At 42.1% G+C, this 57,667-nt stretch overlaps 2 protein-coding genes across 2 annotated transcripts; one reads left to right on the top strand and one right to left on the bottom strand.

The window, feature by feature from the left end:
- The first annotated feature begins 22,362 nt into the window (after positions 1–22,362).
- Positions 22,363–31,687, top strand: LOC133441508 (uncharacterized). Its single transcript, XM_061718872.1, has 4 exons — positions 22,363–22,667; positions 24,702–25,020; positions 27,590–27,792; positions 29,854–31,687. The coding sequence occupies exons 2-4, from the start codon at positions 24,714–24,716 to the stop codon at positions 29,947–29,949; spliced, it is 606 nt and encodes a 201-aa protein (XP_061574856.1). The 5' UTR covers positions 22,363–22,667; positions 24,702–24,713; the 3' UTR covers positions 29,950–31,687.
- Positions 31,688–39,004: 7,317 nt separating this feature from the next.
- sae1 (SUMO1 activating enzyme subunit 1) lies at positions 39,005–57,410 on the bottom strand. Its single transcript, XM_061718871.1, has 9 exons — positions 56,930–57,410; positions 53,970–54,081; positions 53,172–53,345; positions 49,054–49,199; positions 48,658–48,757; positions 47,539–47,644; positions 43,565–43,709; positions 42,523–42,592; positions 39,005–39,276 (listed from the first exon to the last, which is right to left on the bottom strand). The coding sequence occupies exons 1-9, from the start codon at positions 57,019–57,021 to the stop codon at positions 39,184–39,186; spliced, it is 1,038 nt and encodes a 345-aa protein (XP_061574855.1). The 5' UTR covers positions 57,022–57,410; the 3' UTR covers positions 39,005–39,183.
- Positions 57,411–57,667: the final 257 nt, after the last annotated feature.

Here is a 57,667-nt window from a genome sequence, read left to right as displayed (position 1 = left end):
CCATCCATCCATCCATCCATCCATCCATCCATCCATCCATCCATCCATCCATCCATCCATCCATCCATCCATCCATCCATCCATCCATCCATCCATCCATCCATCCACCCATCCATCCATCCATCCATCCCTGTTTCCCCAGTGGGGATCAATAACCAGTCTTTCAGTTCAATTCAATCCAGCCCACTTCAGATATCACCCTCCAATCCATCAAATACCTACTTAAGAACATAATTAAAAGCTGATTTTAGTACATCCACACATATCCATATTGAAACATATCCAATAGTAATAATTACTCCTGCTATCATGACCGTAGACATTCACATGCTACTGATTAACCAGTAGCATGATACACTTGCCAAGAATAACACACAATAAAGATAAGACCAACATCCATGACATTTATCTGTCCTGGCTTGTGCTGTGGGTGAAACTGTCTAACCCATGTTTTGAAATATTTAAAGCAACTGGAGTGGATCCATCTCTCCAGCCTTCCCTGTTTTCATTCGCTCCCGCCTCACGTACACAGAGACGACAGACGACGCCGTGGCCCAGTTTCAGTGGACGCAGTCAAAACAAACAGCCTCCCTGTTGTCAGGCAGAACTGCGAGTAATGACCGAGCGGGATCTGCTAATCACTTGATAGGATCTGGTAACGAGAGCCGGTGCGTCCGTGTCATCACACCAGGAGGAGAAACGCTGAGGGGAAGGAAAGTTGGAGACAGATGGGGGGGGGGCAGCACCATCAGTAATACTGAAACACTAACGTTGCATGTAGAAGCAGGGGACTTTCTGGTTATAAGACTAGGTCACATGACTCACTGTACCACCATGTGACCTGACAGGTCATGAGTGTCATGAACCTTGGGAAACCTGAGGTCACGTCTGTCCCAACCAGAGTCTTCGCTCGTGGCGACATGTGATAGAAACACCTAACCTGAAGCGATGTGATCACACATGATGACATCACATGACAGCTCGCCACGTGGGCTCGAACGCGCTGCGGTGGAACCTGGTTTAACCTGAAAATATCAAACCTCTCTCTGTTTTTTTAACATCCTGTGTTTGGTTGCAGATCGTAATCAGCGAGACTTTTCGGTCCGCGCCGCGTGGAGTTGATGGGGTGATTTTTGTTTTGTGTTCGTCCATCACTGATACCCATCTTGCATTTCCTGTTGTGTGCTACTTGCTTTAGTCAAAACAACCCATAAGTTCGGTTTTTGTCCACTTTACTCAGCCAAGTTTGTTATTTATCTGTTGATTAACCTGATTTTGGTGCAGTTTTACTCAGTTTACTTCTATTTTAGCGGTCTAGTAGCTGGTAAATAGTTGTTTTTCTTTGCCTGACTGCAGGACATGGACCCTGACATACATCATACAACACATTAATAAAGGTTACGTAACACCATGTTGTGTAACTTGTTGGTTAGGTGGCGGCAGCACGTTGGGAACAAATGGTGTCAGGTGACCTCGGCAAACCTACAGCACTGTACATACATATATATATATATATATATATATATATATATATATATATATATATATATATATATATATATATATATATATATATATATATATATACATATATATATATATATATATATATATATATATATATATATATATATATATATATATATACCTGCAAACCTACAGCACTGTACATATACATATATATATATATATGTACAGTGCTGTATATATATATATATATATATATATATATATATATATATATATATATATATATATATATATATATATATATATATATATATTTATATATATATATATACATCATATTTAAATACATATATAAATATATATATTTATAAATAAATATATGAATTCTAATTAATATATTTATTTATATATTCTGTATATATTCTATATTTATTAATATGTATTAATTTATTCTAATTTTTCTAATTTCAGTGTAATATTGAATCCATTTCAAAGATGAGTGTCTCTTATGGAGCTGGGGATCAATCCGAGTGGAGAGCAACCACCTCCACCCAAAGCTTTTACTCTTTTTTGGAGCCCTAATTTATTAATTAGGATTCATTATGTCATCCTCTCAGCGCAGCCCCACGCACGGCGGATTAATCATGAGTTAATTATCCCTGAGCTGCACACACTTGTGTGAAACGGTGACCCCGCAGGGCCGAGCTGTGGATTCTCTTTCACTTTGAGCTTGAATACGGTGGGGGTGGGTGGGTGTCGGTGGGGGGGGGGACTCAGCGATGAGCTCATTGTTGTGAGAGCCAAACAACAGTCTCCCCAAGGACGACAGGAGAACCCATGAGTCTCCGATCACAGACCCGGGGAGAGTGATGATGGTTTCTCCTGATGATGTAAACAACCGGCTCTCAGGGGTTCAAAGCAAACGTATCGGTGGCAGAACACGGCGGCTTTGGGCCGCTGACAAGTCCAGGTAGAAAACCTTTCCCGGAGAAACCTGGAAGATACCTGCTGGGAGCTGAAACAGAAGGTGGTGATGTGAGACATGTACGTCCTGAGAAGGACGTCCACAAGTGATAAACGGTGAAATGTCAAGCTTGATGGATCATCTCAGACATCATCTCTTTACCTCACTTACTCCTTTTCCACCAAACCGGTTCCAGGCTGGTTCTGGTTCTGGGCCAGTGCTGAGTTTGGAACCGGGCTTTCTGTTTCCACTGACAGAACTGACTCCGGGACAGAAGAACCGGTTCCTTTTTTTTTTCTTTTTTTTATTAACATACAGTGCAAACGACAAAAGACGACATCAGTTTGTGTGTGAAAACAGTGTGTGTGTGTGTGTGTGTGTGTGTGTGTGTGTGTGTGTGTGTGTGTGTGTGTGTGTGTGTGTGTGTGTGTGTGTGTGTGTGTGTGTGTGTGTGTGTGTGTGTGTGTGTAAATAAGATGATGAAAGTAGATACATAAATTAAGAATATTAATTTGAGAGTAAATAAGGAAACAAATAAATAATTATCATATAGAATGGTGTAGCACGATATAATATAAATATAGCATAGTAATATAGTAATATCCTAATATAACATCATTTTTATAAAATCTTATAACATATAACCAAATGATATCACCATACTATAATATATAACAATATAATAATACTATAGTTTAACATCCCATGAGATTTCATAACTTAATATAATAATACACTATGAAACAATATATCATGATAATGCCAGTAATAATTATTAGAGTTAGAATTGGTAATTTATATGTTGCAATGAGGGGTGAGGTCAGACCGGGGCGTCAGGGAAGCGAGCAGGAGGCCCCCACCAGACTGAGACATTTTCAAATAAGAATTAATCTGGATGCAGCAAAGCAGCAGTGGTCTGAGGAGGAGACAACCTGTCTGTTAGAGATGTGTCCACGGAGGAGCTACGTGGACCAAGTCCTATTAGAGCAAATACCTTGTTGTTGCTTCAACTTTCACACCAACGCAAATGCAGCGACGTAACTGACGTCTGCAGCGATGTAATGACATGGCTCCCATTAGCACCCGAGCTGTGGAAAAGCAAACCGGTTCTTAGCTGGTTCCCAAGTTGAACGAGTTGTGAACCAGCACCAGCACTGGCCCAGAACCAGCCCTGGAACCGGTTTGGTGGAAAAGGGGTAATTCTGCTCTCAGGAGCCTGTAGGATATTTGACCTTTATAGTTGAAGGTTGATCTGAGTTATTAAAAAAATACCTCTGGACACGCAGGGAAATGCTCTGCTTTGCAGAACAACTCATTTCTGTTACTGTTTTCAACATGAAGTTTAATAAGTGATCAGCAACTCATCCATTGGCAGCAGCCCCATCACAAGTGTCTCTGGGCAGGACGCTGAACCCAACATTGTCCCCGTTGACCCCAACTGCCCCGGCCACTAAGGGTTCACCTGATAAATGGGGAGGGTTAATCCGATGTAAAACCTACTCTGGGTCAATACGCAGAACACAAGGGTCCACTGTGGGCACCCCGACAAGAGCAGAAGATGTATTTTCTAGCAGTTAAATCTATTTCATCCATCTTAACCCTAATCATGGACTCACAGTATTTGTTTTTAACTCATCTACAGTTGTTATGTTCTACTAGTATGGTTGTCATTAGGATGCCAAGCAGATTAACCAAGCAGCAACAATCCTGACATCCTGGATGAGGCTGATGCGGAAATAAGGAAAGTATGGAGAGAAAATCAACTCTATACATTTGTGTGTGCGTATCATTAGATTTGTGTTTATTATTAGATTTGTGCATATTATCTGATTTGTGCGTAGCTTATTCGAAGTTATGGACAAAACGATAATTACGAATTCAAAAAGCCTCCTACACACACAAATCGTTAAATACGCACAAATTTGGTTTTGAGACTCTTTTCACGCCTCCAAGAAGCCTCAGATTCGTCCGTACATGGTGCATTTAAGGACTAGTGGAAAGCCGGGTCATCTGAACTTTTATCTGAGTCAAGCGTTAAATCCTCGATACGTAGTTACCCAAGTAGTGTGTGTATCAGGCGAGTCGTGCATGCCTATTTAACGATTTGTGTGTGTAGGAGGCTTTGTGAATTCATAATTAGCGTTTTGTCTGTAACTTCGAGCAAGTTACGCACGCACAAATCTAATAATACGCACAAATCAAGTACTACGAACAAATCAGATAATACGCACACACAAATGTTTTGATCGATTTTCTCTCCTTAAAAAAGTGTCACGGATGTGGTTGAAGAGGAACCAGATGCAGGAGAGACAAGGAGGCAGTAGTTCCAGAAACAGTGATTTATTTAACTGAAACCAAAAGCGCTACTGAGCAGGATTCTAAAAAACAAATGAGCATAAACATGACAAAAACCTGACCTGAGACATTGATGGAAGGACCAGTACGTTCCAGCAGGGAGGAAGGAAAAGACAAGACAAGATAAACACAGAAGGGTTGACGAGACACATGTGCAGACAACCAGGGCAGATGGGAACAAAGGAAGTCAAGACAAAACTTAAACACTAGGATACAGGTTTCAAAATAAAACAGGAACTAAACACTAAAACTGTGACATTAACTCAAAGGAGTGACAGAAAGTTGCCATTAAGGGCTCTGGCCTGTGACAGTTCTGGCGGCACTCGTTTTCAATGTTTTGGAGTCATTTTTGAGCATCAGCTCACATCACAGAGGTCGCTAAAGCTGTAAAAGTGTAAAGACTGATTCGAAATCCTCCCCTTCTCACCGGGACTAGCGCAGCTAGCGTTCAAGTGCATACTGCATGTAATGTTGCAGGTTTTTATCGAGGCCTCACGTGACCGAGGATACAGTATGTGTGTCTGCCGCAATGCATTCATGTAGGCATTATAAACAGCAAGTATATCCCTGCTGAAACTGAGTTTCTCTCCCCACAGTCCCCGAGTGCCTCTCAGAGGTTGTTGATACCTTGAAAACACTGAATTGGTGCTGTATAAACAAAACTAAGTTTTAAAGGTATTGTGACATCATTTTTAACATGCTTTTAACACTATTAAAAGTCTTGGCCAACATCCCTCAAATGTGTCTAAAAGAGTGTAACAAGAAAAACTTCACTCTAGTACTCTATTCCTGGCTTTTTATTACAGTGTTTTTTTGCGCCGTGAAAAACGCTTCCTTTCCCCCCTTTCATGTCAATCATTGCGCCGCTCCTCCTCCAAACCTCCTCCTCCTCCAGCCATACGCTCACAGCGGCGTCGGAGAGTTAAGCCGGGAGCGACAGGCGAAGCATGCTACGCCGTGGGTTCAGCGTACGGTGCGCGTCGCCGCGTAACCCTACGCCGTAGGCTCTGCGTCGGTGTAACGCGGAACCATAAATCAGCCTTTATGGTGCGCTGGAGAGGAGCGGAGGCAGGGAGCTGGGTGGAGGGGGCGGTGATATAGCGGATCGTTACGTAACGATCCGCCACCAAACCACATGCGCCGTTTTTGCATAGTTATGCGGAAAATCCCAGAAAGCACACAATACACTGAATGTTAAAAGTTCGTTGTTTTTTGGGTGTAATTGATGTCAAGACACCCAACAAAACACAAAAAATCAAGAAAAATGTGTTTTTCATGTCACAATCCCTTTAATATCTGCAGAGCAACGGTGAAAACAAAAATGGGTTAATAGTTGCTTCGCTAAACGTAGTAGACAATGATTACGGGTGAGGAAGTGATAACAACTAGCCATTGGCTGAGCCGACTGTCAATCAATCATATTAGAAATACATTTACTACTTGATATAAACTCTCCTGTAGTGGTACAAAAAAAAATCATCCCCTCAGAGTCGTCACGGATGTTAAATCTAACAATTAAGACAAAAATGGGGTTTTGAACCAGGCTGTAAATATATTTATTTCTGCGGACGTCAACGGAGATGGACTTGCTCTAGCGGCCAGCCCCCTAGCGGCCAGTCGAGGAACTGCAACGGATCTTAGTTCAGACGAGGCTCAACCCAGAAGCTGGACAGCTGGTGCTTGGAGACAACACAAGCAACGCATCCCATGATGCACTTCGGCAACAGATGACGTCACCACATTCAAAGTCTGTGGAGACGGATGCAGATAACGCAACGTGAATCCCGCGTTAGAGAGCAGGAGGCTGCATCCTACAACCTCTTTAATCAGAAGCTTTCAGTTTAGCCATGATGAGTGATGGGGAAGTCCCTTTTCTTTGAAAAAACGCGTGAGTTGTGACCTTTTATAAGCTAAAGCAATGAAGAATCTTTATTCATCGGTAAATCTTTGGTCACCTCTGAGAGTTTCGTACCTCGCCGTGTTGCAGCAGAACTGAAACGTGTGAGTCGATGTGATGTGCTGCAGATGCACATTCCTGCACAGACTGTTGACACAACTTATCATAACAGGGATCTGGCGGGCTCACACAGACCCACATGCCCACACGCACACGCACACACACACACGCACACACACCAGGTCCATCTGTCCGACTCTGTTTGAGGTAAATGGATGAGGTAATGGCTCTCCCACTCGGAGGCCTGACACCTTTTTTCTGTCCTCACAAAGCGGCCCATCAGGTTTGTTTTCTCTGTCCCTTCATGGTTTTCTTTGTTTCCATCTTTAAACCCCAGAAACTAAGACCAGATTAGCGTCAGACAATCATTTTAGACTTACAGTGCACTTCGTAGTCGGCCAACCAAAACAGGACCGTGAATAAGCGGAGTGCATTGTACAGTTTTTTATTTTGCGTTGGAGTTTTACAGCAGACGAATCCTGACACAAACTTTAATAATAATGTGCAGGTTTGTGATGCTTTCGAAAATAAAATGAAAGTAAAATGCACAAAGAAAGAAAAGACTTTGGAAGAGACTTATTTAGAGACTGATGTTGATAATTTCAGGCATACGAGACGAGCAGCTGCAAATGTTAGCAGGATTAAGACTCTGTATTCACTTATTTTACTATGTAAACCTCTAACCGGCAATGCAAATGCAACAGTTACTATATGTATCACACGCTTGGATTACTAAAATCCATACTAAAATTTGAATGTGAATAACGGCAGAGCTTCTTATCGTTGCCTCCATAGCTGCTATGACACCCGGCACGAGCTGACGTCTCTATGTGCTGCCTCCGTCCTGGCAGGTAGCGTTTTCCTCGCCGCTGCCACACCTGCGTCTGATGAGATCCCACCTCTGGAGCCTCTTTAGCTGCTAATTATCTCCACAACGGGTGCTAATTTGCTAAACTGCAGGTGAGAAAGGAGACGGGGAGGGAGCGGATCTCTGATGACAAACAAAACAAAGATGAGATCAAGTTTATATGTAAGTTTAAATGACAAAAAAGATGACTACTGAAAATAAAAATGGACGTCCTATTTTAGGGGGTTAAAAGCAGCGGGAAAGATCCAGGGATAGTTTATAATACTCACTTCAACTCAATCCTTCAGGATAATCTCAGGCCCCGTTTACACGGAGCAAAAACGGAGGCGTTTTCATGCGTTTTGGCCGTTCGTTTACACGAAAACGAAGCGCAGAGTCAACAAAAACGATCTTTTCTGAAAACTCCGGCCAAAGTGGAGATTTTCAAAAACTCAGTTTTCACGTTTGCTTGTAAACGGAGGGAAACGGAGATTTAGCCTTCAGAACGTCACATTATGCAACAGAAACATCACCAGCGTCATGTGTGCAACCTCTGTTTACAATTTGTTTGGCCGCCGTCAATATTTTCTTGTATTTTACCTGTTTTATATTACAAAGTCACACTTAAAAGTAACTCCACTTCTCTGTCACTCCAAACGAAAGACTCTCGTTCCGTCTTGGAAGTAACTGGCAGTCCAGGCTGATTTATGCTTCCGCGTTACACCAACGCAGAGCCTACGGCGTAGGGTACGCGGCGACGCGCACCGTACGTAGGCTACGCCGCCGATTTAACGCGGAACCATATTATTCAGGCTCCACACGTGTTGATGTGTTGATGTTTTTTTCCAGGATTCTGATTGGCTAGCATGACTTTACGCTTTTCGTTACACTGCCCCCTGCAGGTTTGGCTGCTAATAGCACCTTAACAGCGTATGTATGCGGGTTCGTGTAAACGAGAATATTTTTCAAAACGTAGAGGGGGAAATACCCGTTTTTGTAAATACCCGGCTATGTGTAAACGTGGCCTTAGGCTCATATTACTGTTTTAAAAGCATCTCACGTTAGAATTCATTTGGAACAGGCGACTTCCAACCAGTAGCTCTACACTGCCCCCGTCTGGCCGCATTCGTACTGCATGTCGCAAACACAAAAGTCATTTATGAAAACAGCTAAATGGATGTTCATTTTGAGGAGGGTTTCCCATGTTTACAGGATGCACCATCCGTTACCATGGTGATTTCAACAGCGAGCTCTGCTTATTATTTGTTTGATTTTCTTTTTCATGATGCTGGGCAGTTTCTTGGGAAGAAAAGGAAAAGGGCTCGACCGCTAGGATCCGAATACCCGCCACAGATATCAGGATTTTGGGAAACTGCTTGTGATCAAGAACATTGTGATCAAAAACATTGATCACAATGTTCTTGATCGGAGGAGAAGAGGCGGGTCTTCGTATTAGCGACTGTATCTTCTGGGGACACTTGCCATCACAAGCAGTCAGATTTGTGCAAGTGCTATGTAACCTTGTTTAAAAAGTGTTGCACAAGTATAGTTTTATCATTATTTATAATTATTATATAAGCGCTGGACCACCACGACCCTCGACATGGTGAATTTCCTGGTTTATGGTGTCAGTGCCAAAACTTAAAAGCGTGACGTCACCGTAAGCTCATGAACATTTCAAGTCTTAGAAAACTACAAGCTGCAAGAGCTCCGTTCATGCCCCCCCTTCAAGATAATCTGTAACGATTCTGGAGGTTAAACTTTCCACCCAGAGCTATCGTTTTATACGACTCCAAGGTTTTATAGTGTTTACAGTTGGCTCATAAAGCGCTACCTGTTCACTCGATATCAATCAATGGACATGGCGGCGGCGGACAGACACGGCAGGCCTGACGACCCCGTCTGACCCGGCGCAGGGAGGAGGATCCAGAGGGGTGGGGGGGGAGGGCCATGATGTCATTGTGGATACCCAAACAGTGGCTCAGCTTTCAGCTGTGGGGACCGATGCCTCTGCTTTGGTTACCGCCGGACAAACAGCAGCTAAACACACACCGGGGGTGTGTGTGTGTGTGTGTGTGTGTGTGTGTGTGTGTGTGTGTGTGTGTGTATAGTGGGGGGGATTCCTCGGGCCGTCAAAGGTTCCCACCGCGTCTCCACCGGCCTACCAGACCTGAAAACAACGCAAAAGAAGGAATGTCACAAAAGTCGGTTCTGAAATCAGTGGTAAAACTCTTGGGACGTAATCTAACGCCAGTGGGCTAGGATCTAAGTCCCCGTTTACACAGGGCAAAAACTGAGGCGTTTTCATGCGTTTTGGCCGTCGTTTACACGAAAACGCAGCTCAAAGCCCCCAAAAACGATCATTTCTGAAAACTCCGGCCAAAGTGGAGACTCTGTTTTCACGTTTGCGTCTAAACGGAGGAAAACGGAGGAAAACGGAGATTTAAGCTTCAGAACGTCACATTATGCACCAGAAACTCACCAGCGGCATGTGTGCGACCTGGGTTTACAATTAGTTTGGCCACCGTCAATATTTTCTTGTATTTTACCTGTTTTATATTCCGTCTTGGAAGTAAAGCCTGAAGGTCCCGCGCCAGATCGACACAGACCGTACCGTGCGCGTCGCCGCGTGCCCTGCGCCGCAAGCTCTGCGCCGGTGCAACGCGGAACCATAAATCAGCCACAACTGGAAGTTACACGTGTCATTTGTTGATGTTTTTTCCAGGATTCTGATTGGCTGGCATGACGTTAACAGCGTTTTCATGCGGGTCCGTGTAAACGAGGATTTTTTTGAAAACGTAGAGGGGAAAATATCTGTTTTTGTAAATACCCGGCTACGTGTAAACGTGGCCTAAGTTACACACAGGCATAGAGAATCCTCTTATCCTCAAGAAATATAAATGCTTCAAGCTCAGGGCTCACAGCAGCAAATTTAACAACCTTTCAGCCACCCGACCCTGGTTTTCTTGAACTTCTGCAGAGGTAAATACACAACAATCAACATTGAGATTAGAAAAAATTAGTGATTCTTTTACGTTTTTCAGCAGCTAGAACCACATCCTTGGTCTGTCATTGTTGTTATTGGGACCGTTCCTGCTTCTCTTAAAGCAGTAAATAAAAACACAGCCAGATCTTGTAGCGAAACACAAAAGATGTTTTCCATCTGGTAGATGTTATAAGATTGTTTTTAAGGCTCAGCGGTGGTTTCCCAGCGTGGTTTTTAATGACTAAATCCAATCAACCAGCAAGCAGAAGTGAACTTTAAAGTATTGAACCGGTGGCTCTTGGATGACCTTTACTGCCAAACATTTCCAGCCTCCTGACTTTTTTCACCTCCTGAAACTGTGTTTTTTTTTTGTGATAGTGTCATGAAAAGACCCTGAAACTGCCGGCTGCGGTTCTGCAGCTACTCTGCTTCGCCAGCCACGGAGTCGTCACGAGCCAGCGGCGTCACAGCCAGTCTCAAACTGAAGACAGCTGTGTCATCTGATATAAAACCTACGACAAATCAATACGAGGGACACAGAGAACACAAAGAAAATCCTGAAGAATGAGAGGAAGTTGTCACATTACTGGTTCAGGTTAGGTTAGGTCATTACTGAGGGGTGTGAAGAAAAGCTTAGGCAATGGCTGCAAAAGAAACATGTTGAATTGTGAGTCGTGTGTTTATTAGACACGCTAACGAGTGGCAACTTTAGCAGGAACATCTATTGATTGATCAAAGTCATTGATCAAATGGCAGCTCGCATTAACACTCTATGGGTGGAGCTTCTCTTGTACCTCCCTCGTACCGTAAACAACCAATCAGATTTCTTGAATTTTACCAAACGCTTACTGTGAACCTGCCCCGCCCCCAATTTTTGGGAGTTGCATAAGTTTCAAACTCCCAAGTTTTTGACAAGAGCAATTTTCCCACAATTCAGTTGATGTCATCCCATTCAATGCGAGCGGACGGCGGCGCTCCTCTCACAGACTGTAAAAACCAGCAACGAACTATTAAGTCATTGAAGAGCTGTTTTGAACCCTCTTATATTGTCCGAAGCCAAACGGGGACACGCCCACCGCATTCAATCAAAGTTAGCTGTGGTTACCAGCTCCTTCAGCAGGTCCGTGCTGAGATCTCTGCAGACGTCTACAGCCGGATATCAAGTTTCAGATGTTGAGTCTGTTGTGGAAAAACCCATCAAATTCTCTTTAATATGTTATTTCCAACCAGGTGAATAACTGGACTGAAACTGAGTGTCTAATGGCACTTTTCCACTAGTAGCTACTCAGCCCGCCTCGCCTCGCCTCGCCTCGGTTTGGCTCTTTTCCACTAGGGGTCTAACGTGCCGAGTAGATACTTTTTCTGTAATTACTCTGCCGAGGGCAAGACAAGTCGAGTCCGGCTGGCTAGGTACTTTTGGAAAAGCGCTATAAGCTACCAAGAATAAGACGAGAGATGATCCAGATTTCAGTAGATTTAATAAACAATTGCACGCAAAAGGGTCAGAACCAACATGAAGCGTCTGGATGTAGAATGATGATGAAACAGAGGAAGTATACTGATTTTAAGGTACAAAGGATGATTCATTCTTGCGATTCGAGTAGACAAAAACATCTTTAAGGTCAGAGTTAATGTTTTTTTTGGGGCAGAATACCAGTTGGTGCACTTAGTAACTTGGGCCAAGGCTGAATTTTCCATCACAGAGTCGATGGCAAAGTCAGAAAATTACTGACGCTTTTAGCCAAGCAGGAGACTACGTTCAACAACGTTTTTAATAGTCGAGGAGCTGCAACAAATCTTGGTTCTTTATAGGATTCAACCCTGACGGTTGTTGCTGGAAGCCTGTGTGTGAGCGTAGGATTAAACACTCTCAAAGCAAGTGTAATAAGTAAAAACATCCTTCTCATACATGTGATGATCATTGTCGTTGTGGTTCGATTGCGTTGTTAAGAACTCGCACTTTTGTGTTCATTTCGCCGAGAGGATGAAGTTTGAGCGAGGGATTGTCACAGGGGCGTCAATTGGGTATGGCAAGGTATGGCAGCCGCCACACCTTGGCTTTAAGGAAAATGTAAATGTTTGTTTTTTAAATACATTTATGGAATTACTCTGTGTCCATTTGTATTGATTATTCTATTACTTAATACATATAGAATAACTACAAATGCAAATCAGAACAACATGATCGATTTCACTAGTTATTATACACTGCAAAGACTCAAAATCTTAACAATAATATTTGTCTTATTTCTAGTTAAAATGTCTAGTTTTTAGTCAAAAAAAATCTCATTACATTTAAGACAAGACTCAAAAACAACCATTTTCACCTGTTTCAAGTAGATTTTCACTTAAAATAAGTGGAAAAATCTGCCAGTGGAACAACATTTTGTAATGAGAAGATAAATCTTGTCCCACTGGCAGATTTTTCTACTTATTTCAAGTGAAAATTTACTTGAAACAGGTGAAAATGGTCAAATAACAAGTTATTTTTCTGGTGATGACTCTTGTTTTAAGTGTAATGAGATTTTTTGACTAAAAATTTGACATTTTAACTAGAAATAAGACAAATATTCCTGGTAAGATTTTGAGTTTTTGCAGTGAGCGAGACTGCATTTGAAAAAGTTCCAATTTTCTTGACCACACAGATAAGCTACATAGCAGACTTCTGTGATGAGTATTTGCTGGGCGTGTTGATTGATACTCTAGTTAAGTTCTGTGACTCGTAACCTTGCCATACCTTAGCTTCCACTGATTTGACGCCACTGGATTGTCAGACTGAAGGACTGGGAGAAAGAAGGGAAGAGGACTAACCCCCCCCCTCCTGCAGGACGGAGACGTAAGGTGGCAGATCTCATCTCATTTACATGCCTATCACAGCAACAGAGTTTCGATTACCTGTGTGTGTGTGTGTGTGTGTGTGTGTGTGTGTGTGTGTGTGTGTGTGTGTGTGTGTGTGTGTGTGTGCACCTTATCTGGTGCCGTCATGTTGTCTCCCTGTGGCCCGGCTGCACTCGGGTTACAGTGAGCGGGGAAATCTCCCCTTTCAGTCAGCGTGCACTTTGCAGGGACAATAAGTGACGCCGGTGATGCAGCTGGAACCAGATACCTGTCAGGTGACTTTATCTCAGCAGGTTTCAGTCATGAATCAGCGCCGACAGGTGTTTGTCGCGCCGTGTGGAGCCTGGGGCCTGTTGTTGTGCCGCGGCAGCATCAGCATGCAGAGCTGGACAACCCCCCCATGACATCACCCCAAGGTCTTCTGAAGACAGCTTTTGAAGACTCTTATTCTTTATCAAATATCATCATCCTGAACTGTTGTCCGGATTTTTTTTAAACCCAGCTATAGATACTGTTAATATGTTTATTTGGACATTTCAACCTGGATATGGACATACTTTGGACCCTAGTGGTCAGTTGATGAACTGCAGCATCTCTTATTTCTGAGTTGTCGTTGATACAGAAGTTAGATAAGACGCTTGTAATCTACATAAACGAGGACAGGAAAACGTGTTAGCTCTTCAGACCTGTGGGTGACGTCACAGACGGGTTTTGAACATTGCTCTCCAGATATTTGGGGGATTCTCTTGTTGCTTCAGTTTTGGCCACTGAGTGAATTTACACCAAAGATCCAAAAGAGCCATTTTATCCCCACAAAACAAGCAGACTGGAGTCAAACTGATGGAAACCTCACTCAGTGCAGTTACATGCACAAGTGTGAGTTGGTAAACATGCTGGAATAACTCGGATTAGGACGCATTATCTGGCACTAAAAGCTTGATCTCAAGAGCTTCAGTTCTGTTCCACTACTACAGCCTGTATATAAAGTGTATACATGGCTTTTAAAACGTCCATATCGGCTGGATTAAATCAATAATTCGACTTTCTGTTAGCGCATGTTAACGTACTGAGTGACGTTTCCATCAGTTTGACTCCAGTCTGCTTGTTTTGTGGGGATAAAATGGCTTTTTTGGATCTTTTCTTGGTGTAAATCACTCATCTAAATCCAGCTATGTGCAACAATCTAACTTAAACTGGAAGTTCAGAGAAATCCAAGTATTCATGCGCGAGAAGACAATCAAATTATTGAGTGAGGTGCGTTCCACACCGCGACACTAGGTGGCGCCACACGCACTTTCAAGTTGGCGTTCTTTGTTGTCTGTCCTCTTCTTCTCCTACTGTGTTGATATTCTGACTTTCATCCATCCATTTTCCGCCGCTTATCCGGAACCGCAGACTTCCTTCACCCCAGACACTTCCTCCAGCTCTTCCTCCAGCTCTTCCGAGGGGAGTCCGAGGCGTTCCCAGGCCAGCCAAGAGACATAGTCTCTCCAGCGTGTCCTGGGTCTTCCCCAGGGTCTCCTCCCGGTGGGACATGCCTGGAACACCTCCCTAGGGAGGCGTCCAGGAGGCATCCGGTACAGATGCCCAAGCCACCTCAGCTGACTCCTCTCAATGTGAAGGAGCAGCAGCTCGACTCCGAGCTCCTCCCGGGTGACCGAACTCCTCACCCTAACTCTAAGGGAGCGTCCAGCCACCCTGCGGAGGAAACTCATCTCGGCCACTTGTATCCGTGATCTTATCCTTTTGGTCACTACCCAAAGTTCATGACCATAGGTGAGGGTAGGGGCGTAGATTGACCGGTAAATCGAGAGCTTCGCCTTTCGACTCAGCTCCTTCTTCACCACGACGGTCCAGTACATCGACCGCATTACTGCGGACGCAGCACCGATCCGTCTGTCAATCTCATGCTCCATCGTTCCCTCACTCGTGAACAAGACCCCGAGATACTTGAACTCCTCCACCTGAGGCAGGACTTCTCCACCCACCCGGAGAAGAACCCTTTCCCGATGGAGAACCATGGCCTCCGTTTTGGAGGTGCCGCGTCGCACTCGGTCTCAAACCGCCCCAGCACATGCTGAAGGTCCCGGTCCGATGAAGCCAACAGGACAACATCATCCGCAAAAAGCAGAGATGAAATCCTGAGGTTCCCAAACTGGATCCCCTCCGGCCCCTGGCTGCGCCTAGAAATCCTGTCCATAAAAATTATGAACAGGACCGGTGACAAAGGGCAGCCCTGCCGGAGTCCAACATGCACCAGGAACAAGTCTGATCTACTGCCGGGAATGCGAACCAAACTCCTGCTCCGATCACACAGAGACCGGACAGCCCTTAGTAGAGGGCCCCGGACTCCATACTCACTCAGCACCCCCCACAGAATGGCACGAGGGACACGGTCAAATGCCTTCTCCAGATCCACAAAACACATGTAGACTGGTTGGGCAAATTCCCATGAACCCTTGAGCACCCTGCGGAGGGTATAGAGCTGGTCCAGTGTTCCACGACCGGGACGAAAACCGCATTGTTCCTCCTGAATCCGAGCTTCAACTATCGGCCGTAATCTCCTCTCCAGTACCGTGTTGTAGACTTTCCCGGGGAGGCTGAGAAGTGTGATCCCCCCTATAGTTGGAACACCCTCTCCCTTCACACTCCCCCTTCTGAAGCGCCGAACGGTCCACCAGAATTTCCTCGAGGCCAACTGAAAGTCTTCTTCCAGGGCCTCACCGAACTCCTCCCAGACCCGTGTTTTTGGCTCCAGGACTGCCCGAGCTGCGGCTTGCTTGGCCTGCCGGTAGCTCGATCTCAAGAACTTCAGTTCGGTTCAACTACAGCCCAGTTAAGGTTTACACACAGCTGTTAAAACTCCGATATCAGTCGGATTAAGGCAACAATTCGACTTTCTGTCAGTGCATGTAAACGTACTGACATTCAACATGTTCAAGCTAAAGTTTCCAGCAGTATTTCAGTCCTCAGTGAAGATAAATACTTATTGAAGAACAAAACATCACATACATTCACTGACAGAGAGGGTTGCAGGGATGCTTCTGTTGTGGGTTGGAGAGGTCTCGGGGGCTGCCGGGTCAGGGAACCTCCTGGGTGCTGGGTTCATATAGAAAGAAAGAAATAATCAATAAAATAAATCAATAAAGCGGAAAAACTTTTTTTTTTTTTCTTCTTTTAGAAATGCTCGAAATTTCTGTTATCAGGTGAACTTTTTTCAGTTAAATGAAAGCGAAGGAGGAGAATCGAGGAGTGACGAGGAGACGGCGGCGTCTTGATTGACATGTTCGGTTTCCATCAGCTAAACGTGGGCCGGGCGCCATTTTTAAATCTGTCCGTGTCAAAGTCGGAGGAAGATATTTGCCTGGGCAAGAACCTGAGAGGGCCCCCCCTGCACCCCCTCACCCCCCCCACCCAAACAAATAGCTGATATGCTGCCGATCCGAGGAGGAGGTGTGTGTGTGTGTGTGTGTGTGTGTGTGTGTGGGGGGGGGGGTCCTGAGACAAGCTGCTATTTCCAGCCGATTAAACAGCCACGGCTCAGCTGTGCTGCCCCCCCCCACCCACTAACCCCCCCATCTCACGCCCTGCAGCTGAGGGGTGTTTCCAGGACACAATGAGCCGAGAGGTCAGGGGTCGAGACGGTGGGGGTTTCTGATGGCACTCAGGATGCTAATATTATGCAGAGCTCTCAAACTACGGGGAGCAAAGCTGCTTCCAAATTCTCTCGCGGCTCCTGCAGCCGGAGTAAGGCGAAGAGATGAGGACGGGTGCACAGAAGAAGATGATATCTGCCGGATACGGCTAATGCACGGCTTTAGGAAATGTACTTCTGCAGAAGCCTCGGATGAGGTGGTAAAACCACGAGTGAAATCCTCGGAGGAAGAAGCTTCATTCACAAGCACCTGATGAATCATCTCGAAACAGAACACGAGCACGAGCTCTGCAGGATAAATGCAAAGCTCAAACCCAAGTTAAAGGTGCAAACGCTCTTTCACATCTTTGAGCACAAAGTACAGTGTTTAGACAAATCCTTCCTTGCCTTTATTATAAGTTTGAATCAGAGACAAAACTTTTTTTTTTGGAAGCTGCTTAAATAATTTTATTGCACCGCAAAACCTGCACTAGCGGAAGTGTGGTGAGCCGGTTCGTGCTTCAGAGAAGAGCAGTGTTTCTTCTCACCTCGAAGACGACTGTTTCATTCACAACAATGTAATGAGTCATACCGAAAGGCCCCTGTTGCACTACGCGGCGCCATTGAGAGGATACGTAAGGCCACGAAGTGCATAGAGCAAATGTGAGAAAAGGCAAATTAAAACTTTCACATCCTGACATACAAAAAAACAAAAACAACTTTTTTTTTCTTCTACTCAGAAGTGAACACTAAATATAGCGTACAGAGAAAAACGCTGCCTTGGCTCAATCAAAACTTTGAACTCAGACACTTTGATGCCAGAAATGGAATTAGTTGAATAACGGAAACATGTCAAATCTGTGCACGCCAAAATAACAAACATGTTCAGCAAACCTTGAAATTAGACCTCTAGAAAACTGTGGAAACCCGTCTGAAAGGTCCCAGAGGAGAGCTGAGTGTGTATAAAAGTCAAACCATGTGAAGTCCAAACATTAACTGATGTGTAAATACTGAGTAATTGTGTTTGTGTGCGTGACGGAGCTCCTCAGCCACTCTGCTGCTGAAGCAAAAAGAAGTGAAACACTCATCTCATCTGTGAGACTTTGCAGGTTCATGTCCTGATCGAAGGCAAGACAAATAAAACCACTGGTCTGAAGTACCAGAATCACACCAGTCAGGGCTGACTGTGGTTTCAACACAGCATTTACCACTTTTGAATTAGTTAAAAACAGTATTTATTGTGAGCTGACTCATCCTCACACAACAGGAGATCATCTGGAGGGTTTACAGCTGCTGCAGAGCTGCCAAGCCGAAGGAGGAAATTGGGCTGGAGGAGAAGGAGGAGGGGGTTTGTTTTTGTGTGTGTAGGTGGAGGGGTGTGGGGTTGTGGTGAGCAGATGACCAACATTAACTCAGTTAAGGAGGAAAGTGAGAGGAAACGCCGGGGGGGGAGGTGGGGAATTAACCGTTTAAAGTTACAATGCAGCTGGTTTACGTTGCAGAATTGCCACATAGAGTCCGTTTTTTATAAGTGGAAGGGTAAAAGGTGGAAATGCGAGGTGAAAGTGAGGTTAGTGACACAGGAGAGGGGGCTCTCCTGTCAGAGAGCATGCCCGCACTTGTTGTGGCTGAAAGAGGGAAGGCAGGAAGTCAAGTTAACAAGATACCGCCGCGGCGCCCCACCAAAATAAAAGCATTCGAGCATTTAAAAAAAAAAATGTATTTATTTATTTGCACAATGACAACAGTAAAGTTTTTTTTATCATATACAAGGACAAATAATTTGTGCAGGAGAGGAAAAAAAGCCCGAAGGGCTTATAAAAAATCCCCCCCCTCAATACAAAATCCCCCAAAAAAATCAATCAATAGAAAAAGAATAGAAAGGAAAAGAAAAGGTAAAAGAAACAAAGAAAAATACAATAAACACCCAAAAAAAAATATCTATGAAATGGCAATTTCATTTTAGTACGAATAGCCTGTTAATTTTGTCTATATAAAAGATACCCCACTAAGCTAGTCCTAAACATTTTTAAGGATGACACTAACTTAAGAGATCTATCTAAACAGTTCCAGAGTTGAGGGCCATGGAATTTGATAAAGGATTGGTGACTGCAGGTACGACAAAGAGGTAAATGAAAGTTCTTCCCACCTCTAACTGAATAAGAATGAATATCTGATGATAACAGAAATTTTTTTTGAAAAGTGCCTGGAATGTCTTGTTTGAAATGAATGAACTTAAACATAAACAGGCATGTTTGAAACTTATTAATAGAAAAAATTGATAATAATTTAAATTTGCTAAATAAGGGTGCAGAAGGTGCTTGATGAGAAGAAAATGAAATCATTCTCAAGAATCTTTTCTGAATTAGAAATAATTGGTTGAGGTACGAAGAATAAGAAGCGCCCCAAACAATGTTGCAATACGTCAAGTATGGATAAATATTAGACTATAATATAGTATCATGAGACAGGACTGATTAACTAAGAAAGAAACTCTTCTAATAATACCATAGGATTTCATAATTTTTTTGCATACATACTCAAAATAGTACATTAAGAAACTAAAAATTTAGAGTTTGGTAATCGATTAACTGTCATCAGGCACCACATAAGCACAATAACACCACAAATCGCTCCATAAATCATGTATGCTTCAATAAGCACATGATTTATTTAACCCAATCATGATCTCTAGATGCTCCTTTACCCACCAAGCTGCCTAAAAAGTTATTTAATGAGGGTTTGAGAAAATCAGTCTTCAACCCAATATGACACTAGTTTTTAAGAAACAAAAGCAAATGAGTAAGTAAACTGTTGGAGTGACACATGCTCACGGATGACACAAATCATGTGTCAAAGATTTAATGAGGAGTAAAAGAAGGAAACTGAAAATCAACAAAGTGGCTGCGTGGCAGAATGGGTACGTGTGTAAAATGCCTTTATTGTCTTTGTACAGATACGATGAAAGGTCTTACCTTTGCTTTCCAGTGCGAGATAAAATATTTACAATAACAAAATTGGTTAACTAAAACAGTATCAGTTAAACAAAGAAGTATCGGGACTTAGCTTGTATTTCACAGATCAGCTGTTTTTGAGTTAAGTTAAATGATTCATTTACAATGATATGATGAGTCACATTGAAAGGTCAAATGTGAAAGAAGCAGATAAAAACCTACTTTCACATCCTGTTTTGGGGGGTTTTGGATACAACTCCTTTCCCTCTTAGTTTTTCTTTCTTATTTTCTTTTTATTCTTTGGAATGAGCTGCGTGTGTACGTGCTTCGGTACGTCAGACAGGCTGACTCACGTCCTGTTTTGAAAATCCTGCCTTAAAACGTATTTATTCTCTTTTAAACTTTGAGATGTTTTTATTGTATTTTAATTTGCCACTCTTTTAAGTTATTCTGTCTTACGTTACTTTTGTTTTTGTTGGAGACGTGTTGACCCACTCCTGTTTTAAGTTAAACTTTATCCTATCTTATGGTTCCTTTTTTCAGACAAAGTTCCGACTTCTTACCTTCTGTCTGACAGTCTCGCGGATCTCCCGCCTTCCTCAGAGGAAGAAGTCGGAACTTTGTCTGAAAAAAAGAAACCATAAGATATCAATCTGAAGACATGATGAACACAATACAACTAAACTTTATCCTTTTATTCTTCTTAAAAACCCAGTTTTGAGATGCAGACCTTTATTGTTTATAACTGTAATTCTTTTTTCTGCTTCTAACTATTCTTCTATTGTTTTTATTTGCTTTATTTCCTTTGTGTCCAGCACTTTGGTCAACTGTGGTGTTTCTAAAGTGCTTTAAAGATTAAACTGAGTTTAAGTTTTCTTAGAAGTGAACTCTAAATATAGCATAAAAAGATAATATTATTTACATTCTATCTCCAGAATACCACAAACAATCCCAGACCTCAGTGATTATGAGTCTATATTTTGTCCTGATTTACATTAACAAATTACAAAAAGGCTTCTGACACTTTCTCAACACGTAATATTAAGACATTACTGTCATTTAGCATTTTGTTAATGTAGCGTCCCTTTAGCATACCAACAAAAAAAGTCACCACCGGTTGCCAGTTTTACTTGTTGTGACGCGTGCAATAAATGCAAATGTCCAAAACTGTTTACTTTGAGTAACTTTGTTTACAGTTTAATAAAAGGTGTCCATACCGTCCAGTCCTGCGTTGCAATTATTTACTCCAAAAAACATACAAATCTTTCCTCTTCATTTACAATACCACACGGTCAAAAAACTGTTTGCTTCCTGGTCAGCAACACCTGAGTTCATTGATCACCTTAATTACAGTATATAACCTTTGACCTTCAAAAAAATGGAGAGTGCCCCCACTCCCCCAAGTGGTAGGAGGCTAACCCAAAACAAAACATATCTAAACATAAATCATTCAAACCCAACACAAATGTCTCTTACAATTACCGGTAACCTTTTTTTTGTATTAGTTTGATCTAATGATCAGTTGATCAGTTTCTTCCCCCAAGCTGTTGCTCTGATGAACTCTCATCACTCATAGAGTCTCGGGGTAATCAATCACTGTGCAATAATAATAATAATAATAATAATAATAATAATAATAATAATAATAATAATGATAATGATAATAATAACAACCACAATCATGTGCTATAACAATATATCTTTCAAAAACCATGGTGTCTTTTTCAAATAAGCATAATTCTTATAACGTATCTCGTCCTGCGAGACTTCTCTTCGAAACACAGAAAAAAAAAATCTCAATGTTGAAGAAAGTTGGCAAAAACATCTTTAATCTTTTTGATTGATGCTACTGCTGTTGAAAAAAGTCAGGGGATGAAGGCAGCTGAATAGCATTCAAATTATTATTCAGAGGAAAGTCGAAATGTTGAGAATAAAGTTGAAGTACAATTTCGAGAAAATAGTCGAAATGTTGAGAAAAAAGTCGAAATGTTGAGAAAAAAGTCGAAATGTTGAGAAAAAAGTCGAAATGTCGAGATTAATGTTGAAGTACAATTTCAAGAAAAAAGTCGAAATGTTGAGAAAAAAGTCAAAATTTTGACTTTATTCTTGAAATTGTATTTCAACATTAATTTCGACATTTCGACTTTTTTCTCGAAGTGCACAATAAAAAAAATCTTCCCCTCTCAAATATTTTTTCTACTTCATGGCCCTAATACTCTTCCGTACATACTTGGCCAATCAATCTATTCTACTCTATTCTGTTCTGTTAAGTCTCATGGGCTTTTATTTTGAAACGTGAACCCGGATGTTTACGCCATTAGTTTGACACAGATAAAAGCGCGCAGCAGCAACAACACTCGCACAGACTCCGGAGTGAAGCTCAGACATCTCTCAGCGCCGTTATCTCCACATCTCAGCGGATATTTACGCTTTGATTTGTTCACCAAGTTTGATCAAGACAGTTCACCTTAAACTCTGGACATGGAGTGACATCTCCCGCGGATTTAAGTATTTACATCATCCGTCTCCGGTTCTTCATCTCATCCTCCTTTATTTTTTATTTTTTATTTTGTATTTTCTTTTTTGGGCATTTCATGTTCTCTGATGTCCCCCTGCCACCCTGGGCCCCGGACCTGCAGACATCACGGACAGAATAATACAAGTAAGCGGCATGTTGCATCATCTGCCCAGCTGTGGGCGAGAATCGCACCGACAACTCCGGCTGAATAACTACTATTTCTCCTGCTTTCCACTTCGGCTTCTGTCATTTTAGCGCTTACTTTTTTATTTAATATTACTTTTTTGTGTGTTAGTGTATCCTTCATACCTACAGGACACTCTTAAATGTTCTTATTATCTTTTTATTATTACTTTTTTTTTATTTGGAGGTGATGGTTTATTGTGATGGACATGTCCAGGCATGTTGGGGGTAAAAAGTGTGCAGAGAAACAAAGTTCATTTGATACAATTGTAAAAATTACATTTTTTTTCGGGCGCTGCTAAAAACAAAACCAAAAAATGTTTTGTTTTTTTTTTCCTTCTTTAAATCTCAAAATATAAACGAACCTTAAAAAAACAATGAATTAATGTTTATTTAGAATTTTTTTAAATAAATCCGCGCTCACAGACGCGCGGATTTGTTTACAAACAGAAGTCTCGTGTTCGGCGGGAGTGGGCGGGGCTTGTGTAGGAGTGTGCGGGGCTTGGGCGGGAGTGGGCGGGGCTTGTGTGGGAGTGGGCGGGGCTTCCGCCCCCTAGCGGCCGACGGGAGAACAGCTCGGTTGAGTTAAACTGTTTTCTACGCGTTTGTAGGTTTATTCTACTTCTTTTATTTAGTTTTCAACAATCAAAAACACTTGTTTTTGTGCTTTTATTTATTTATTTATTTATTTATTTATTTTAATTTAACCTTTATTTACTACGGAGCCCCTCTGGTGACATTTGAAAAAAATAATATAATGCGTGGACACGCATTAATAACTCGTGGCCACGCATTGATCATCTCGTGGCCACGAGATATTAACTCGTGGCCACGAGTTATTAATGCGTGATCACGCATTATTTTATTTTTTTCAAATGTCACCAGAGGGGCTCCGTAATTTACCTAGGCAAGTAATTTAAGAACAAATTCTTATTTACAAATGCAACCTGAACATAAGCACTTTGAGTGGAAAGGGGAGTTCTAGAAATGAAAAACAACGTTATGTAAAATTGCATAAAATCAGTACAATAAATATGTACAATAAATATAAAGACATTGGGACGTGGCAAGTCGGCCTGATCAACAGGTGCAAGAGTCGACTGTAATTTGTTGCAGATTTAGTTTGAAGACTGTGATACTGTGATATGAGAGTTTGAGAGTGTTTTGTAGTGTGTTCCAGTCATTAGCTGCAGCAAACCGGAAGGCGCTGCGACCAAAGACTGTATGGGCTTTGGGGATGGAGAGTTTAATCAAGTTACTGGACCCCAGATTGAGGGCAGAGTGTGACAGGTGTAGAAGGGAAGAGAGGTAGAGAGGTGTTACGCCAAGTATGGTTTTGTAGATGAGCAGGAGCCAGCGACGGAGCCGTCTGGTGTGGAGGGATGTCCAGTCTACCAGGTTATATAAGTCGCAGAGCAGATGGCGGAGTGAAGAGTATTCAGTTTCTTGAGGGTGGATTGAGATGCCATCCTAGATGGTGTCACCATAATCAAATATGGGCAGGATGGACAATTTGATAAGTGTTAAGTAGGTCTGGGTATCGATTCAAATGTCAAGAATCGATTCTATTCCGATTCTTAAGATTCAGAATCGATTATCAGGATTTGATTCAATCTAATTCAATCCGATATTGATTTTGGGTTATTGAAAATGTTTTTTGAGCTGTTGCCTGAATTATATGACTGTAGTTATGCAACATATGAATAGTAGTAGGCCTGTCGCTGCAATCGCTGCAGCTACGTGTCGACGCCATGTTCATTGTTTGATAAACCACGCCCATGTGTGAATTAAATGACGTGACTGTTGGGATTAAAGTTCACCAGGCGAAAATGTAATGAAGAAAAAAAATCGATCTTTAGGCATACAAATCGATTTTTAGGAATTAATATGAGAATCGATTTAGAATCGGAAAATTGTTTTTTTTTTTTCAACACAGGCCTAGTGTTAAGTTGATAAATGTGATAATTATGCATTTATTGCTTCTCTGTGCTTTAGGCTACTACTGAGATGGCTCGTGCGGAGACCATCGAGACGGTTGGTGAGGGCGGAGGAGGAGGAGGAGGAAATGGCCTTCTTCCTTCGCACAACACCTGCCACCTGCCTCGCCCTCTTTACGGCCGGCACAGCGTGCTGATCACCCCCACCGGCCCGGGCCTCCCTTATCTGCAGCAGAACCACCACCTGGACCCCCTGCAGGTCATCTACCCGCTGCCTTACACCCACGCTGGGAGCCGAGATCACCCGTCACCCGCGTCATCACCAGCAGGCAGCAGGAGGGCGGTCGCACCCAGGGACCCGTCCGGAGGACAGCCAGGTAAGACCAGGATGTCACAGCGCGAGGAAACAGTTCAGCGTGGGACTGCGTTCTTCTATTAATAGTGAGAGCAAGTGAGTTGTGTCTCGCTGTCACGTCAGAAGCTGCCGGGCTTAGTTCCTCTTTTATTTAAAGTTATTACGTTGAAGTGCCTTTGATCCTTAAACATGACAAGGACTTCAAAGACACAACTTCCTGTCACACTTACTCTGCGGGGGATCCAGTCTGCACGCATCCCTAATGAGCACGAATGAATAAGTCCAACAGCAAAACAGCAGTAATGACTCCAGCTCGCTGAATAGTTTGGTTTTAAGATGAAATGTAGCAGGAGATTATGAGACATGAGCTGGGATCATTGGTTGTAAATCAATGTACTTTTTCAAAAGAAGCTGGTTGTTATTGATAGTTTTATGGAAATAGTAATCTTGTGCCATCAGTTTGGTTTCAGTTTCTTTGAGTTGTTTAGTTTCCATTTCCTCCTTTTTCTCTCATCAGTTGCAGGTAAATCAGCTTCAGTTTCTTAATTTTATGAATTAAATGGTGCAAATCCATATCTCAGAAATGTTTTGGGTCAATTTTGAACTAAATCGTGCAAAAAAACAGGTCTTTTGGTGGCTTTTTAGCAATGCAAAGGGCTGCCTCCTCCTCCTCCTCCTCCTCCTGCTCCTCCTCCTCCTCCTCCTCCCTCTGCTGCAGGTCAGCTGTGCACACAGGCATGTTCAGACTTGTCCTCGCAGCAGTAAAGACACCCTCTGCAGCTGCAGAGTTTTAGTGAGCCCCAGTCAGACTGCAGACATTTACTCTGTCCAACATTTATAAATCAGTCTTATCAGTTAGTTCACCAGTCAAAGTCAAAGTTTATCCAATGAGTAAGTTAAACCTACTTAATCTGACATACACCTGTGCTGTAATCTTTGAGTTATAACCAGTCAGCTACTATATTTACCAATAACACGCAGCCACTGTGGAGCTGTTAATCTTTATTACTCATGCAGTTGCTAAACAAACGATCTTCCGGCGGCTGATGGCATGTTTGTTTCTCAGCATCGGCTTTCTGTCGCTTTATTACGCATTAGAGAAACGTGACGCTTAATAGGTCAGTTTTTAGTAAAGTAGAGATTCATGCAGCTCCTTTCTATGGTTTTTAGTTTACTTTAATGATTTTGTTTTGTTTTGGTTTCCATTGCCCTCCCCCCACAGCCCACGACCAGCCCACTCCTCCACTCCTCCACTCCTCCACTCCTCCACTCCTCCGTCTCTCCCCGCTCTCAGTTCGACTGGTCAACAGCTCCCTCTGTCATCTTTTCAGGCTTTCATCCCGTCTAACGCTCATCTTCAGCCCCCAAGCTCCACCTCTCTTCCCCCCTCGTTCTTCCTATCACATCTCGGACCCCCTGCTCTCTCCTCCAATCACATGCAAACGTCTCCAGGACTGCTGTCTCAGAGTTACCTTGGCAACAAGCCAGGGTTTTCCTGTTTGTTTTTTTCCCCCTGCCGCTCTCTCTTTTCTCCATTTCCGTCTCTCCCTCTCCATCTATCTGTCTGTCTGTCTGTCTGTCTGTCGAGGCACCTGTATTTCTAAAGGATCAGTTGTAATCCTCCCAGCAGATGATGTGGTTGCCAGGGGTTCCCGTTTCTGTGGCAACCAGAGTTATAGTTGCAGCATCTCCGTTTTTAAAGATGAGCCTCGCTTGGACAAAGTAAAAATTGTAGTAGCGGGATTTCTACTACTCAAAACTCAAAACTGCACCCTGCCAAAGAACCTGAATCTTAAAATTAAAAAAAAGGAGAATATTTTATCTCGCGGTATGATTGCGTGTGAAATTAAACGATGGAGGGCATGAAAGCGGCCGAGGTGTTGCTGCTCGGAGCTTCACGTCTTCCGGAGCTTCTTGTAGTGAAACTGTGACTGAAATCTCCTCATCACACGCGACCAGACCTGAGAGACTTCATGGAAACACGTTTTGCCTAGAAAAGGTGGAAATAAGCAAGTAATTAAACCTAAACATAAAGACTACGTCCTAATCTTTAAGCCTGGAAGGTCAGACTCTTAATAATAATAATAATAATAATATCTCTAACAAGTTTAGACCTATTTGTCCCTCTGCAAGCTGCAGACGGAGGATTCATGCATCTGTTAATTAAAAAAAGCAGTCTGTAAACACAACAAAAACCACAAATAACAGTAGGTCTCCACACCAGACTTTTAAGCAGATTAAAAGATTACTCTCCCAAATTCCAACAGGAGGAAGTCCGGCAGGCTCCTTAATACTAGTGTGTGTGTGTGCATGTGCATTTGTGTGTGTGTGTGTGAGAGCTGCTGCTAGTGTGCCTCAGTGTCAAAGGTCAAGACTGACGTTTAAAGTCACTGTTTGCAGACTGAGGGAACTGGTTTCATCAGTTCCTGCTGTCCGAGGGTCTGAGAGTCACTTTTCCCCGTTTGATCGTCCTGAGAGGACGGAGGGTTTCCGAGGATGTGGGCTGCTGATGTTGAACCACTGAGGGAGATTGATTTCCTCCCTGCCGGTAACTCGTCTCCTGACCTGAGTTTTGCTCTTTTCTGCTGCAGACCCGGACAGAGAGGACCTCCGCGGTGCCCCGAGTCCAGGGGGGCCTCTGCCCGACCTGCTGCCCCAGAACGAGCGCTCGCCCCGGGCCTCGGGGCGCGGGGGGGGCCGGGGGGAGGCGGCGCAGGAGATGGAGCTGAGGAGGGTGGCGCGGCGGCTCAAGCTGATCGGAGACGAGTTCAACGCCGCCGTCCTCCACAGAGCGGTGAGTACAGTCTCCACAACAGTTGATAAAAGTGTGTGGGTTTGAAGTCACACCAGCACTTTCACGGCGACCTGAAACCGTGACACTCGGTTTCAAAGTTGTGAATGATGCGTCGGATGAATGAGCTGCAGAAAAACCCCTCAGCGCCTCAGAGATCAGCAGTCAAAGTGTTTTATTATCATTAAACAGTTGTTAATTATACCACACACACACACACACACACACACACACACACACACACACACTAGAAACCATCTTATCGGACCACTTTTTGCTTGCAGATCAATATATTGCATGTGTGAGAGTCAATCATTGACATCTGCAGAGAGTCAGTCCTCCCTCCTTCTTTTTATTAATTTCCTCTTACGTTTTTTGCCTTCTTTTCTTTTTTTTTCTTTTATTTCTCCTGCTTTCCACTTCGGTTTCTGTAATTAGGCACTTACCCTTTATTTAGTATAACTTTTTTGTGTTAGTGTATCCTCCATACCTACAGGACACTCTTAAATGTTTTTATCATCTTTTTTATTTTTTTTATTGCGAGGTGATGGCTTGTTATGATGGACATGTCCAGGCATGTTGGGGGTAAAAAGTGTGGAGGGAATCAAAGTACATTTGATACAATTGTAAATAATTATACAGTCGAGACGCTGTTTCTCACGCAGCTCAAAAAAAAAAAACAGCTGTTAATGAAATTCTCAAAAATTAATTAAAGGTTCTTTTGGCTTTTTAAAAACGTATCTTGATATCTTCCTGAGGGACTCGCGCCTTCGCTCACGCGGCATTTCTCCGCGTCCACGCGCTCACGAGCTGCAGATTTGACGTCATTGACGTCTGCAGAGAGTCAGCCCTCCCTTCTTCCTTTTAAGTTCCTCTTAAGTTTTTTACCTTCTTTTCTTCTTCTTTCTTTTCTTTTCTTTTCTTTTCTCTTCTCTTCTTTCCTTTTGTTTTCTTCTCTTTTCTTGCACTCAGACTAACCAATCTGTCTTTCTTCGCCCATCATATCTTTTTCTGCACAATAATGAATCAAATTCGGTTTCTTGATGCTTCATTTATTCATCTTTTCTTGTCCTTTTTGTCTATGCTTTTTTTCTTTTCATCACTCTCACTGCTCTCGTTATTATTCTCAGTAACTTTATTCTTCTTGGTTCAGTAACGAAACATTTCAGATGGAAATGTTTCTGTCTGATTGTTATTTCTTTATCTTGTCCTCTCACACCCCTCCCTCCCTCCCTCCCTGCCCTCGATCGCGTGAGGAGTTGGCAGCACCTCAACCTCATCCCCCACCACACACACACACACACACACACACACACACACACACTCACACACACACACACACACACACACACACACACACACACACACACACACACACACTCCTCCCTACAGCTCTCTCCCTCTCCATGCCGCCTCGTGCTCGTAAACAAAGATGACGTCAGCGCTGCTCTCGCTCAGACCTCCGGCGCACGCCTCAACCGGCAGCCGGTCGGCTCGAGGACACGTGCTGCATGTCTCAGCGCTTCCTCCCCTCCGTCTTCAAACAATAAATAAATCTCCCGCTCCGTCTGCGTTATGCATGTGAAGTAGTCATGCTCTCCTCTGAATGAGAAGTGACGGATGAAGGGAGGGGGGGGGGGGCAGTCTTTCCCTCCCTTGCAGGTTTTTCTGCTCGACCTGCAGATGTTTCAGACGTTTATGTTACCTGAAAATCCTTTGTGAGATTCTCACTAGTCGTCTTCAAGGCTCTGGTTGAGAGGCCCCGCCCCCTTGTTCTCCTGACCCTTGACCCCCCCGACCCGGTCCGTTTCTTCTTCTGCATCTGGGTTGTAGGTTTTACAGCTGCATCCTGCAGCGCTCTCGTCAGGGCTCATCTTCTTAGCTCCCGGTGACTCAACAATGACTAAAACTGTGCATCATGTTTCCAACCGTCAGCAGCAGCATTCAATCACACCAAGTCCATTATCAGCTGTTTTAAAGGGTTATTTTGTGTCAATAAATGCTCAGTTTGTAGCATTTACTTCACTTGCACTCATGTCTCTGTCTCTCCTGTCTCTCCTGCAGCACGGCGCCCCCCACTGGCGGGACTGGAGAGACGCCTGCAGGGGACTCCTGAACTTCGTCACCCAGGCGCTGAGCGCTCTGTACCGGCTCACGTAGACCTCCGACCCCCCCAAACCCCCACCCCATTAGTCACTGGACTCTTCCTGGACGTGTCGGCGCCACCTGTTGGCCGGATGCGGCTGCTTCCTGTGGAAACTGGACCCCCGTCTGTCCGTCTGTCCGCCTGACAGTCCGTCCATCAGTCGGTCTGCTGGTCCGGACTCAGCTGATGGACCGAGTGTCTCAACCCTGTAGATTCTGTAATATGAGTTTGTCCGTGTCCGGTCTCGGGGGGGCGGCGCTCCACGCGGCGGGTGGGAGGCGGCGTGCGTGCGGTTTCCTGGGAGACTTGACGTCTGCGATATCAGACATAATTTCAAACTGACGCTGCGTCTTCAGCTCTTGAATTTCAACTCAACCCCCCCTCGTCCGACGTGTCGGTTTCGCTGTCGTGTCTTTGATTGTGCAGCCCCGTGTCCCTCCAATCCTTGTAAAACTGTGAAACTGGACGCCGCGGTTGCATGGCAGGGAAAAAGACCGGGCGAAGCTCACAGCGAACGTTTCCTCCCGATCCCAAAAACGCTTCATTCTGTTATTCAACGTGCCTTCCCGCCTCGGCGCTGCGCCGGGACCCAAACCATCTCCGACACCACGACAATCAGCTGCCGGCCCTTCAGGGTCCTGCAGCGTTGGGATTCCAGCTCCAGCACCGATCGTCCTGATATCTCCATGTCGGGAGCCTGCAGAGCCACTCGGTCGTCTGTAAATAGTCTTTTTGGGAGATCAGTCTGAGTTACCCGACGCTTTGAGAAGTTCCTGTCGGGAGAAGTGTCTGTATTTCCGAGCGGCCCTCTGCGACAAGTCTGAATTTAAATCCAGTGGATTTGATGATTGAAAAAAAAAAAAAACCCAAATGATTTGGATCTTTTGATTAAGAAGTATTGGATGATGCCTGTAAAAGGACCCCAAGGACCTTGTTTCTAGTGTCAGATAAAATATTAATGGGTTGTAATTTATTTTGGAAAGTAGCGTATCTGTAGCTTTATTTTTGTTTCTTTCTGTTCCTTGAAGGTTGTTTTTTTATTATTAATTATGGAGATGTATTTATTTGTTTTCTTATGGTTCCCACTCAAAGCTATGAGTGCCGCTGTACTTGAGTCCTAACTGTTTGAACTGTCAGAGCGGGAGGGGACGCATCACTCTCAGACTGGGAGCTGGTGGTTCTGGTCCGTGACCCGGTGTGATCGACACCTTCTCGGTGCTTTAAAGCTGCAGCCTTATCGTTATGAGGAACTTTAATCCTTCTGTCTTTAGTGTTCCAAACACCCTCAACAGTCTGAAAGTGATGCGTCCATGAAGCAGCTCATCAGAGAAGGTGGCAAACACCCAAATCCTCTTTTCAGACCTTTTTAAAGCACAAAGAAAATTAATAATCAGGCCTCAAAGAGTCATAGCAATATCTGAAGTGGAGTTTAGGAGGACTGAAGTGAAACCCGGCTCACAGGGCCTGTGACGCCCCGGTGGCAGAGTTGCTGTAACATTCGGGTTCACTCATTCACTTCATATTCCAGCTGTTATTTGTTTTTTTTTGTCACTCTGCCGGGCCGAGAACCAACTGTTAACCCACTTACTACTGCACTGGTCCAGCCGAACCCGCGGGCGGTCTCAACGCACTTCCCAGTTCCACCAGCAGAACTCAACGTCGGTCTCGTTTGCTGTTTTCAACCTTTTGTATTGTAAATTTCTACATGAATTTGTACGTTTTTTTTGTACAATAAAGATAAGAATAAATATATCCACTTGTTTTGTGCGTCATTTCTAGTGCAGGTTTGTGCGAGATGGAGTGAAAGTGAAATACAAAAGGCTGTCTGTTTCTTTGGTTTGGCGTAATAACAAAAGCATGTTGTTGCAACGATGGAAGAAGCGCAGCGCTTTTATGACACGTTAAGATTTATGTGGTGTATTTGAGAGTCCTTCACTCAAATAAACCTCCGGCTCTTTAGTTACAAGTAGTTTAATATGTACCAGTCCCCAAACCTGTTCACAGATTTTTTTTGATTGATTGAATTGTTTATTTCGAACACATAAGGAAAAAAATATAACATTTTTCAAATTTCAAATTCAAAACATACAGAAAAAAAGCAACAACAACAAAAACGTAATACAAACAGGGAAAAAAAAAAAACAGTGTCCGAAAAGGAGCAGGTAAAAGTAAAACTTATTTAACCCTGCCCCTTGGTTACCTCTATTATAAATTAAACATAAATATGAATATAATATGCCTGGCATTGGCTGTATTTAATAACTCTAATTAACCTAAAGAAAGAAAGAAAGAAAGAAAGAAAGAAAGAAAGAAAGAAAGAAAGAAAGAAAGAAAGAAAGAAAGAAAGAAAGAAAGAAAAGAAAAAAGGCAAGTTTATTTGTATAGCACAATTCAACACAAGGTAATTCAAAGTGCTTTACATCAACATTAAAAGCACCAAGACACAATTAAACAGTAAATAACAAATAAAATGAAATAAAATGATAATAAAAGAGGTAAAATAATAAAAAGCACAAGCTGTTAAAAATAAGGGCAGTAGAGTACAGCAGGTAAGTATTTAATTTAAGAGTACGCTTGAACAGTAATGTTTTTAGGCCTGATTTAAAGGAGCTGACAGTTGGAGCAGACCTCAGGTCTACAGGAAGTTTGTTCCACCGGTGAGGAGCAGAATAACTGAACGCTGCCTCACCTTGCTTGGTTCTGGTTCTTGGGAACCACAACAAACCAGATCCAGATGAACCTCAGGGGTCTGGGAGCTTCATAGGAACTAACAGATCCAGCATGTATTTTGGTCCAAGACCATTCAGGTCTTTGTAGACCAGCAGTAAGATTGTAAACTCTATCCTTTGACTCACTGGAAGCCAGTGTAGCAAAGAATGAAAGAAAGAAAGGAATCTGCAGCCAGGTGACTTATTTCTGTGATTGGTAGTAGGTTTTTTCAGTGTTTTTCAATATTTATTCAGGTTATTATATGTTTATTCAGTGTCCAGATGTAGTTTTTTCTGCATTTGCTGGTTCCAGTACTGGAAATCAAAGGTTGCATCCAGAGAAATTCTTAGTATGAATGAAGAAAAGGTTCAAGATCTTGAACATCTTAAGTTGTTCGGTTGATTTCTGATTTCATGTGACCTCAGACCCCCGACTGGTGGAGGCAGACGGCTGGTTCTGAGTCTTGTTCTGCTGTTGGTTTACAGGTTTCTTTTCATCCTCCACTGTCGCCTGTCACAGAGGATTGGACGGAAGTGAGGATTGTATGCAATATGTTGGAGGCTGCTTTTTTTATGATTTATCCTTAAATTAAGTTCGAATTTTGGGCTCAATGTGAACAAATTGGAAAATGCACGAATTACAGTTAACTGGACTGAACTGGATCATCATATTCAAACTTGTAAGTACTTTTAGCATAAAGGGCCTTTAGATGATTTTAGATTTCGGAAATTACAAGTGTAGGCTGCAGACAGACGCTACTCGGGAATTATACAATTAAAAATGAACTAAATGTGATTGTAGGAACCAGGAGGCCTGACATTCACATGAACTTGCCGGTTGCATCTAAATATATTAATATTAGTACAAAGAGTACAAAGATGACTATGACAACAGGGAGGGGTGTTTAGAAACGACGCATTAGAAGTTTGCTGTACAGTATGAATAAAACCCCAAGCGGGTTATGTGTCACTCGTATCTGATTGACTCAGATATTTGACCCCAGGACAGTTTTTCTGTTTATATGTTCACATCTCCTGCAACAAGTGCATCATCTTGAAACTCATCAAGAGAATGCCAATAGTGTGTGAAGCAGTAATCAAACCAAAAGGTGGCTACTTTAAAGAACCTAGAATATAAGACATATTTTCTGTTTTTAGTTTAGTTTCACCTTTTTTTTTATCATCTCTCTCCTCTCCGTCAGATCTGCAACCATCTAGTGAAGATACGTATATATATATATATATATATATATATATATATATATATATATATATATATATATATATATATATATATATATATATATAGATGATGCACTGGTTGCAGAAGATGAGTGATGAGCATGGGGCAAGAATAAGAAATGAGACTCAGCGCCACGACGACCGTCGGGGTTCCTGCAGCCAACAGCGAAGCCGGCACGGGAGCGCGTGTGTAATCTCATGTGATTTTCAAATCAAGCTCTAAATATGACTTACAATGTTATCTTACCTGGTCAGTAGGAAATGAGCCATGTCAGCATCTGTTTTCAGTCCCAATTCAAGTTGAAGCTGCCTCCATGACTCAAACGCATATCCAATGTTTACTCGTGCGCCGTCGAGAACGCACATGCAGCGTCATTTGACGTCACATCCGGAGGACAGCGCGGGAAATTCGGGCCCGGAATTGCAGCACATTTTGCAGCACACAGCCTGTTCAAGGCAACGGAGAGATACGCTAGAGGGCTCATTCTTTTTGGTTTGGAACGCTTCATCTGACATTATTACTAGAAAACTTAAAACGTATACGCATTTTTATCATAAATCCTGCGTCAATCCTGCCTCATGCTCCTTTAACATATAAACAGAAAAACTGTCCCATTGTCGAATATCTGAGTCAATCAGGTACGAGTGACATATAACAAGCTTGGGTTTTTATTTATTTTATATGTATTTTATATTTATTTATTTATATGTATATATTATATATAAATATATTATATTTATTTTATATATATATATATATATAAAATAAACAAAAATAATATATAAATATAAATAAATAAATATAAAATATATATGTATGTATATATATATATATATATATATAAATGCAAGTAGAAGTGTAGACAGGACAAAAACAAGCCGTCCCCCAGACAGAGCGGATGTTTATCAGCTCTTATCTTTATGAATGTGGTGAGAAGTGCATCCATGGTGTGGACAGGTATCAGTAAAACCAGATCACACTCCTGCACAGACACACTCGTCTGTTACTGAGTCAACAGTGGAGCTGCTCGCTCTCAGACCGCAGAACGGACCAATCACGTGGCCCCCGGAGGAAACTCTGGCCTCTGATTGGTCGCAGCAGCAGCCGCTCGTGTGTTGCTGATGGGTGGAGGCAGAGAGAGTGACCCGCACAGCAGGGGCGTTGGGGGGGATTACACCGCCCCGGGGGGGTGGGGGGCCCCTGAAGGGCCCCAGGAGGAGAGAGAGAAGAGAGGACCTGGAGGAGGAGAAGTTTGAATGAGTCAGCCGAGGCCTGGATGTGTGTGTCGGCAGATAAAGAGGTCGGCTGTAATTAAAGGAGCAGAATGAGCTTAAAGGGACATTAATTAATTAATCTTCCCTAATCTCAGGAAAAGAGCAGTGGGGCCTCGTGCTGCCTAATCAGCTCTCTGATTTCCTTTAGAGACTTGGATTTGTTTTGGCGCGCTGGTGACCTGGACCAGCCGAAAACATGGCACCGACCAACCAGGAGGCGCCTGTTTCACCTCCGGCACACGAAGGAAGATAATTCAGTTCAATTTTATTCATATAGCCAGAGGTGTCAAAAGTATTCACATTCATTACTCAGGTAAAAGTATAGATAATAGAGTTTAAAAATACTCCTGTAGAAGTTGAAGTATCAACTCAAGTTTTTTACTCAAGTAAAAGTATAAAAGTACTGGTTTCAAAACTACTTAAAGTATAAAAGTAAAAGTAATGTAAGGGGGAAAAAAGCCATTAAGGACAAAAGCCATTGAAAATGAATGCATGTTAGTATAATGCAAATATATTAAAGAACCATATATGTGTACTATTGAGCATTAACATGTGTTTCAGAGAGCAGGAGATATGATGACTAGTTGCCTATAAGTATTGTAATGGTGCAAAAAGTCAAACTTCAGAGGCATGTTATCATTTATCCTAACCTTTATTGGAATGTACATCCAAGTTTAGTTGCAGGAATCTGAGGGAACGGATGTAAGAACAAAACTGGACAAGAACATCTGAAACAACCACAACCAAATTCACTCTATCCGGATGGAGCAATTTAACTGGATAGTTTTTTTTTAAAGGCAGAAATGAAATAGAGTAACGAGGCTGTTTTTAAAATGTAAGGAGTAAAAAGTACAGATAATTGCGTGAAAATGTAAGGAGTAAAAGTAAAAAGTCGTCTGAAAAATAATTACTCCAGTGAAGTATAGATAACCAAAATTTCTACTTAAGTAAAGTAACGAAGTATTTGTACTTTGTTACTTGACACCTCTGCATATAGCGTCTATTCCAACACAAATAGTTTCTATATGATCCTTCCAGAGACACAGAACATGACCAGGAGGAATTATTACATAAACATCGGCAGGTAAAAACTCCCCTTTAGGAGGGAAGAGACCTGGACCTGGACCTGGATCATAAGGGGGGCCGATAATTTTTTACACAACTCCAATAAAAGTTGGGATGCTAAAATGTAAACAAAAAGAGAACATAATCATTTCCAAATCTCATAAACCCATATTTTATTCCCAACAAGACACAACATATCCAGTCTTTTGAAATTTGATGATGATGATGGCAGCAACATGGCATCTCATCTTCTTATAACAACCGTCTGTGAACATCTAGGAAGTGAGGAGACCCGTTCCTAGAGTTTTAGGGCAAGGAGTGTTTTCTCATTCATGACCGATGCAGGATTCTAGCTGTTCAGCAGTCTTGGACTTTCAACGCCGGGCTTTTCATTTCATGAATCTCTCAGATGCTTTCTGTCGGTGAAAAGTCTGGACTGCAGGCAGGGTCTTGCTGAATTATGCAAGTCCTTCCCTGATAGAGTCACGATTGTTGTCTGGACTGAAGCAGATGTTGCTCCAAAACCTTTATGTGGTTTATGAAGTTTATGAACATTTATGAAGTATGTTGTGTGTGTGTTGGGGGGGCCGACTAGCTTTAAATCTTAGGTGCCAACATCTGACAGATCCCATGTTCTGTTGAATCTGCTTCCATGTTTCTATTTATCTATTTTATCTATTGTCTCTTTGCTTTGTTCTGCTGTTTGACTTATTTTTTCTTTTTCTTATACTAATTTTTATGTATTATTCCATCAACCTGCCCAGAGACTACAGGTGGAAAATAGCAAGCTGCTACAACCTGGCACAATAAATATGCTCTTGTATAAGATTAATGTCCTTGTTTTGAAATAAAATTACAAAAATTACAAATAGTTTCCAGCGTTGATGGATCCAGATGTGGGAGCTGCCCCCGCCTCAGACACTCATGCAACGTCAGACCGTCTTCTGAACCCAGCGCTGATACCAACCTGATGGTTCCTCTCCGCTGTAGTCTGCAGGACACGGTGTCCATGGTTTCCAAAAAGATTTTCAAATTTTGACTCACCAGACCACAAAACAGTTCTATATTTGTTATAATTATATTTATAAATGAGGTTTGATCCAGAGTGTGATGGAAATGTTGGCCTTGGTTCTGGGTACAGAGTGTGCACAGCGATACTTTGTTCCTAAGAGATTAGATCAGACGTTACAACGACCTGTTTATCAGAATCACAAGGACTAGTCATCATTTTGTGGTGTTTCAAATCATCATGCATCCCTTGTTCTGTCATTTCCTGCGTGAAGACGCCTGATGTTTGTTCTGACCCACTTGCATGCAACTGCTTAATTAAATATGGCTCGTCTCTCAAGTCTTATTCTTGGTAACTTAGATGCATTCAGTTTCGGTCCAGATATCCACCTTGTGGTTTGAGCAGCAGAGCTGGTGATACATTTACACAGAGGAGACGGTGTGGTTTCTACTTTGCATAATGGAGTCGTGAGCTGCATTTGTGGGTTTGTACGATGAAACTGTTCACCGAGATCTCTGGACCCTGAACCCATGCAGTGATTTCCAGAAGACCTTGCAAACCTCGAGAGTTGTTTAGGTCTTCAGTCTTCACATTTTTAGTTTTAGGAACAATGTTTTGATGCAGATTAGTGAACCTCTGTCCATCGTTACACCTGAGAAACTCAGCTGCTCTGAAAGGGTCCTTTCATACCCAGTTATGTTACTGAGCTGTTGCCAGTTAACCCGAGTGGTTCTCAAACGCTCCTCCTGTTGCTTCACGCCTATTTGAGTTATTCATTTCATACAAATAAGGTTTTTTTTATGCCCAAAAAAGGAATGTTTTGTTGGACACCAGCATAACTAGTGCCATATTTTTGACTTTAAATATGTTTAAAGGTATGAAAACATTACATTTTTCAGTTATAATTGCATACATTGTCTATATTTCATTACTTTATATACTGTCTTGGGATCACATTTGCATAAAGTGCTAAAAACCAAATTCTCAAAAATGGGAAAAAATAAAAGCGATTTCATATGTCATCCGTTTGCTGCCCTGGATCTGGATCTCTGGAAAGCGTCTAGAGACAACATCTGTTGTATTAGACGCTATATAAATAAAATTGAATCTGTTTGATAATTCTTCCCCACACGATATTTCTGAAAGCAGTTCTATCAGCATTCTGGGAGGTGATTGGTCCTTACAGCATCATTAGCTGCCAATACTTGTTGTTGAATCTCAATATAATACCAGTATTCATATGTTGCATAACTGCAGTCGTGTAATTCTTGCAATAGCTGAAAAAAGTTTTAATAACACTAACCCAAATCAATATCGGCATCGAGTCAAATCAAAGCATGATAATCAATTCTGAATCTTAGGAATCGGATTTGAATCTTGACATTTGAATCGATCCCGAGCCCTGGTTTCTTATTAATTTATATCCTTAGCTGGACAAAAGAAATCATACGAACATATCAAAGCACGTCAGTCATCAATTCAAGTGTAAGCAAAAAAAATAAATAAATACAACATCAGACTTAATTTCAATCTTTGATGCAACTTAAACTTCTTGTGAGGAGCAGATTGAATCAGCACCGGCTGCACTCTGAGGTTTCAGGGCGTCAACACGGTTCAAACAGCTACTGCTTCCGGGGGGGGGGTGGCGCAGATGTGGGACCGAGCTGCTGCAGATGTTCTGCTGCCGTAATTTCTGCCTTATTTGGGTCGACTGGACAGGAAACACTTTGACTTTGGATCCCTGGTTTCGTGACACAGGCGGACAAATGCTTTTCATTAAATGTTTTATTAGCAAACATTAAAAAAACATCCTACAACACTTTTGTCTGGCTTCAGAGGAAAGTTCAACAACAAGAATAGGAAAAATGACACAAACAAGGGTGTTTTTTTTCCCAGAATAGTGAAGCACGTTCTGATAAAAACAACTGAAAAGGACAGACGTTTTTCTCTCAGTTTGGTCCGAAAAAGTCCACCACGCCGTTGCCTTTACGCCCATCGAAGAAAAAGAAATTACGATGAGGAGGGTCTCTTTGGGAGAGAGCCTGAGGAGTGCAGAGAGAAAAAAGAAATTAATCACAATAATTACGAGCAAACAAACAGTCATGTGACCCAAAATAATAAAAAAGTTATACCAATTTATGTTTTCATGCATCGAGACAAATTCTCATCGTTAACAGATACTAAAATTAGATAAATACTACCTCAAATTCACATATTGCATCTTGAGAAGTATTTTTATTATTATTTGTACAAAATTAAAGTATTAAAAAAACATTAAAAGCCAAAATGAAGAAGCAGTGAGGTGATAACCAAACACCTCATGATTCGAACCCTTGTGACGAACTTGTGACGAACAAATCATCACACCTCCACCACCGTGCTTCACACTTTGCACACGTGAAGACAGAAGACAGACGGTTGTTTTTGACTTAAGAATAACCGTCCTCAGTGTGGACTGATGGGTTTGTAATCATTTGGACTGTTGGCCGTCCACAGATGTTTGTTTTTAAAGATTATTGCTGATGCTTTACCTCTTTGGCACTGCGTTGACACACACCGGTTTTTCCGCACAGTTTCTGCACTTTGTCTCAGTTTTGTAATTTAAAATACTCGGCCTAATATTTAAAAGCTGCAGAGGTGTGGACCCTCAGAGATAAGAGCAAACTTTCTTTTTCACAGCATCACAACTTTGACGTTTTCAGGTTCAGTTTGCAAACGATAATTCTTTAATCTACAAGAAAGAAAATGTAAATGTGATGAAGTTGCTTTCGGCTCGGTCCGCGCCAAAGCTGAAAGACGGGCTGTTTTTGTCAGAACTTGAGTCCAAAGTTCATTTTCTTTCTGTTTTTCTGCGTGCAGCGGAGACGGGCTACATTGCAGCAGGTTTCATCATCCTGCAGACGGCGGTTTGGACACGTCCATAAATATGGTAGAAGTGATTCTCAAGTGTCAGTCGTCGTCCTCGCGCTTCGCCTCCAACATACAGACGCTCTCACCCCGACATGAACTCCTCAGATAACCAGAGAGCTAAAAAAAAACAACCAAATCTTCTAAATGTTGTACATGTTGCGACAGTGTAACTCCTTTGATATTGTGGTTGACCAAATAATGACATCCCCACCCCCCCCCCCCCCCGGCGAGACGATTCTGATAAGAAAACTTGTTTAAAAAAGGGAAGTAGAACCACACCAACAAAATGATGATCTTGAACCTCGACTTGAACGATTTCTACAGACCTTGAATGTGAGAAAGAACCTCATCTTATTGTCTAAGTTTGAAAGAAGCAGGACAGCAAGTACAGACGATGCCAGTTTAAGATGTACTTGAACTGTTGCCCTTCGTCAGCTTCCTCCTCCTCCTCTTCACCGCTTCCGAGGAGAAACCAAAGATAAAATCTGTCCGGTGTTGCAGCGGCCTCGTGGCGTCCTCCCAGTTGGACCAACTTTCTAACTTCTGGGTTCATTCTAACGTTAAAGTTGCAGTTCCTCCGCTGACCACTGGGGGCGCTGGCTCCAAAGAGACTTAATTGCCACTGACCGCCACGTTAAAATGTAAAAACTTTGCAGCAGAAATAGACACATTGACAGCCTGGTTAAAGAAAGCTGTTCTGGTTTCCGTAGCTACAGTTCACACCGATGGATATAAAGATATTTTTTTAGGCCTAAGTTAGACGGAGAGTTCTAGCTAAAGTCAGACTTTGCAAACCCCGGAGAAAATGTAACCCCCGCCCCCCCCCAAAAAAAGACAACATAGAAACTACGTCTGGGACTCTACAGGGCTGAGTCCATCCAAGTTTCCATGAAGAAGATTTATTTCCTGGTAATCGGGGCAGATTACAGGATTTCCGAATGATCGGGAGGAAATGATCAGATTTTTGTTTCTTCTACAATTTTTTTTATTTGACTAAATTCACTTTATTTCAATAAATTAAATTAATAATTATGTGGAATATCTGATTGTACATCAATAAGTTTCACTGTTGACTGTAGGTGTAACCTTGAACCTAACGCAGCAGTCGTAGCTACTGATGCTGCGTTCCATTTACCTCGGAAGTCGGAACTGGGAATGACGCCACAGCCGAGTTATCAGTGTTCCAGTTACAAAGTAGGTAAACAAGTTTGTAGTTCGCATATACCACATGAAAAATGTAAATTACACTATAGCAGCATATATATGCCGAACAATACTTGTATACGACTGATTTAGCGTGACCAAAACTAGAATGAAGTGCTACGAATTTTTACAGAGCTCTCTTCTACTGTTTACAACCGGGGCAGCCATCTTGGAATGGTAACTCGGGGGTGGTGAAGACTCTCCCACTTTCCCAGTGGGAAATCCCACTTCGAGGCGCGTTCCAGTTGAAAATTCCGACTGGGAACTGGGAAATCCCCACTTCCGAGGACAAATGGAACGCGGCATGAGCCGACAGCGGTGAGTTTTCAGAACCCTTGAGTAACTTCTTTCCAAAGAGGCATCAAGGGACAAATCTAAAGACTTTGAGCAGATACTAAAGACTTTTGTAGAATCTGGGTCCCCTCCTCCTGTACCAAAGCGCTGTCAGGCGTCCTCCAGTGGCTCTCAGGTAGAGACGTTCACCTGTCCGTGTCCAGATCCCAAAAGATCGATAATAATAATTCATATATACTTCTAATTACTGTAATAGTTAGAATAAATATTCAACGTTGCTGATCTGGCCTACCGTCAGGACCAAAGAGGAGGGTTGGAATTGTGACATGAAAAAAAACACTTGACAGGAAAGTTCATATTTAGTCTTTTTACTCCCTGATGTTTATCTCTCTTACAGCCTCCAATAAATAAATCTTATACAAACTTTTAAGTGAATAGCTACTTTCATCACTGAGGAGTAGACAACGCTGGCGACGTAAAAGTACAGCAAACTGAAGCGGCTCCTCGCCATCTCAGAAATGTTTGCAACATGGAAATATTTTGCTTCTATTGTTTACAGTTTGGGAATTGTGTTATTTCTTTTTGTTTGATCGGATCGGGCCTCATTAAAGGTGTTTTGTGCAACTAATTTTGTATTTTGAAATTTTTAACTGAGACTTTAAGAGATGATTAATTGAGACGGAGGACATCTCGTTCCAGGAAGTGCTGCTTCAGCGAGCAAAGGGGCAAACGGCGCTGCTGTGCTCGTGAAACAATTAATTACTCCCGTCTTTTCCTGGATATGACCACCTTCACCAGTCAATAACGTAAACCTTTTCAAAAAGTTTTCCCGACGCTGCGGTGCTGGTGAAACGCCATGAACAACTCCCTCATGTGTTTACCTTGACAACTTCCTGTCCGAGGACTCCTCCCACGACGGCACAGACTGGAGACATCTCCGAGAAGCAGAAGCTGAAGACAGAAGGCTCAAACAATCAGAAACTAGTGAAAACACATCTGCAGCTTTGAAAAGCTTCACCTACACTTTTAGAAGTAAATTTATGGAAGATGATTCAGATTTTTTTAAGGGGGGGTGAAGAAACATCTATAGAACCCATATCTGTAACCAAACGTCACCAAAACCAAGCAGGAATGTAGGGAAATAAAAAGGAAATCGTATTTTTATGCCGTTACTGACCAACTTCTTTGTATTTAGAAAATATGAACAAAATCTGAAATTTGTATAGAATAATAACATTTCCTAAAGGCTTCATCTTTCTAAACAATGGTGGTTGGGCCCTAAAGAAAATAAAATGTAAGAACACTCTGAACACTCAAACAGCTCTTATCAATTAATCTGGTGGATTCCTAAGAAAAGGAACAAATATAAAGATCATCCGATGCCGTGTTTATCTTTAAACGTACATGAAGTGGTTAAGAATTGCGTTGGAAGAAATAGTCACACATAAAAGAAGAAATAACACCATCTTTCAACACCTGTCTATTATTACGCAGCTAGAAGCAGCGTTCTCACGGGAAAACCATATTCTAGAGATGATCGTCACAGGAGTTCACGCCAACGTGACGATGAAATATAAATATATTTATCAAAACCTCAGCAAGATGTCTAAATGTTAAAGATGATAACGGTGCAGTTAGAAAAGGCTTATCTTAAAAAAAGCACATAGATGCATCTGAAACGACGTCTGTTGGACCAAAAATACCAAAATCTACATGTCTGGCCACATCAGCCTAAAACGCCTTGTAGCAACCACTAAGCACGGTGGTGGAGGTGTGATGACTGGGGCTTGTTGTCGTCATGGGAACCTCGCAGCTACTGAACCGATCACGGTCTACGAATAATAAGGTGTCGCTGTTTGCTTTGTTCGGACCGGTTCTTCATCTGGGTCCCGGTGCGTTTCAGATCCGTGAAGTGAAAGTCACCTGATGAAGTCGTCACTGAGGAAGTCACCGTTCAGCGACATGCCCTCCAGGACGTCGTCGCGGATCTGTTTCAGGAGCCGGCCGTCTTCGACGAAGGACTGCGGGTCGGGGTCGCGACCTTTGTCCGTGCGAAACTTCAGCAGGACTGTTGACACGGAGGAGGGAGAGACAACCAATCACACACGAGGAAAGACGCGACAGTTGAGCGGCTGAAAAAACAAAATGATTATTGCACTTCCACTCTGAATTATTGCCAGGTGGAAAGACGACGTCTCGTCTGCCGCTGCCTTTGAAACTGGATCTAAATCCGCTTGTAGTTGCACCATCCACCATTTCATCCACTTAGGCCCACGTGAGAATCAGCTCGTGCACGAACGCCACCTGCACAGCGTCTGCAGCTAAATATTAGGGTTTCTTTTTCTACTGATGGTAAAAAAAAATGTTCTTTTTCCTATTTCAAAACTCATTGACAGACACAGAGTGTGTGTGTGTGTGTGGGGGGGGATCAAAAGTGCACACTTTATTTGGTCATGAGTAATATTTCAAACAGCATCCGACTTCAACACCTCGCCCACATATTTTCTGTTCGTCCATTAACTTAAAACCACACGAGGAAGTAAAATCCTCCCACGGCCATTTCCACCAGCGTGGCACCACACACACACATGCCCGCGCACATACACGCACACACACAGGAGATGAATCATTTTCACAACTCAGCGCTGCCCTTTTTTTTCCTGCAGAAACTTTGTCAGAAGAAAGTGAAGCGCCGGCACGAGCGGCGCTGCGCTCAGACCTGCGCGTGACAGGAAATCAACCAGAATTTCGTAACAAAAATATAATAACGCCGACATAAACGGAACAATGATGGCATCTCTGAACAAGTGGCAGTTACGTACGGCAGATTAGATCTGGGGGGGTTAAGACGGCCCGTGAAGGGCACCAGGGGAGTGAAGTATTTACGTGGCGAGGTGATGCAACTTCATTTCAATCCATCATGGAAACCCGCTCCTTCCCACTCGGGGTCACGGGGGCCGACTGGAGCCGATCCCAGAGGGGGGGGGGGGGGGGGTGAACCCGGGACAGGCGGCGAGTCCTATGGGCAATTTAAAGTCCCAAGTTGACCTCACATGCGTGTTTTTGAGACTGCAGGAAGCTTCATCACCCTGAGAAAACATGCAAACTCCACCCAGAAAGGCCCCTGTCGGGATTCGAACCAGGAACCTTCTTGAAGCTAAAACCACAGATCTGCCAGAACGTAGTTTATTCTTTATATTTAATACTTAACACGGAAAATCAAAATTTGGGATTGCAGAGATCCAAGATAGCAATGATAAGAAGCCCACGCACGCTGCGGTTCAGATAACCTGAGCGTTCCTCGTGAGGCAGGAAGCTGTTATAACAGAGGAAGAGCTACTTCCTCATCGGCCGCCCAAAACAACAACCACTTGCTCCAATTATAGAAACCGAGAAGGAATAATAAACGATGCTTCCTGTCTCGCCTTCAGTACATTTAAAAAGACAACAACAACTAATGTTTCCACTCAGAAATTAGCCGAAGAGGCATTGATGTGAAGACGGGGCGAGGCTACGGTGGGGGGGTCCGGGGGGGCTCGGTTTCCGAATGGGAGAGTCGTCAGACTGAGTCCATGACAGCTGGCAGAACTAAAATTAACCAACCAAGAAGACGTGAAGACAGATGCAGCTGCAAATGAAACGCACATTAACCTTCAGGGTAAACGTGCGTGCAGCGCTTCGGCGTCACCTGAAAACAACCGTCTGGTGCAGAAACATTTAAATAATCAGAGACACCCATTTCCAGACTCCTCTGATCCAACAGGAGCGGAGTTTTGGTTTTTCCTTTCAAAATAAAAGCATGTTTGACCTGCTCAGTCTGCAACTGAAACCATCTGAAACGTACAAACGCTCATTGTTTTTGGTTTTGGATTCAAATGAACAATTTTAGATCATAAAACAAATAAAAATCATTAAAATAATATATTTTTTAAAAACCTTTCATAGATGTTCAATAAGTAAATAATAAAATAAATAATTAGGGTTTATTTTATAAATAAGCCATTCTGGGTGTTTTTTTGCTTTTTTGCTTTGGCTCATTATCCGACCGAAATACCTAAAACCTGGAGCAACATGGATTTGTGCAGGGTTACTAGACGTCTCAAGAGCCGCCTCACGCTCTTGAGACGTCTAGTAACCCTGCACAAATCCACGGGTTCCAGCTGGAACATTTTTGACTTCCTGTTCTGCATCCGAACCGTCATCCTGAACTTCTCAACATCTCCTGAGATGGAGGATCAAAGAAGTCGAGTTGCTTTGACCTTCAAACCTTTGAGCGTTACTGAGACCTGGATGACAGCAGAGCATCATTCTGATCAACCAGGGGTTTGCACTTCCTGTGACATCCATGTCCTCCCGATCTACCGAAACACTGGTCGGAGACGGTCTCTCAGCGTTTACCTTTAACGTACCCATCTACACTTTTCTTTCTCAGCTCCTCAGAAAGATTCATGTCAATGTTCAGGAAGAGTTTTCCTCCTTTAAAAAAGCTTCTTCAAAAAGATGCACAGACTGGATCAAACCGGTGATCAGCAGGTCCTGCAGAAGCTTATTTGGGTCGTCGTTTGCCACCCGCGTCGAGAGGAAAATCTCTGTCTGAGTTTGCTGGTCGTCATGGCTCGTCGTCATGCAGAGCTGGTTGCTACGCTCGCTGCACATGACTGGCCATGGACGCCTGTGATGGAAACTGGGCTGTCGTTGTGGGGCCGACGCAGACCCAGGTGACAGGAAGGACGACAACAAACCTTTAGAGAAGACCCTCATGCCAAATATCACATGGAGAAAAAAAAAAAGGAAGAAAAAAGGAACATAATGTACGCAACGGCGCTCAAAATGTTTGATAGCGACAACTCAAACTACTTCAGTGTAACTTGTTTTTTTAAGCAAAATACTGATGGGATTCTTCAAAACCAAAACAAAGTTATTTTCCCCTATTTTTCAATATTAGCAGTTTTCATTTCAAGCTAAAATGACGTTAATTAAAACCTTTTGAATATGATTTATAAACTACAGACTTTTTTCTCACGCTTTCAGTTTTGCTGTGGAGCCGTGCACGTTTTCAGTTTCAGGTTTCGTTGCTTTTTCTGTCCGTTTTTGTGATTTTTGGACACTTCTGTGTGGAAAAGCGTGACCTCCTCCGTGGAAATGTCACTTTTACGCAACGATTCATTTACATGGCGGCCGTGTCTGCAAGTATTTTAACTGAAATTCAAAATCTCACAATCAAACTGTGACTTTTCTGTCACCTTCAATACTTACAATAAAAAAAAATAAATAAAGAAAATATTTCACCTGACTATAAGACATAAAAACCTAAAACCAGCCCTGCTGTGATTGCATTCAAAAACTTACATCATCACGTTGACATTTAACTGAATAAATGTCCAAACTGAAAAAAAAACATTATCAAGTGAACACTTATGAAACCATCTAAAAAAAAAAACTAAAAAAAAAACCCACCTGTGGTCTGTTTGTGAGTTTCTTATGCGGTAACGCAGGCTGGATGGTGTTAAATGCACTGGAGAAATCCAAGAACATGATCCTCACAGTTCTGCTGCTTCATCCAGGTCTTCAATAAAAGTCAATAAAAGTCTCTGCAGGACTTTTATGATGCAAGGGGGGTTGGTTTTCGCCTGCTCTCTTTACTAGATCTACCAAAACCTCTTTAAGCAGACGGGACAGAAATGTGAAAGCTACATGTTTACGTTTTAGGTAATCCGCTTCCGGTTGAAGGGAGCCACGGCCCTTTGCCCGTCATCCTCAGGTGACGCTGCCGAACAGACGACTCTCACAGAGTTGTCATCCTTTTTAATGTTAATGGCAAAATTACACATCTAAAACCTTTTGAAACTGAAACTGCATTTTTTTATTTCCCGTGAGAAGAAAATATCCCCACGCACCGTGAAGCAGGAAGTAGTCCACCGGCGTCCGCTTCAGGCCGGCTTTGGCCTTCTCGCTCGTCCAGTCGACCTCCAGAGCCTCTTTCAGGGAGCAGAAACTGGCCGTCTGGTTGGAGAGTCTTAATGAATATGATGCAACAACTTTCCGGAAAAATACGACGCACATCCATGTTTAACAGTTAATTGGGGTCGTTTATAGCAGTGTTTCCCAATCCGGGTCCTCGGGCCCCCCTGTCCTGCATGTTTTAGATGTTTCCCTGCTTCAGCACACCTGAGTCTAATTAATGGTCATCATCAGTACGTCATCGAGGTCTGGACAGCTCTGTTGATGACACAGCTCCGTGTATCACGGTGTGCTGAAGCAGGGAAACATCTAAGACATGCAGGACAGGGGGCCCGAGGACCAGGGCTGGGACACACTGTTTTATAGAAGTGTCCTAAGAGAGTCCCAGTCATTTTATTTTAACTCCCAATCAAATACTTTGGCAATGCACAAAATTGCAAAACAGTAAAAGTTGCAGTTCAACTGCATTCACTGTCCAGTTTGAAATGATTTCCAAATCGGACACATGTCCGAAAGACCAGAGGAGCCAGTTGCCATGTTTACGTCAGCTCAGGCTAGTAAGCCCCGCCCCTCCAGGTTGAAGGCCATGCCCACTCCACATCCAACAAAACGGTGAAACTTCATGTGTAGAGACAATAAACGAATAAAATATGTAATTAAATGCATTAAAAATGGAAAACGCCTTTCATATCCATCCAATCCCAATCGTTCACAAACCACGACCTCTGACCACGTGATCGGATCGCAGTTCATCTTCATTGTGGAAACAAACCAGGAATTTGATTCAAATTAAAAAAGATATTTATGAACATAAATGCCCCCAAAATTAACAAACCATTAGAATAAATTGATTAAATTAATGGTTTTACAAAAAAAAGATCATTTTAAAAAAGTGTTGGTATTTGGAAGAGACAAAGGAAAGCAAAATAAAAAGGAGATAAAACAAAGATCTTCCTCTTTTAAAGAAGTAATTTTCTTTAACAATAATACAATAGTTTAGATGAATTTCTTTTTAAAATATGATTAACTATGAAATCCGGTTGTCGTCTACTGACCTTCTTCACCATGGTCGTCTCATTGGGGTCGATTTTAGCTTTCTTTGCTTCTGGGCCGTCGTTGGAATCTGCGCTGCGTTTCACCAATTTAGGTTTCTCCCTGAAAAGAGAATAAAAACAAATAAAAAAAAACTTGCATTTTTACTGAGAAATACAACTTTATTAAGCATTACACAGGAAATCAATTTTTAATAAAGGTTTTACAATAGTTTCACACACTCGCTTCATTCATCTATTAAAGCAGTGGTCCCAGAAACAGACTAAAAGAAGAAAAACTTGCTTATTAAATCATACTAATGGTATCTATGATTAAATAAAACTGTTCTGGGCCTTCAGTCAGGCCTTCTGCTGCAGGTTTTGAAACTGCACGCTCCCATGGCGGCCACCCACACTCACTCCACGTAGCTGTACTCCCGTCCAAGGTTGCAGAACATGTAGCCGTAGTAACCGCAGACGTCTCCGCAGAAGACCTTGATGCTGTTCTGAGAACAGAGCTGATCCACTCGCACCATCAGGTCTCTGGAGCAGCCCGTCAAACACACCTGGGACGGAAGAAGAGGGATGGAGGGCAGGTTAGGGAAGCTGCCGGTGGGAACACAAGCGTGCATCTGCTCCCTTACAGTCAAATTGTTTTCTTTATCTGTTATTTCCCCCTGGGATGCTCCCGCTTCACCAGAATCTGGTGCTGATGAGACTAATCTCAGATTCTCAGAGTCTTTATCGTATCAGAAGAGTTTTCACTCCCCATCACAAGGTCAGTTTCATCCCACAAACCCAGGAACGGACTCATAAAAGAAGAAAACAAAACTCTTGATTGCAGAAGATAAAAACTCATGAGAGTGATCTCCCGGTCCGATGTGAAGGTCTCCTGCTCGCTACGACTGAACTGATCCACAAGTGTCTGTTATACCTCAAAAAGATGATAAAAACCCTTCATCCTCATTCAGGATGCAGAATCCGAGCTGGCCGCACCTTTTGACTCGGGGCCGGAGATAAAGACAAGGGAGGGTTTGTGTGAAACTGCAAACAACGGATAACAACCGCTGCTTCTGTGACGGACAGTATCAGATCAGAGCCAGCAGCCTCCGTTTCCTGACTATTTTAATATTAGGAATTTAAAAAAATAGTTATATCCTCGAGTGGGACGGCCTAAAGGACCCCGACGGAGAAGTCATTGGTTCACTTTCATAGGAGGATAAGCTCCTCTCCCAAATAGAGTAGGCATGGGACGATATGAAAATTTCATATCACGATATTAGTGGACAAAAATATCACGATTACGATATCACGATATTAGTGTGTCGCTTATAAAATTCTTAAAATGCAAGGAAAAACACTAACCGTGGATCCACTGGTTCCTTCAGAACATTTATTCTCAAATCATTCTCAACACAGTGACACTTGAGGTAGAGAACAAATAGTGTACTGTAAATGTTATGCATTACAAAGTGTAAACTATAGTACCGGTACTTATTTGAACTTTCTTTTTTTGTAAGAAAATACTTCCCTGAGAGTCGAAAGAAATAAGTGACAAATAGAAATAAAGTGACAAAGTAGAGCCAAATGCACACTGATTGTATTACTCTCTGAAACTTTAACAGTGGCTGGCTGCCTGCTACTTAGTACGGCTCTCTGGAAAAATAATAAAATAAAGGCACTGCTCTGTAGTATACAAAACAAAAGCTGCATGGCCAACACAAAGATTGAGTGAAAATAAAGTGCCACAGTAGTCAAATGCACACGGATTGTACTACTCTCTGAAAAAATATTAAATAAATAATAATAATAAATAATATTAATAAAATACATGAAAAAAAATAACACTGGCTTCTACCTGGCTGGTAGCCTTGTGTGACCAAAAAAAAAAATAAATAAATAAATAAATTAAAAAAAAAAAAAAAAAAAATTGGCGATAATTACAGTACCCCACGATAACGTTATCGCGGCCGTTTTTTATCGCGATATACGATAATATCGTATATCGCCCCATGCCTAAAATAGAGACGACCTTTACGATGAAATTCACGTCACTGATGCAGCAGAAACTTCAATTTTACGGAGAAGCGGATGGTTAAGAAGTTAAAAATGTGTTTTCCAAATGTTAGTGAATCATGAACCTTTGCAGGTTATAATCTTTATCTTTATTTATCAGTTTCAAGTCAGCAGCCATCTACAAGAGCGCAGGTGGAAGCTTGTTATTTTTCTTACTCATCCTTCGGTAATGAGGCCCGTCGGATGAAAGCGGCTCCAACTCCTGCTTTAATCAAGCGCCATCGTCCCGCTGAGCGGCGCGCAGACGTGCTCGGACACAGATAAAAGTCTGCAGCACCGAGACCCCCCCCATCCCCCCCCCCCCCATCCACCTCAGAGTTTCTCTCATTAGCTGCTGTATTAAGAATCGCTCCACGTCTTCTCCTCTGCAACCCCCCCAGCGGGTGCCGTACCCCCCCTGCCCTCACTTCTCCCTCCCCCTGACCCTCACTTACGACCCCCGCAGGGAGCAACACACCACCGCTCACACACAAAAGGATGGGGAAAAACAACCCATTACTCTTCTGATGCTCAAATAAAAACGTATTGTCCATCGAGATGAAAACTGATACTCGTTTACTTTACCGCTGCTTCTGGTAAGAAATCATAAATAATACAATTATTCCTTTAATCTGCTGTCAAATCTAAAAGCATCTCGACAACAGTGACACAGAAACACCGTTACACGATCTCAGACTGCTGCTGATGTGTGAAAACTCTTTTCAACCAGTGTAGGTGTAAAAAAAAAAAAAAAAGAGAAATAAGTTGGAAGAATTGTTGTTAGATTTTTCATATAAATGTAATCAAAAGGTCGAGGACCGACAGAATTAAGGACGAGTCCATCGGAGGACGAAGATGCTGGCCGGCGGGAGAAACGGTAAAAGACCAGAGAGGAGAATTCTGCATCCGGAGAAAAGGAAGAAAAGACACGCAGCTGATTGCTTTCACAGGAGAAGATGTTAAAGACGAGCAGAGATGGAAACGGGAGACCAGACTAGATGAAACTGGTCCACTGAGGTCAAACATCCCTGCACTTGAGTCAAGTGAAGTCATTTCTGAGATCCCTGAAGTGAAGGTCCAGCGTTTGGGACGCACTGACATCTAGTGGCTCATGCTGCAATTTCAAACACTTCTTACATTCATGCAATTCTTATATCAACTTAAAAGTTACTCATATTTTCTAATTATTTTAATTTGGCTGCAATAAGTTGCCAACAATTGTTTGCTTTTCTTTAAAACGTGTGACCTTAAAGGTCGGACTGCATGAACCCGGCTGGTGTTTTGTTACTGGACCTCGGTGCTGGTCACAGTCAGGCCATAACCAACACCAGGGGCGTGGTTGGATGATCCAGTTTACATGTTCTGGACCAGCCCGCCGGGCCCAAATTCATAGTGAGGGTTTGTTGGGACGTCTGGCAGAAGAATCTGCCAAAAAGATCTCCGACTCCCACCTGCAGCAGAGCTTCATCCCCCCCCCCCTACCAGGGAGCTGGGTTTGGGCCGTGAATTATCGGTTCCATCACCACTAGAACTTAAATATCACAAAGCTGTTGCGAAAATAGTCAACTGACGACGACAGAAGCAGCAGATGATCCTACAAAGGCAAAGTCCTGATGTATCTCAGTAACGGATGACGAGTCAGAGCAGCCGGTAACTTGATTTGATGACTTTAGATTGATCGACTTCTCAAAAAGGTCAAAACTGTCGCTTTTGTTTTGGTATAATCTGGAGGTGGCCACAAACATCTATATAAGTGTCTCCCAACCTGGGGTCCGGGCCCCCACTGGGGGTGCGCCAGAGATTTCTGGGGGGGGCGCGAAACTTTGTCTGCTTTGTAGATATGCAGTTGTAAAAATTTAGTTTACACATGTTAAATAAATAAAAAAATCATAATAACACACCTAATGGAATACTGTAATCCAAGTCTGTATAAACCCACTTAGAAATATATTTTGGTCATTTTAAAATACTAAGTTATTTATCAGGATAAAAACTTAAAAACGTATTATTATATCATTATTCAACATTTAATCATACTACTACTCCGACCGGTTGTTGAATGTAAAAAAATGTTGCTCTCATATTAAAAGAGACATTTTTCAGAAATATTTTTATGTCCTTGCAGTTATTTGTGCGAATTTTATACATTTGTGACACAAAAGGAAGGTGAGAAAAAGTACAGGGTAAACCAAAGAGAAATGTATCAAAAAAACATAATTATTGTTCATTTTTTTCCATTAAAGGTTTGTAACCAATAACTTTACTCTTTTGCTGCTAGTATGTACGGGTCGGGGGGCCTGGCTGGTCTTAGACACAAGTAGGGGGGGCTCCATGGAAAAAAGGTTGGGAACCACTGATCTATATTACACACAAAGAGACTAAAATATGACATCACAGCAGGCTGAAGAGCGAAGCTGAGCTGAAATCACTCCACTGATAATGATTTAAAAATGTGCGAATAGATAACTTGTGTTTCTACTCACGGCATCGAACTGCAGGAAGAAGTCATCGGGTTTGTCTTCAACTCTGTCAGTGTCGGCGTGTACCTCCACCATCGGGTTGAGGTTCTGTGCACGTTCCAGCGACGCCTGGGCCCGGTTCTGACCCTGAGCCGACACGGGAACCAGGAACTGAGCGCGACACGACTCCTCCGACACCTGACAGGAGGAAAGAGGAGAGAAGATTTATGGTTACGCTCCATCTGCACATGAAAGGGTTTCCTACATGTCCTGATACTGATCAATAACTAAGGTGGACTTCTGGGGTCAAAACCTGCCAGATACAAAATAATGTTGTTTTTGTGTTAATAAAAAACTCAAGTTAACATCATGTGGCCTGTTTATCAAAGGAACAGCAAGTTACGGTACTTTGACACTGCTGTCGTCTAGTGGACAGTTTTGGTACTGCACGCAGGAAGACTTTTCATCACTTCAGTGTTGTTCATTCTTGGTCCTCTGCAGCCCCTGTCCTGTGTGTTTTAGGGGTTTCCCTGCATCAATACACCTTATTCTAACCAAAGGTCGTCACAAACTTGCCATTGAGGTCTGCACAATTCTGTTGGGAGCACAGTCATTTGTATCAGGGTGTGTTGAAGCAGGGAAACCTCTAAAACCAGCAGGACAGTGGCTCCAGAGGACCAGGAACAAGACCAGGGCATTACTTTGTAGACAATACATGTATCAGAGAGCTGTTTGACTGACAGAGGAAAGCAAACACTTGCAGGTTTGCATCAAATCAGTCTATTTAAACAGGATGTTTATACTCTATGAGCACATATTTACCTTTTCATGATCCAATAAAGTGAGGCCTTTAACTCCAGCCAGGATTAAATTTTTCGCCACTTCAGCTCCAAGACCTCCTAAACCAGCCAGAAGAACCCGGGACCCTCGCAACCTGCAAATCAGACAACATGTAAACAGAACAGCAGCTTGTTTGATCACTGCTTTGATGCAGACTTTATAATGTAACATTGCACAGTAAAGACAGTATATATGACCAAATAGAAAGTTTAGCTCTCATGTGTACAGTTCCCTTTAAATAAATATATATATATATCCCGCTTATACTGTATATTAAGATTGTCTTAAAAACTTTTAATCTTACAAGGACTTGTATTCAAGAATGCCTGAATATTTATGCATTTATATTATGTATCTGAATGTTTTTCCACGTTAAAATATTCTGCAAAAAATTCAACCGCAACATCCGGGACAAATGTACAAATGTCAGCTGTCTATTACTGAATCTTAAGCATAAAGAAGAGTTAAAACACACTGAAGCTCCAAGACCAGAGAGTATCAGGACCAAGACTAGTTCAGCTCAAGACCGAGACTAAAAAGAAACCTAGTTATTTCCTGACCCTGTGTGATTGTATCAGAACCATCCTGGTTCAGCTAGTTTCCATATGAGCTTGTATTCAACTGCAGCACAATAACACAGAAGTGGATGATGATGTTGAACTCACTATAAATGTTTCCATCCATCAGCTGAGATCAGATATGTGTGGCGACTGCACTACCGCTATTTCTACACTATTGGAGGATTGACTCCAGTGCTTTTAAGGATTGACATGAGCTTCACTGCAATAAAGTGCTCCTTTAAAGGTTTGCACACAGACTCCATGAGAGAGACGGATAATGAGGTGTGGCTTTTGTTTTGATTCTGCACTCATAACAGAAATTTCTGAAACTATTCACGCATGGACGTGTTCTAGTTCAAATGTTTTGGCCTCCTATGCCACATCGCATCTCAAAGGAGAAGACTGTTATGCCTGAAAATTCTGATACTTGTGGCCAAAGTGAAGTTGCACAACATAAAGGAAATGTTTGGCTTTTTTTCTATGTATAAATGCCTTATGTTTTTGATCTATCAAAAAAAAGACATTGAAAGTTGAAAGTATTTTATTTATTTTTGTGTTTTATTTATTTTTATATTTATTTATAATATATATTTATTTATATAATATAATAATAATAATAATAATATATTTATTTACATTTTATATTTTTACATTTTGTTGTTACACTGCCTGAGATGCAATTGCGACTAAAAATAAAATTGTTGTCTAAAAAAAGGCAACCATTGTTCATTAAGTGAAATGTTTTGTTTTCTCGTGTATATTTATAAATGCTCTTTATCTAAACAAAGATATGTTTTATCCGATTACTCGATTAATCAATGGAATTTTCCGTAGAATACTCGATTACTAAAATATTCGATAGTTGCAGCCCTATACGACTATTAACTAGTCCCAAAGTCATCCAACAAAATAACCAGCTTCCAACACCAGAAAAGTCTAATGAATAGTAAATGTTACTGATTTAAATTGTACTTAATTTGTAGATGAACCCTGGATTTTAAATATTAAAGATACAATTATCAACTTGAACTTGCATTATTTATCATTAAAGTAGCCAGATTACACTGTATATCTGCATCACTGAAATGGACCTGATGTTTAATCAATCACAACGATATGCAAATATTATCCATATATTTATTCAAACAAGGCCGTTATAAACACAAAACTGTAATTAAATACACACACACACACACACACACACACACACACACACACACACACACACACACACACACACACACAGATTAGGGCTGTTCGATTAATCGATTTTAAATCGTAATCGCGATTATGTAATTAGAACGATGTTAAAACGTGAAACTCGTAAAATCGATTTTTCACTTTTTTTTTTTTTTTTTTTTACCTTGTCTGCACACATATTAATGATTGATTGAAATACCTCTCAATACCTGCGACAAGTGCCCCATCGGAGATGGGAGGGGGGGCGTTGTAACACGCCACCGGGCATCCCTCAAGCCAGATGCGGTAGACCGGCTCGTGTTCCTTGCAAAAAACTTGCAAATGTGAACAGCAAATGTAATGACTGACATTACACACCTCTACCTCCTTCATGGGTTGCATTATTATTTAGCATGCAAAGACCCAGTTTAGTTTAATTAGAAAATGTCTTGTTTTATTTAATTGGAAATATAACTTACTGTATGTTTGCAAGTGCTGATTTGCTGATTTTCAGAGATAAAACTTTATATTTTATTATATTTTTTAAAACTTTTTTAAAAAAAAAAACAAAAAAAAAAAACAGCATATTTGAAATCATTTCTTTGGCTTTTGTCAATTCACAAAATAATCGTAATCGTAATCGAAAATCGGATTTTGAGAGAAAGAAATCGAGATTTTATTTTTGGGCAAAATCGAACAGCCCTAATACAGATGCACCAAAACATTAAATCAGATACAAATAGTTTACAAAACTGTACATTAACAAGAGGGAGAACTGGTGATCACCAGATTCTGTCACCTTGGTGCAACGACATCTCAATGATCCGAGACAAGAACAAAAACTACAAAAAAGTGGTCTCGAGAACTACAAGTCGCACAATGGCGTCATGAATAAGATGCACAATAAACAAAACGTGTGTGCAGGTCGTGCAAACTAACGAACCGTGCATGTTATTAGCTATAACACATAGAAATCTAACAAAAAAAAACGCTTTTTATAATAATAGTTGATCTATATGGTTTAATTTGAGGTGTAGAGAGTAAACATGTGACGCAGGGGGTTAAGGCTGATTTATGGTTCCGCGTTACACCAAGGCAGAGCCTACGCCGTAGTGTACGCGGCGACGCGCAACGTATCTGCGTCGATTTAACGCAGAACCATAAATCATGCTTTAGCCCGCAGAGCTAACGGCGCTAACTCACCTCTTCTGCGCGTCCAACCCCCATAACCGAATCTGCCGGTCGTACTGTGCCGCTTCTTCCTCGCTGATGACCGGGTCCTCTTTTTCGATCATAATGTCAAATGCAATTCACAAAAACTGCTTCGGAAATGAGCTTTTTGAGGAGCAAAAGTGCAGTTGGTTCAAATACGGCGATAGTCCCGCTGATTTGGCGCCGACTGATGACGTCAGTGGGTTCAAACAATAGCCCACCCTCGATTATTTATTTTTTTATTCAAAACTATTTTAACTATTTTTTCCCCCCTTTTTTAACATTTAAATGACCGTTCCTCTTTTGTATATTCACGTTAAGGCCGTTTTGTTTCAAGTTTTAATCAATATTTATTTTTCCATCTAGCCTGGAGTGTTTTCTGTTTAACTGAGTCTCTGGGTTTAATGTTCGTCTCGTCCCAGAGAGCAGATGGCCACTAAATGATTTCTTATTCTGGTTGGTTTGTAAAGCTTCTATGTTACATACGCATCGACCATTGAGCTCTTGGAAGCGCTTTTGTTCCTTTTTCCTGTGGTTTGCTCAGAAGTTGTGGGAACAATTTTCCCTCTTTTTAGTCTGCAGGTAAAGAACATTTCACAGAATTTCCATTTTACTTTTTTCCCAAAAAATTGTGAAACTGAATTTGCAATAAATGTATTGCTGAAGGGGGTTGATGTCTCCATTAGGTGTCTTTTTCAAATAAGTGTAATTCTTATAATTTATCTTGAA

Source organism: Cololabis saira, chromosome 4 (genome assembly GCF_033807715.1).
Source record: "Cololabis saira isolate AMF1-May2022 chromosome 4, fColSai1.1, whole genome shotgun sequence".
NCBI lineage: Eukaryota > Metazoa > Chordata > Actinopteri > Beloniformes > Belonidae > Cololabis > Cololabis saira.
Note: the sequence above shows the minus strand (reverse complement) of the source record. Positions and strands in the feature narration are given on the sequence as shown.

What these genes read in the sequence shown, in the direction of transcription:
- LOC133441508 (XM_061718872.1), top strand. Translation starts at nt 24,714, where the DNA reads ATGGCTCGTGCGGAGACCATCGAGACGGTTGGTGAGGGCGGAGGAGGA. An exon ending in CCCGTCCGGAGGACAGCCAG is followed by an intron (nt 25,021 to 27,589) that starts GTAAGACCAGGA and finishes TTTCTGCTGCAG; the next exon opens with ACCCGGACAGAGAGGACCTC. An exon ending in CCGCCGTCCTCCACAGAGCG is followed by an intron (nt 27,793 to 29,853) that starts GTGAGTACAGTC and finishes TCTCTCCTGCAG; the next exon opens with CACGGCGCCCCCCACTGGCG.
- sae1 (XM_061718871.1), bottom strand. Translation starts at nt 57,021, where the DNA reads ATGATCGAAAAAGAGGACCCGGTCATCAGCGAGGAAGAAGCGGCACAG. An exon ending in GGGTTGGACGCGCAGAAGAG is followed by an intron (nt 54,082 to 56,929) that starts GTGAGTTAGCGC and finishes TCTGATTTGCAG; the next exon opens with GTTGCGAGGGTCCCGGGTTC. An exon ending in CTCAGTGACGACTTCATCAG is followed by an intron (nt 42,593 to 43,564) that starts GTGACTTTCACT and finishes TTCTGTCTTCAG; the next exon opens with CTTCTGCTTCTCGGAGATGT.